A 54,256-nucleotide genomic window follows, 5' to 3' on the forward strand; every position below is an offset into this window, starting at 1 on the left:
TACATCCTTGTCCAATAGGTCTTGTATGTGTTCGCGCATGATTTCCATTTTGGCACCCAATAATTGATACGGGTGACACCTGACTGGGGATTTATCCAAAAGTTTTATATCATATTACACTAAGTGAGTGCAACCTAGTTTTTTTGTCAAGACATGTGGAAAGTTATGACACATATTTTCCACTGCTTTTCTTTGCGATGTGTCGAGGTGAGTTAAGGATAACTCACATTCATTCTCAGCTTCGGTATGGATTGCATTCACATTATTCTGATGCTGGATTTTTGGTGAAATAAATGGGATAACAACAGATTATTAAATTTGAATTTAAAATTTATTGCCTGCAAATCAGTTACTAAGCCTGTTTTAGATATGAAATCCGTTCCAAAAATTAGATCAGTAGCTAAATCCTGTGAAACTAAAAATGGAATCATCCAGGAAAATAAATCAATTTTAACTTTAATGACGACTACTTGGTTAACCTTTAATGGTTGCTCTGATGCGGTGAAACATTGTATTTTTACTGGTTTAATTTCCTGAACCAATTTCTCTTTTTGTAAAACATGAAAAATATTTGCTGAAATAAAACTTCGGACTGAGCCGGTATCAATCAGTCCTGGAATTTCGTGTTTGCCAATTAAAGTGCTCGAATAAGGTAATACTGTTGGTAAACCTGCGAATATATTATGACATGTCCTCTTGCCTGAATTTTTAGGATTTATGCAATTTGCACAATGTGCCATAGGGTGGGTATAATTTTTTACCTTATTTGAATTTGTGTACATTTTGCGTTTTTGCCTGCTACGAGACTTGTTTGACTTTTGCGACATATTTGAATTTTTTGTGTATTTTTGTTGTTGTATAGCGTGATTACCTCTCGGGTGGTAATTAAATCTGTTATTGTATTTACTCGGTGAATGTGGAGTAGTGACTGTATTGCAGAAATTATCTGAAGATGATTTTTGTTTAGGTGGCACAGAGAAATTGCTCTCTGGCCACCTCGTTACTCATTTTTTGGGTTGTTGTTGTTGTGGTTGTGGTAATAATTTTTCTGCCTGTATTTTGTGCGGCATTGTTCAATCACATGCCCGGGTCTTTTACAGAATTTACAAAATGGCATCTGTTGCTGGTTATGATTATATCCACTCTGATGGTGACTGTAATCATTTTGTTTTGTTTTGTGAATAGCTGCTTGGCGTAATGTAATAATTTTTGCTATCTGGTAATTTCATCTCGTTTGCCAATGCGATGCGATCACCGTAGCGGGCGCGTCGGGTAGCGTGTCACCCGGTTTTCATGGTAACGTGAAAGCCGGGCGGGTGTGGTGGCGTGATGATTTGGGGGGGTGGGGGGGGGGGGAAGTGTTCGCGTATCTTCGTGAGACTACTTCGGTAATGTTCGCTCAAGGCCCGCTCTACCCAGAACAGCAGGACTTAGCTGTGTGTATGCGCGTCGTGCAACAAACAAATACCGGTACAAATTTTATTTTTACAACTTATAAGGCAAGATTTCATAGCGCAACAGTGTCCGTTTTAAGAACATTTTATTCTGTTTTGGTGTTTACTGTTTTCGTTATAAGTGCTAGCCAGTGAGAATGTAAACTTCATCTGCGACTGCCGTCCATGTGCCAACAAGGTAAGCTGTGAGTTCCGCAGCGTATGCTGTCCGGGATGGAGCATGATTCTCAACCCGGCCCCAGCCGAGAACACAGCCACTGCGTTGTTTGCAATTTTTTGAGTACTGATTTTAATTATTTTTCCTTTGAAGATAAAAAAAAATGTGTTTGGCAGTGGGGAGACCGACTCCTGATTTAGACATAAAAACAACAGGAAAATCTATTGTTAGACATTTTAATTGTAATTTATATTCGAAAAATGAGAGGTTTACAGGCTGCCTATTACTTGGAAAACTTTTTTGCTGGCCAAGTGCATTTTATATTTCTACCAGGAAAACTGCTAAAATAGCCCCATTTTGCACCTAGAAATCCAAATTTTTCCGGGGGAGGGCCCCCCAACCCTCCTTAAGGTCGGGGATGGGTGAGACAGCTTACCCACACAATAACTCCACCACACGCCACTGGATATTAGAAACGATTTCACACTCTGAAGTGCCTATTCGAAGAACTCGAGCGGCCTCTTAATGTCAGCAATGTATTTGCTTAATGGTTCGTCTTTCTGTTGAAGCCTGTTATACTAATCAAGCCGCAGGTTTGTGAGCATGCACGCTGGAATAAAAAAAATCTAATATGTCAGCATGGTACTGATCAAAGGTTAGGTTATTTTCTATGGCCAACGAGGTTCGTTCGCTGAGAGGTGGGTGGGTAAGGGGAAAAACTATCTCAAACAATTCTTTAACTGGTAGGTTGCATTTTTGGTGTAGTTTGAGTAACTGTCGCAAAAACTCAATTAGTTATTTACGATCCAATCCATTGGTTTCCGGGAGATTGGTGAGTAGTCTTTCGGCTGGGTGGGCGATTTTGTTGTAGAAATGGGTTGTTTGACCATGGCCAGGTGGTGGTGTGGGGTGATTTGGTGCAGGATTAGGGTTGTGTGGAGGGATGGTTGCTGCATGTGCCAGAGGGAGGTACGAGGTTGAAGGGCTGACTTGGGGAATTTATAGGTCTGGTTGGGGAATGGCTGTCATGGCGATGGACTGTGCAAGCGAAGTCGCGGTGCTAGATGCACTTACCTGAGGTAGGGGTGAAATTTGCATGCCAACTGTCGCAGAGGGAGTGTGGAGTTCTGGGGTGGTCTGGAAGGATGAAAATGCTGACTGGAACTGGTAGTATGGGTTAAATATTCCGGCCATGGTTGGTGGAAGGTACATTGGTTGGTTGAGGTGAGAAGGGTGTGCAATGACTTCGGGAATAGGTCGAGTGTAGTTGACCTTGGTGACTGACTGAGGTACCGGCCTCGCGATAGAGGCGGAGGGAAACCACATTTGGGTGGATGGGTGGCCAATAGTAGTGATTGCAGGATGATTTGTAAACGGGATTGATGTAAAGGAAACTGGTGGCGGCGATGAAGGTGGAGGTGGGGGCGATACTGGTAATGAAGACACCAGAGTGACCTTGGGCTGTAGTCCCGGTATTTCTGTCGGCGCCGCTTCAGGCTGTGTACTGGTACCAGGCATTTGTTTCTGAGGGCTGGGAATTATGTCAGTAATACTCTCGATGAGGGGTTCCTGTAAGGTAATGAGTTTTGTTTTCAACTTATGTGTGAGGTCAAGTATTTGTTGTCAGCATTTGTCAATTTCTTTGGTGTGGATACCATTCAATTTACCTCCTGATAATACGGACAGGTTGTGGAATCTAGTGGCGACGTGATTAAGTCACGTGATGATTCGTAATATGTTTGCTTTGTTTGTCTCGTTGTGAACATCATTAGCATAAGCGGTTATGTCTTGGAATTTACTACAGACAATACTGAACTCCTCTAGTGGGTCCAAATTTACATTCCAAGTAACTGGCGGTACTTGTTTCTGGCAAACGGCTCTAAGTCGTTTTCTGAGCTCTTTTCATCTCCTGAGGTCGGTTGTCCCCAAAGTGTGAGCTCATATATTATCTCGTCCTTACTCCGGAGTGATCATGGTTAACTTATTTTAAAAACTCTAAAGAAACATATAACTCTTACTCTAGGTTGATATGCAATGCACAAAACACTCTTAACTTTAACTTAAATTCTCACTTAAACTATTTGGTTGCGCCCTGACTCTACACAATCAGTGGGTCGCGTAATTATAACTCTATGCATTCCCGCCGACGAAGAGAGCAATGTCCTCACAGGTGATGGGGCGAGGGGAAGGGGGGGGGTTGGTAGCCTTGTGCGGACACGCACGCTTGATAAGATAACACCGGTCGTCGGGCGATGTGAAAGGGGGGAGAGGTGTCTGTGACCTTGCGTGGAGCACGTCTGATAACGTCGCGGTGTGGTTGGGACAGCTGGGGACCACTGGGCGACGTCTTGCGCGCAACTAAGATTAATATTAATTATAAGGATTTAAAATTAAAGTTACTTATATAAAAAATATTAATATTAATATATATTAAAAAATCTAGTATCTAAAAATTAACTTTACTTTTACGTTATTTTTACTGGGATTGTTTAGACACGAAATCACAAACTAATAAAATAGAAAACCACCAGCTCTGCTACCAATTTTGTTCTGGGAATCTTTAAGGTTTCACAAGGATATGAGAAATGAACAGAAACAAGGTGTGATTCCGTCTGAATTTAATTACTCCATACTTAGGAAACTTATGACAAATATTTAAAAAAATATTAACATACAAATTTCATTATGTACTTAAAGAGCTCTCAGGTATATTCAGAAAAAAAATATATGGGCCGGCCCAAAATTATACTATAAAAAGGATTCATTAAAAAAAACATAAACCAATAAAAAAAATACAAATATGTTGAAACCATTCCAGTATCTATTCTTAAAGTCCATAAATGATGTTTATATGATGAACTTAGTCTGACGGTGTAATTTAAGAAAGTTAAAAAAAGTTTATAAATACAGTAGCACCGGAGGTCGATGCTTCGCTTCCTGGAGATCAGTCCTGAACATGATGCCAGGGAATCTGTTTGTTGAAAAGGACGGGTGGTGAAAATGCCAATTCGGCGTCTGGCTCTTGGACCCTGTCTGCGAACAGTCCGAATCAAAACTAATCAGAACTATTACAGTTAAAAAACTGGGCAGAGAATGCCCACAAAAGGTAAGGGGGGTTGGGGAATGTTGCGTATCGTAACTCTCCAGACAGGGAAGTTGGCTTCTATTTTCTGAACTGTAGCAAGACCGGATCTGCAGTTCATGGATACGCGGCAGTCGCGGACGTTTCCATTGTTTCAAAAAGAATTATTTAAAAAATAACTCTTATTCATTGTTCTATACAGACGGACTAAACTACTTAAAGAAATTTACAGGGATAGCATCCCTTCTCTAATCGACTACATCATCGGTTGTGGCCGGATGGGAGTCTTCTAGTGCGTCTCGTCGATCTGCTAGTAATCACAAACAGTCCGTCTGGAATCGCGACGCGAAGTGTCTGGCGAAGAGCCGCGTCTCGTAATTAAAAGCAAATGTTCAATCAAAAGTGAAGGGGGAGACTGGGGCGTCCGGACTGAAAGGTTCCGAAGTTCCCCGAGTGGGAACTCTGACTTCGATGTCTCGAAGTTGGTAGCACTGGCCGATTTTAGAGCTACCTTTTGAGGGGTGTCTGAAATAAAAAAGAATCGACTCGCCCGAGACTTTTGCTATAGCCTGGGGCTAATGGCGCCGTCTGTTGCTGCACTCTGGCGGCCTACAGGGGAAGGTAGCTGTGAGGTTAGCAAAGTTGCCACAAGATGTCGCAGGTGTGAGCTTCACGAGCTGGCGACAAGAGAAGAAGTTACTATTTCCACCGCTAGATGTCGTATGTGATCTATCTTTGAACATATTTTTTCTATGGTAAATCGGCCTTGAAAACGGCCAACGCTTGGCGGGGTTCATGGCAGGACAATGATTGTGGGCTTTATTCTTAGAACCGGAGGGAGCTGGGAGGGGTGGGAGGTGTAACGAGGCTGGGAACGAGCGTCCTAGCCGTGACTTTCGAGGAGTGAACCTAAGACGTATGCGTGATGGTAAAAACTATGGTAAGCTTGTCTCTGAGAAATGGTATCAACTCGTCCAGAGCTGCTGTATGCAGTTTTAGTCATGCAGGGATGTAATGTTACAGGCCGGGGATGTGACTGCAAGTGGGAGAAATGTCAAACGGGCTGCCAACGATGTCTTAGATTTGCAAAAGATCAGATTGGTCCCTGAGAAACGGTGCCTCGGATCACTGGAACAAAGTTTAATTACGTAGAGTACACCAGTCTAACAAAGTGTAAATAACCCAATTGTAACCAGGAACTTGGACATTATCACAAACCTTTCTTGTTGATGATATCACTGATGAGGTAATATAATTAGTGGACATCATGAATCGATACTGATTTGTTATTGGCATGTAAGTACAGGTACTGTGTATTAAAGATGAAGAGGTGGCCTTTAAACGCCCAACTAATTAGAAGTTCCTGTAATGAAAATGTTTGTTAGAGAATATGTTTCAATTCCAGCCAACCATGAACAGATAATAAGGGCTAGGATAATGGGAGACCCTAGGGTCAACATGAGATACCTGATATAGCCAGATAATACATTAGGACCGAAGACACTCTTGGATAACTGGAGCATTCCAAGGTTCGGCGAGGTTTTACCAGTCAGGGTGGCCAACCTCAATTCTCGAACAAGGATTCTTAAACATAAAGACCTAATAGCTACTTGCGAATCAGTTTCTTGGGTAGGCCAGCGTGAGTCTTCCTCATCTACTAGACATGACGTGCAACCAATGAACCCATATGTAAAACATCTACTAAGGCATAGCTAAAATATTCTAACGAATTGAGAAATAGAAGACCCAGCTTTTATTGTAAGAAATAAGGACTTTTTTCCTTAGGGGATACTGACTTCGGGAAAACAAGCCTGGTCTACTATCGCATCAACACAGGTATGCACAGCATATCTGACAAGCAACACAGTGACTGCCTCTATAAAAGCAGAGATGTTGATCATCGGTATGATGGAGGGTGGTGTAATCGAACTATCAGCAAGTCCTTGGGTTTCCCCAGTTGTTTTAGTGGCGAAGAAGGATGGCCAACTGAGGTTTTGTGTGGACTACCGGAAGCAGAATGATATCACCAAAAAGGACAAATACCCCCTCCCATGTATTGATGACACACTTGATACACTCTCTGGCACCCGATGGTTCTCTACATTGGACCTGAAGAGTGGTTACTGGCAAGTGGAGCTACATCCAGAGGATAAGGAGAAGACTGCTTTTATGACAGGTAGTGGTCTGTTACAGTTCACTGTGTTACCATTCGGGTTATGTAATGCTCCTGCAACTTTTGAGAGATTGATGGAGCTTGTCCTGCATGGCTTGACATGGAAAACATGCCTAGTATATCTGGACGACATTATTGTAGTAGGTAATACAGTGAAGGAACATTTGCAAAATCTCCAGGATGTATTCGACAGGCTTCGCCATATCCAACTTAAGTTAAGTCCTAAGAAGTGCTTCTTGTTCCAGCATGAGGTAACATTCCTTGGGAATGTAGTGTCGCAGGATGGAGTGCGAACAGATCCTGAGAAGATCCGTTCTGTTATAGTGTGGCCTCAACCTAATAAAAAGCATGAAGTAAGAAGTTTTCTGGGACTTTGTACTTACTACAGACGGTTTGTGCCCGGGTTCTCGACAATCGCAAAACCACTGCATCAGCTGACTGAGGACAAGAGACAATTTATTTGGAGCTCTGTATGCGAGACTGCATTTCAAGACCTCAAGAAATCCCTGTGTTCTAGCCCCATAATTGCCTACCCCCATCTACATGGAGAGTATATCCTCGACACAGATACAAGCGGAGGTGGTTTTGGCACTGTACTGTCCCATGTTCAGGGTGGAAATGAACGAGTAATAGCATACTACAGCAAAGTTTTGTCTAAGCCTGAACGCAACTATTGTGTCACAAGACGATAACTCTTGGCTGTAGTAAAGTCTTCGCAACATTTCCACAAATATTTATATGGGAAAAAATTTATTTTACGCACTGACCATGCCACACTTAAGTGGCTACTACAGTTCAAGAATCCCGAGGGACAACTTGCTAGGTGTATTGAACAGATTCAGCAATATGATTGTCGAATAGAACACAGGAAAGGCCGAATTCACCTCAATGCTGATGCCCTCTCCCGAAGGCCTTGCAAGGTAGACTGTAACCATTGCAACAGGGCAGAGAAAAATGAGGGGATCGAAGATATTCAGCGAACAACGATAATTAACAGGGAAGAAAAATGGGATAGTGCCAGCTTGAAGGCAGCGCAGCGGCAAGATCCTGACCTGGCACCTATAATAAGCTGGTTAGAGAGTGGTGCTGGACGTCCAAAATTGCATGAAATCTCCAGTGACCGAAGGGCGGTGAAAGCTTACTGGGTACAGTGGGATTCCTTGAGAATTGTGGATGGGCTACTAATGAGGGCATGGGAGATTCCGAATGGAAAATAGTCTAGTGGTAGAGGTGTTGAAGGAAATTCATGATGGTACCTCTGGTGGTCATCAAGAGGTGAACAAGACTCTAGCCAAGACCCGTCAACACTTCTATTGGTTGAGGTGTCGCCAGGGTGTGGAGGCTTGGTGTAGACAAATGCGAAGCAAGCTCGGCTAAAAAGGGACCACAACACTGGAGTCATGGGAAAATGAGGGCATACAATGTAGGGACCCCCTTTGAGAGGATAGCCATCAACATTGCTGGATCATTTCCCAAAACTAAAGAAGTAACCTGTACATTCTGGTAACAATGGATTACTTCAGTAAGTGGCCAGAGGCTTATTACCTTCCTAACCAAAACCCACTACCATTGCAGATGCACTTGTCAAGAACTTCATTGGCAGATTTGGGGTACCTATGGAGTTCCTCTTAGACCAAGGCCGCAATTTCGATTCGACAATATTCCAGGAGGTGTGTCGGTTGCTGGGAATAAATAAAACCAGGACTACAGACCTACATCCTCAGTCCGATGGCATGGTGGAGAGGTTCAACAGAACTCTCGAGGGACACTTTGCCAAGTTTGTGGCCGAGTATCAACAGAATTGGGATCAACGCATTGAGTTATTTCTGATGGTATATAGGTCTATCATCCATGACTCCACTGGGCAACCTCTGCAAGTATTGTGTTTGGACAGGAGTTGAGGCTGCCCTGGGATGTCAAGAGCAGTCATCCTCGCAGGGAGCCCACCAGCCCCACTTATTATGTGAATCGTCAGGTGAGTAAATAGCGCTTATGAATTAAAAAGCCAGCAAAAATCTTTGATTAGCGACTAATTGAATGAAGATGAGGTACTGTAACGTATGCTGGGCTTCAGATAAATACTCAATAAATGTATAAGAAAAAACAAATGCCTTGGAAGCATCAGCCCACAAACAAAAAAACAACAATTATTATCACAGAGGTTTTCAGACATCGTACAAAGGATTTACTTATAACCTTTTAGAAACTCTAGGAGGCTATGTGGATCGAGGATGAGTAATAATGAAATAACAAGAATGCTGGTTTGATTCATATAACTGCCCTTTTACTAAAATTATTTACTTTGCCAATTCTTTTCTTTTATCTTTATCTTTATGTACACATGTATTAAAATACATTAATTACAAACAGAATGGTGCCTCACGGCAACAAAATACATATAAAAGTAAAAACAACCATATCTCTTAAACTTGACCCTGGTTTTATGTGAGCTCGCAGACTCAAAAGAAAGACAATTACATTTCTTTTAAATTTGCTTTTAAAATCAATCTAACCAAATCCTATGTCCTGAAAATTGGCGGTCCTGGTACCAGATGTTTCCGTAGATTAAGGTCCAGAGAAAGGCGTTTTATGAAAAAACTTGTATGTCGACAGGGATGGTGAGAAATCTTGTGACTCCATTAGCCCAATCACAGACTGCTAATTTTGGCAGGGAAGTTCCATTCTAAATCTTGCACCCCGCCCAAAACAGCGGGGTGAAGTCACGTTGGCTGGCTCCAGTAGTGGAGTTGGCAACTCGCAGTGCAGAAGTCCGCGTTAGCCATGATGAGAAAAGTAAAAAAAAGATTTAGATTTAAAAAAACTAGTACGGGCAGCCAATGATAAAAATAAGAAGAATAAGGCATCTATGCCTTGACATAGTGTCGTAGTGCCGAGTCTTGGAAACAATACCGTGGCAGACTCTCGCGAATAATGACGCGTGGTCCGTACTGTCCAGATGCTGCCTGCCGAATGTCCAAAAATGGCATCGGCGCGTCTAATTAAAGAAAGTTACTGCGCCCATCCAAGGAGGGTGGTGGTGGTGATGGTGCCTCCCGCTACCTCGCCCTAGCGAGTTGCGAGTAACAACTCGTCGGGAACGACCTCTTGAGTTGGAGCCAAGTCGATCCCTTACTACTGGCTCGGAGGTGCAAGGAACGTGCTGCCCTCTGACGGAGAGAAGGGGGAAGCTGCCCGTTAGTTCTGGCCGCTCTCGCTAGATGTCACGGGCATGAAGTACAGTATACCCGGGTGCGAGTATTTTTAAAAGTCGCGCCCCATACTGGCAACCAATCGCGCTCGGATGGGCAGTCGGGGTCATCGGGGGTCGTTGGCTCTCAACACCTTTGGCAAGGGAGGAGCGGGGGGTGCTGGTGAGAAACACTTACCCTGGTGCAAAAGGACTTCCATCGGAGACACAGACCTGCTTGGGCATTGTTGAACCTGACCGGAGTTATTGGCGAAAGACGCCGATGTCAGACTGTCTCTCAGAAAGGGTGGTGGGTGGCACGTTGCCTTCCGCAAGCGTTTTGAGACACAGCGGTATTGGCTATGAACACCCGGGGCATGGCTCCAAGCGGGAAAAATATGAAGCCGGCTGCTTGGCTATGAATAGCAGGAGAAAACTGCGGTTAACGAGTCAGGAAAAAAAGGGGGGGGGATAGCACTACACCGAAGAAGCATGGGTCCAGCCGTACACTGGGCCAAAGAAGAATTGAAAACTGGGCATATAAGTTTAGATAAAAAAAATTTTTTTGGAAATATTCTAATTTTTAATATTAGAAATAATGGTGCCGAAATGGCGCATTATCGGCACAGTACGAACTGAAGGCTAACTCAATGGATTGCAGGAGGGCGACTTGGTGTGGCTGTACAACCCGCAACGAAGGAAGGGAAGGTGCCCTAAGCTTCAAGCAACGTGGGAAGGCCAATATGAAGTTGACGTCGACCCAAGTGTCTCCTCGGCTCCTTCAGGCCATTATGCCTCGTCAATGTCCTCTCTTGCAATACCAGTGCAACCTAAGTGCAGTGCTATGCGCAGGGACGCACCCGCGTGCGCCCTGGGACATCAGCAGACATCACAGTGTATAAATAGTTATGTTTTTATGCCTTTTTCTTTAAGTGACCACGAGTCTCCACGAGTGTGTAAATGTTGTGTAAATACTTCTTTTGTATTAATTCTTTAACTCATCCAAGTGCTGTATCATATCATGTAGATCGGCAAGCCTGGCCCACCAAGCGAGTCGCGTCTTCCCCACCGGCCCGTTTCCCCTTCCTCCCCTCCGCAGCCCGCGCGGGCAGGCGGCGGAGCGTCAGTTAGTTGCCAACTGGGAGTCGCACGGAGCGGACCTCCTTCGTTCTGCTCCGCGAGAGGTAGTACGGGGTCCGGGTCGCAGCGTGGATGAAACGTTCGTCTACCGACGTGGTAGTCCAGGCTGTGACAGGATTCCTCGCGATAAGCCTCGTTAACAAGATCGCATCTTTGTAACTCCGAAACTCATTCCGCTCGAGACGCACACAGTGCTCGTCTGACTTTTCTACTCTCTTAATCTGTATATATCGTCATAGAGTCGCCTACGCATACGTCACGAGTCGCGTACGTGCTACGAAGCACCAGTGAACTTTTCGTAACCGGTACGATTCGCTACGGGACCGCATTTTCTTTTACGCCGGTTCTCATTTTGTCTCCAAGTGTTGGTTTCCGGGAGTCCGGGTCGCGGCAGAGGAGGATGCTCGTTTAGCGACGTGCCGGCCAGGCTGCGACAGGCTCTCTGTACGGAAATAAAAGGAGCTTGTGAAAACGGACATCATCGCATTATCCTTACTACCATCTACCATTCCTTCCACATACGCATAGTTCCCTCCTGGTCCCTTACTTTCCGGTCCCGGCCACGTTGGCCTGAACTCACTTCCTCACCGACGAGAGCTACATGGGCAAAACAGGACATTTTCGTAGACAGGAAATTAGGGACCATAGGCCGAAGGACGTCATATGGCGCCCAAGTAGTGTGGCCGTAAACACACACGAACGCACGTAAGCTCACGCGAACGCACGTAAGCGCACGCAGACAAGACGGAGGCAGGTGCGGCCGCGCGGCGTGAGAGCGACGCGAACCCGAGATGTCGCAACTGGTGCGCCGGCGAGAGAAAGCGCGGCGTGAGAGCAACGCGAACTGGAGACGTCGGCGCGGGATAACGCGGCGCGGGAAGGCGTGAACATGAGACGTCGGTGATAGATAGCACGACGTGGGAGCAGTGTGAACCGGAGACGGCTGGCGACGCGACAAGGATCGTTGGCGAGACAAATAACACGACGTGGGAGCACCATGAACCTGAGACCGCGATGCAGCAAGGATCTTCGGTGCACGATAACGCCGCGCTAAGACGCAGACTGTATTACCGATCAGCGAGACTCTCCCGATAAGCATAGACGATTTCCAGGAAGCGAACGAGACATGGGCAAAAGCGGACTTTCCAGAGCCCGGCGAGATCTGCGAGCACTTCGCAGATTATGAGTGCGGATTTTGCTTCGAATACCGGGCGTATGGTAGGACAATGTGCGGTGTGGATTTATGCCCCGGCGGGACATCTGATGGGCGGATCTGCGAGACGTGCGGGAATCTATGGCACAAGAGAGTTCACAACTGGTCGCACGATAAGAGGAATGGATGTCCGGCTTTACGTGTGACCAGTGCCGAACGAAGCTGTGTGTGGGTGTTGCCGCAAGTGTCTTGACCACGAGGATCGAGTGGTCACACTGGGCGGATTACGACACGCTGTGTGAGTCGGTGATACTCCCGATGTCACTGCAACCGACGCCGCCTCCAACACCGCCTCCAACACCGCCCCCGCCATATGGGGTGGAAACACCGAGCGGAAGGACATCGCTGCAGACGGAGGAAGCCGCAACCGTCCAGCCCCTGTGGTACGACTGGCACGCGGCGTCCGGGTACATACGGCAGGCCGACTCAGACACGCCTCCCCTGACGCCGCCACCCCCAACCGACGTAGGGGCTCGCGAGGGGCCTACGCGGTGCAAACCGGCCGTGCTGCCACAACCGCTCGACACGCACGTCAACGAGGGCGTGCCACAACCGTCTGTCATGCACGTCAACAATAGCGTGCCACAACCGATCTGCATGCACGTCAATGAGAGCGTGCCACAACCGCTCTCCACGCACGTAAATGAGAACATGCCACAACCGCCCGTCACGCACATCTACGAGGACGTGCCACTACCGCCCATCACGCACGTCGACGAGGACATGCCACAACCGCTCGACATGCACGTCGATGAGGATGTGCCACAACCGCTCGACACGCACGTCGACGAGGACGTGCCACAATTACTCGTCACGAACGTCGACGAGAGCGTGCCTCAACTGCTCGTCACGCACGTCGACGAGGGCGTGCCACAACCGCTCGCCATGCACGTAAACGAGAGCGTGCCACAACCGCTCTGCATGCACGTCAACGAGAGCGTGCCACAAACGCTCGTCACGCACGTCAACGAGGGCGTGCCACTATCGCCTGTTACGCACGTCGACGAGGGCGTGCCAAAACCGCCTGTCACGCACATCGACGAGGGCATGCCACAACTGCCCGTCATGCACATCAGCGAGAGTGTGCCACAACCACTCGCCACACATGACAACGAGAGCATGCCACAACCGATCTGCGTGCACGTCAACGAGGGCGTGCCACAATCGCTCGCCACGCACGACAATGAGGGTGTGCCACAATCGCTCTGCACACATGTCAACGAGAGCGTGTCACAACTGCCCGTCGCGCACGTCAACAAGGGCGTGCCACAATCGCTCTGCATGCACGTCAACGAGAATGTGCCACAACCGCTCTTCACGCACGTCAACGAGGGCGTGCCACTATCGCCTGTTATGCACGTCGACGAGGGCGTGCCACAACTGCCCATCACACACGTCAGCGAGAGTGTGCCACAATCTACCCGTCACGCATATCGAGGGCGTGCCACAACTGCCCATCGCGCACGTCAACGAGGGCGTGCCACAACCGCTCGTCACGCACATCGACGAGGACGTGCCACAACCACTCGCCATGCACGTCAAGGGCGTGCAACAACCGCACAATACCAAGGGCGTGCCACGACCGCCGCCCCGCGGGCCACCTTGGACGCGATGCAGCCGCCTGATGCCGCGCACGCCGCTGAAGGTGCCACGCCCCTTCCGCCTGTCACGCGGGCCACCTTGGATTCGACGCCGCCTGCTTCCGCTCGCGCCGCTGAAAGTGCCACGCCCCTTCAACCTGTCACGCGGGCCACCTTGGACGCGACGCTGCCACCTGCTGCCGCGCGTGCCGCTGAAGGTTCCCCCCTTCCGCCTGTCACGCGTGCCACCTTGGAAGCGACGCCGCCTGCCACCCGCGCGCATCGCTGAAGGTACCAAGCCCCTTCCGCCTGTCCCGCGGGCCACCCTGGGAGCGGCACCGCCGCCTGATGTTGAAGGCGCCACGACCTTGCCGCCCCGGCCCACCTCGGCTGGCCCCATGGCGACAGGTACAGTCTGCACTGGCACCATGAGGATGCCGGACTCACCAGGTCAGTGCTCCAGTGCAACGGCCCAGTGTATCACGTCCATGCGAGTAAATGAGAGGCGTTGACGGACATAACGGCCTCGTCGGAGGGGGGACATTTGACGTCGACCCAAGTGTCTCCTCGGCTCCTTCAGGCCGTTATGCCTCGTCAACGTCCCGCGTGCGCCCTGGTATGTCAACAGACGTCACAGTGTATAAATAGTTATGTTTTTATGCCTTTTCTTTAAGTGACCACGAGTCTCCACGAGTGTGTAAATGTTGTGTAAATACTTCTTTTGTATTATTTCTTTAACTCATCCAAGTGCTGTATCATATCATGTAGATCGGCAAGCCTGGCCCGCCAAGCGAGTCGCGTCTTCCCCGCCGGTCCGTTTCCCCTTCCTCCCCTCCGCAGCCCGCGCGGGCGGGTGGCGGAGCGTCAGTTAGTTGCCAACTGGGAGTCGCACGGAGCGGACCTCCTTCGTTCCGCTCCGCGAGAGGTAGTACGGGGTCCGGGTCGAGGTAGTACGGGGTCCGGGTCGCAGCGTGGATGAAACGTTCGTCTACCGACGTGGTCGTCCAGGCTGTGACAGGATTCCTCGCGATAAGCCTCGTAGACAAGATCTCGTCTTCGTAACTCCGCAACTCATTCCGCTCGAGACGCACGCAGTCCTCGTCTGACTATTCTACTCTCTTAATCTGTATATATCGTCATAGAGTCGCCTATGCATACGTCACGAGTCGCGTACGTGCTACGAAGCACCAGTGAACTTTTCGTAACCGGTACGATTCGCTACGGGACCGCATTCGCTTTCACGCCGGGCTCTCATTTTGTCTCCAAGTGTTAGTTTCCGGGAGTCCAGGTCGCGGCAGAGGAGGACGCTAGTTTCGCGACGTGCCGGCCAGGCTGCGACAGGCTCTCTGTACGGAAACAAAAGGAGCTCGTGAAAACGGACATCATCGCATTATCCTTACTACCATCTACCATTCCTTCCACATACGCATAGTTCCCTCCTGGTCCCTTACTTTCCGGTCCCGGCCACGTTGGCCTGAACTCACTTCCTCACCGACGAGAGCTACATGGGCAAAACAGGACATTTTCGCAAACAGGAAATCAGGGACCATAGGCCTGGGGGACGTCAAAGTATTGACGCAGCCAGGTGCGTAGGAAGCAAATATTTAATGGGAGGGGGGGGGGTGTTCAAAGGAGAGTATCATTATAAGCGGTGGATATAACAATGGTGCTATTTAAGCATCTTTCGTACATAAAAATAGAATGTACTACTAGCAGAAATTTTAACTTTTTTTATAACAAATTTACTTAAGGCTCGTCATCACAAAACAGTGTTCACTTTTCAGTTTTCGCCTCGTATAATTCATTTTAAAGGCAAATTGTGGAATTTTCCTACTGCACAGAGTACATAAATCACCTTCAAATTTAGTCCCCAGATATCATCAAGTTATCTAGAGCTGTAGAAAAGGCAAATATTAAAATTAAAGATGGAAAAAAGCTTTTTGCAATAACACTCATATCTTTTTATTCAGGAAAGTCTAAATTTTATTTTGGTATTAAAAATTTAAAAAGTCAATATTTTATTTATTTTTTTACTGTCAGACTCCCCTTAAGTATAAATTTAAAATGCAAACCCCACAGAATAGGCGAGTAAAGATGCTTAAATATAACTGCAAATCTGCTTGATAAATTCTTGTTCAATGATTTGTAGATTCAAAGAAATTTTTTTTATTACTCGATGGAATAATCACGAGCGACGAGCGGAAAAAAATAATGTACCGACATACTAAACTTTAATGTTAAATAGGTATATTACATACGGTTTTCGGGATCATGAAAAATTCGTCTCGGTCTAAACTGCTCAAAAGTAATAATACCAGAGTTAAAGGAATCCAACTCTTCTTTAGGAACTTTGTCTTCACAGGCATTACAGCCTAATGTGCACTGCTTTTCAGGCGGTGGTAGTGATGAACTGCAAGGCTGTGCAGAACGGTTGTTTAAGAAAAAGTTTATGCTTTTCTGAGTCATTGTATGCCGCAAAAATTAAAATACTGTTATAAATTTTCTCCTTAAACCCTAAATGTTTTTCATCACTGCCATTCCGCACTACTCACTCACGATACTACAGATAAATAAGTTTATTTTAAACTGTTCTGTAGTACGGCCCACAAAGTTTCTTGGACTTAAAAGCAAGATGTACAGCTGTTGAATGATGACTGATGTGGAAAGCTCTCTGCACGTCAGATCGTTACCGTTAGATAGAAACGAGGCGGGGTGAATGCAAGGGTCTGAAGGTCAGGTAGACAAGGGTGGACAAAAACGGAGGGTAAGTTACTGCAACGAGCGTAAACATTGACTGGTCTTATATCCCACAATAATATTTCCGCTATCAGCACTGTGAAACGTGAATATTTAGAAGAAAACAAGAACAGTTGCTGTATTTATTGTGCCTGTACACTTCTCGAAAAGTCTTAATTTATTTTAAGAATAAAGTAGCGCACAGAAAAGAAAATCCCACAAAACCGCTTAGCATTGCAATGAAGACAATGCCTATTGTTCATCTGATGCAATGGCCGGGCAAAACCATCACTTTTCCCGGCCATGAAATGTTATGGCCGGGCAGTCGCCTGGGTCGCCCGCCCGGTTCCTACGCGCCTGGAAGCAGCTAAATGATGTGGTCTACTGCATCCAGAGATGAAAAAAGGGGACGGATGAAAGTGGTATATTTGGACCAGTTGAAGGAATATGCTGGAAGGGATGCATTACCTGTTAAGGACGAAAAGGTTTAAGGAGGGGGCAGTGTGACGAATGCATACAGGGCCGTGACATGCACTAGGTTCGGAGCTGGCTGGTGGCCCTGCCAGGCCATCGTTGTCATGCGCCGTATATTGTGTCGTCCACTGATGTAAGGCATGCCGCGTGTGTCTGGTTGATTACAAGGGTAGACTCTACCCCCTTCATTTCGCTCTACATTTTATTTATGAACCTCTTCTTTGCAATTCTTTATTTCATTCTTCATCTCTTCCTGAACTTTTATTATATTCTCCTGGGCCCTCTTTATAATCACTTATATCATTTTTCAACTCGGTTAGGAAAGTAATTACATTATTAAGCTCGTCAGCAGCCATCTTCCTCGTCCACATACACTATTAATCTGTCAGTATCACTACTATCGTATATTATGCTATAAATTCACCTACAAGCTAACCTAAATTTCTACTAAAATCAAACACTAACTTTACTGTACTCAAAACTATCTACAGTTCCTAAAACTAATTTTAAAAACGAAAATCTACTTTCAGTGCCGTTAGTTTCACTAACCGAACGATACACGCCAATGCGAAGAATAGTAAGTTGCCAGACCTATCTATACTACCGTTATATTTGCCACCCTGCAAATATTTTAAAATCGTGTCTCCTTTGGTTTGTTTGTTGTCTGCTGAAATAAGCTTATTTTGTTTTCAAGACAAAAACTGCTTTTAGCATTATTATAGTTTTAATGTGATTAAGTGCACGAAGCAAAAAAAATAAAAAGGTTTGATACGTTAATTTTTATGTTAAATTTTCTGACATGATCTTGTGGAAAAATTATTTGTCTGCAATTATTATTATTTTTTTATCTAATGTATTTTTACATATGGTTATATATACTTGTAATTATCGGACGTCGCGGCTTTTTAGAACGGAAAGAAAAATTAGGAAAACCGTTTTCACACAATACACAAGTCCGTAAATTTACCCCTAAGGAATGGTTTCTTAATAAAATTCTAACTAGTTTGTGATTAATAATAGTTTATAGTTTACATTACTATGCCAGCGTTGGACTTTGCGGCTTCGGGGAACGGAAAGTAAATAAAAACGGCAATTATGTTTCTCAAGTACTAGAGACGTCCGAAAATTTACCCAGAAAACATGGCTCGTGATTCCTACTAAATAATTCGTAGAAGTAACGGTCTAAAACTTATATTACAATGCCTGTGTTTTCACACTGCCGCCGCCAGTCATTGTTTACCCGCGATCGCGTATTTCTTTGTTTAGGACTACTGTAGCCAACTATGGAGGATAAAAAATACGCTTATTCTTCTGTTTCATATATTGAAGTTTATCCCTGGATCCTGAAGGTACATGATGCTTGTGTTTGTTTTATTTCAGTACGTCAAAAAATTCTGATAGGATGATCCTGATGGCTTGATTCTGTTGCACACAATGCTTGCTGTTTTAATTCAGTACGTCGGGAGATCCTGTAGGTACATAAGAAAAATTGTCATAAGTCGAAAAAAAATTTTTTTTCCAACCATCAATCATAATTTTTTCTTATTTCTCAATTTCTTTTATATGCAGGATCTTCCAATGTATTGAACTCATACGGCAAGGATCATGTACCTCAGGATCAAACCATCAGGATTTTTCACCGTACTGAATTAAAACAGCAAGCATCGTGTACCACAGGATCAAGCCAAAAGTAATGCCATCAGGATCAAGCCAACAGGACCCAGGGATAAACTTGGATACATGAAACACCAGCTATAACGAACACACAATATATGATGTCTGTAATCAAAGAATTCCCTGGAAAACCTGAAAAATTCTTTGTGTTAGCTAATTCAGTGCACAGCACGTATTCCGCACAGAAAATGATCAATGTTAACAATTCAATTCAAATTTTAGGCTCCCATTAACTCGTTCATTACAATGTGATTTAAAATAATATGTACATACTTTAAATGCAATGTACCTAACAAAAACATTTTGTAATAAAATTCAATTACTTATTATAATAAAACAAAAAAAACATGAAATACAAACATTAAAAATTCCTTACAACTGCAATACAGTTGTTATTTAAATGAATTTCATTATTACAACTATAACTACATTGACCAAAGTTCTCCAGAAAAAAAAATTCCACTGGTAAACATAAACAATGAATGTCTGTAATTGCGTTAATACATGGGTATCGTCATGTATGTTGTAAACTGTTATTTTTTCACAAACTAGTAGGAATTGTAAAACCATCCCTGGGGAGAAAATTAAGTAACGTGTGTAGTGTGTGAAAACCATGTTTTCTGATTTTTTCTTTTCGTTCTAAAAACCTGCGACGTTCTATATTTACCACACTTATAAATGCTACACAAAACAAAATTAAATTATTTAATTTTAGAAAACCTATGAAAGATCCATGTAGTCATTTTTGAAAATAAGAATAATACTAATTTAAGTGGAAAGTTGTGAATTGATTTGACTTTACCCTCACAATTGGGCTTTCAACTGGTTGCAAGGAGTCCTTCCCTTTCTCTCTCTCTCTCTCTCTCTCCCCCCTCCCCCACCCCCAGTCATCTCCTCAGATCCCTGGCATATCTCACACCCAGCATTCCTTCCTCCATCCCAGTCCAATCCCTACCAGTCCTTCCAAGCAAAGCATGCCTCCTCTTTCTGTTCACCTCCAATTCCTCTGGAGCTTTTCCCTGTGGGTAATTCTAGGATATCACGGCTTTTAAAACTAAAAAAAAAAAAAAAAAAAAACTTGTGAACTTGGTTTTCTGGTTTACACACACTACACACATCCATAAATTTACTCTGAATGAGTGATTTCATAATTCCTACTAGTTAGTGAAAAAATTAAATTTTTATCTCTTACATTACAATACCAGAGCTGCCAACCATTACGGATTTTCCGTAATTATTACGGATTTTAACCCCGAATTACGGAATTACGGAACATCGCTAGTTTATTACGGAAACGAGGCTTTGTGCTGCATGGTAACGGAAAAATTTACGTTTCTGCTGTGCGTGTTTCGTGAACGCTGTTTGAATACTTCGCTTGGTTGCTCAAATAACGGAACTAGTAAGTGTGCGCATGTACGATGTACTGTCGAAATAAGTAAATTAATTCTCGTGTTTTCAAATAATAATGGGATGGTATTACGTCCGTTGTACGATACAACTAGTACATATCCTCGGACTTATCGTTTGAAGGCTACTTACATCACGATAATTTTTGTACGGTACTTTGGCTAACCTGTGTTGTATTAATTTATTTCTTGAAAGCCATTTTTTTCATCATAGTGTTTTTGTCCGGTTTTTGTCGTGTCTACAGACGTGAAAATTTTTTTATTTTTTTCGATAGTGTTGTGTTCTTCAGTGCCGGTTGTAGAAATGAAGCGTGTGACAGAATAATGTGCATCTGTGGGAAAAAACACGCAAGACTTCAGAACTTTCCACTTAAATATTCAAAAGAATGGCCATGATTGTCGTTTTCAAATGTTTGAAACGCCACGGTTTTGTAATGTATGCGCGTGTGACTTTTCGATTGCACATGGTGAAAGGGATGACTGTAGACGGCATATTGAATCAAAGAAACATGCAGAACATTTTAAAGCCGTGACTAGCAATAAATCTATATCTTCGTTTTTTCGCTACATCTGAAGAAACGAAAGTAACGAACGCAGTTACTGTTTACAAGTCCTTGTGTTTGTCTTGTTTGTTTACATGACATTTCTTATCGAACCAGGATAAAAGAAGCAAATAAAAAGACAGTTGTTTTAAAGTTTAACTTTGAATACATTGAATTGAAGATTCAAAATATCCAGTAAAATTATTAATATTTCTTACATATTCAGATGATTGTATTGTTCAAATAGATTTTTTTATGTATTAATTTGCATTGTATTCATATTTTTATTTTTATTTTGCATATTATTGTCGTTGTTTTATCTTGTGAGTGTGTTATAATGCCCCAGGAAAAATTTATCGTGCATTATTTACGCGTACTTTTTTCATATACCTAATTGCCATTACTGATGGGTGTGATTTGAGGTTGGCAGCTCTGCAATACCTAGGTGCTTTTACGCTGCTGCTGCCATTCAATATTTACCTGCCAAAAATTGGAATATATGTTTTCTGTATACTTGAGAGGTTCCTGAACTAACCCCTGAAAGGAAGGCTTCTTAAGTCCTACTGGTTTATGAAAAAATAACAATTTACTTACAGCTTACATTACAATACCTGCATATTCTTGCTATCGCCGACATTCATTGTTTACCCGTATGGGTTTTAAAATTTTTTTTTTTAGAACTTTAGTCAATGTAGATGTTGTAATAATGAAATTCTTTTAAATGACTGTATTGCAATTGTAAGGAATTTTTAATGCTTAACATTCATGTTTGTTGTTTTATTAGAATTGTGTAATTGTATTACGAAATGTTCGTTTTGTTACATTGCATTTAAAGTACGTACTATTTTGAGTCTCATAACGAACGTGTCTAATAGGAGACAAAAATTTGAATAGATTTGTTAACATCGTTCATTTTCTGTGAGGAATATGTGCTGTGCACTGAAGTTACTGACACATTGAATTTTGTAGTATTTCCAAGGAATTCTTTGATTACAGCTGTCGTATATTCTGTGTTAGATATGGCTGGTGTTTCATGTATCTCAGTTTATCCATGGATCCTGATGGTATGTACATATACATGATGCTGTTTTAATTCACTACATCGAAAGATCCTGTTGGCTTGATCCTGTAGTAGCTATATGATGCTGGCTGTTTTAATTCAGTACGTCAGAAGATCCTGCACATGAAAGAAATTATGAAATAAGAAAGAATTATAATTGTAGGTTCATAAAAAAAATCCTTTTTATTCGACTTAGGATAATAATAGATTATTATAAGAAATATTTTTTTTAACTACAGGATCTTCTGACATACTGAACTAAAACAGCATGCATCATGTACCATAGGATCAAGCCATCAGGATCATGCCATTAGGCTCAAGCCTTCAGGATCCAGGGACAAACTTTCTCTATATTTCTACATATTTTTAATTCTCCATAGTTGGCCACAGTTATGCTATACAAAGAGATGCACTATCATGGGTAAACAATGAATGGCGGAGACATTGAGAAAACACAGGTATTGTAATGTAAGCTTTAAACAGTTACTTTTCACGAATCAGTAGGGATTAAAAAACCATCCCTTCAAAGTAAATTTAGGGATGTGTGTAGTGTGTGAAAACAGTTTTCCGATTTTTTTCTTTTTTATTCTAAAAAGCCCCCGATATCCAAGTATTACCCTTCTTTCCACCCCGTGTGATCTCTCCATCCTCTACAACAATGTCTGTGTACCCTAGTCACCAGCTGCCCCCAGCCACCCTCTCCCTTTATCACCTTGTGCAGTTCAACCAACCATTCCACCATTCTCCTCCCCCTGTAATGCTTCCCACCCCAACTCCTTAATCGTTTCCGTCGGACTATGCATTTCCCCCTCTTGCCCTTCCCGGTAATTTTTCCGTATCACGTATCCAAGTTAATCCTTTGATCCTGATGGCATGATCCTGATTGATCCTTTGATAATTACCTATGCTTGCTGTTTTAATTTAGTACGTTGACAGATCCTGAACATAACGAAAATTATGTCAGGTCTTGTGAAATTTTATTTTTGTATTCAACTTGCGATCATAATTAATTTTCATATCACAAGTTTTTCTTAAGTCCAGGATCTGTCTACATACTTACCTAATTAAAACAGCAAGCATCATGTACCACAGGATCAGTGTGTTATGTATCATGCATTCAGGATCAAGGGATTAACTTAGATACGTGATACGGAACTTTCACCCCCTTCCCTTTGCCTCCACATACCCATCACCCACCTCGCTGCTCTTCACTGCACCTTCTCCAGCTCCCTTACCTCAGTCACCAGGAGGGGTCCCTCATCACTGGCCTGACCAATGTAGAGTGTGCCTTCTCCCTTACCCCCTCCTTTCCCCGTCTAGGGTCCTGCCAAGCGCTCAGTGCCCTCCTCCAGTAATATTCTTTTCTGGAAATTAATACCAAATCCAAAAAATACTTTTTTCGAAAACTAGACACAATCCTGTATTTACCTTGAAACCAACGTTTTTATATTCTGACCAGTTTTTGAGAAATCACTGTTTATAGCATACATTATAATATCTATGTGTTGATGTAGCTTTCGCCATATTTTTTAACGTTCTTAAACATAGAGGATTACAGGATCAGCAAAAATTCCTAACAGCCATTTCTGTGACCGTTTTTGTGCACGTTCTGTTTAAATATTACAAATTTTTTACTTTGTGTAATGGCCGTTTAGATTAGGTTAGCTCCATTAAACTACTTAAAGTTGGTTTTGTGGACGGTTGGTTAGGTTAGTATAGCTTCATTAAAATACTGTAAACTATTTTTAATGGTTGCTTACGAATTGCAACATAACGTAGCAACCAGTTCTCTTCAGTCCATTCCGAGGCACTGATAGTTCCGAAGTTCACCACTCGCACGAGCAACTTCGGTAGCACATACTACAGAATAAAAATGTGCATGAAAGATGTCCATGTCATGTTTCATCTTTCGTTACGTTATGTAATGGAGAAATTAGAAAAAAGTCTAGCTGCATTATTACTGTTATAAAGTGTGGATGGTTGATTAGGTTAGTATAGCTACATTAAAAATACTGAGAAATTATGTGAACAGATGGTTAGGTATGGATAGTTACACCCTAAATTGGTAATTCCTAAGCAACCATTAAAAATATTTGACAGTGTTTTTAACGTAGCTATGCTAACCTAACTAACCTTCACAATGTTTTAAAGTAATTTTAATGTAGCTAACTTAACCTAATCAAACCTAATCAACCATTCTCAATATTTGACTTAAGTTCTCCAAAACATAAACACACGGACCCACATGGTAAAGCAAAAAAATGGCAGTGGGCGCGTAAATGCAATGTATTGTAATGTAACTTATAAACTGTGATTGGTTAGAAACCAGTGGAAATTTAGAAATGCTGTTTTCAGGGTAAATAGAGGAACGACTTTCAATATTTTATTTATGGGAAAGCAGTGACGTGTATTTTATTCCTCCTCCCCTTACTCACTACACTATGCAATCATCCACAAATACTCTCATCCTGGCCTCCATCCCCTCTCCAATATCCTTCATCATTATCGTGAACAGTAGCGGCCCCAACACACTCCCCTTTGGCTCGGGAGCCGCTCGTGCCCAGGGTTCAAGGGGGGGGAGGCATATCACAGGGAAAACAGACAACAGTAGGGGAAGGGAAGAACAGAGACGAAGGAACACAATGCACTCCGCCGGGTGTCTTCCGATCTTCGTCCAAGCAAGGTTCATAGTTATTGCTGACTGCAGTTGGTGTCACTACCAACAGGACTAAACTCTGTCCTCACCTGTCAGCCAAGGTATTTTGTACCCTGTGTGAAAGCATGCAGAAAGGTCTTAGAACAAGAATAGAGTTCTCTCAAGTTACAAAGGATAAGTGGTGAGGACGATGGGGTAGTTGATGATGCAGGTGTACACGCGCCGGGTGGGGGGATGGGCACGAGCCTACAGGACAGTGGCTCGGCGTGATGGACGTAGTTTGCCAAGGAGGCTGCACGCCCAGCGTCGGCCCAGGCACACCCTGTAACAATGGCACTGTGTTGTGCCCGACATATTTGTACTAATGACCATTTTAGTAAATTGTAAAATTACAACACGATGGCTCATATTGTTATTTGTATGCATTAATCAATTGTGTAACTAGGTTTACCCATACTTTATTTTGTTTCAGGGAATTTGTACCATGGTTTTTTCATTTGGCACAGCGACGACAACAGGTGGATTTTCGTTGCCAGCAGCCACAACAACAGCAGGTATGTGAAGGCATTGTAGTAAGTTTGTCTTGTTAGTGAGATGATCATCACTTTCCCCCATGCTAGAATTGATGCAGTGATAAGAGGGGGGATAAGCATTTAGGTACCAAATGTTTTAGTTAACTTACTTTAAACTGAAAATTTCTGTTGTGTGGTTCTGAAAAAGCTCCAGACTTCATGACGAAGTCTGCTGTGCTGAAAGCATAGTTTTATAGGTAGCCTGCATCAGGGGAATTGTCAGCCACTTTATTCACAAGAAAGGCCTACGATCAACTTTGATTCTGGTTTTAAGTAATGTCACTGTTAAGATTTTGTGACTGTAGCTATTGAAAAGAAAAAAAAATTGTTTTGTAGAAAGTAATCATTAAAATTATGGGTAAAATTCCCGTATCACGCACCCAACTTTATCCTTTGATCCTGTTGGCATGATCCTATATAAATTGATCCTGTGGCACATGATGCTTTCTGTTTTAATTTTGTAAGTGGAAAGATCCTGGTCATAAGTAAGTGGAAAGATCCTGGTCATAACAAAGTTATTTATTTGTTTATTTATATTTATTTGGGCATTTTTCTGTAAACTGGGCGACTTTTCTAGAATAGCTGTCTAGGCAACTTTTTTTTGCGTATATATTTCATAAATCTTAATCTGTGTGTGTGTTTTTGTGTTTGTGTATAGACACACACACACACCTACCTATTTATTAATAAACGGCAGATGAACCAAAAATATTTTCCTTACTTTAGAAAATATTGAGCATTTTCTGAAAAATTGATACAGGGGACTGTTGCTTTCATCTTATTAACACACTTCTGATATTCTCTAGACAAACATTTCTCATTATAGCGGTCACAACACAGCTCCTGAAGCAATTTCTGATGGCTGTTATAATTCAAGATTTTTTCATTAAATAAAGATGATAATTTCAAGTTTATGTTTGTGTGGTTAATGCACCAACAAGTATCACACTTATCAACTTTGGGCATGACAATCCAAAAAGGTCGGAGTCTTTGATAACTTAATTTGAAATGCTCTTTTGTTGGAATTTATTGTATAAGCCGAGTAATAAGGAGGCAGAAACAGTCCCCTGTCCTGTTGAGGGGCAGGGGACTGTTTACATTGATTTCATTGAAAGGTAACACAAAATGTCATTGAGTCATGTTATTTTACTGTACATAGGAAATATTTATCTATTTTAACGATAGGAAGTATCTAAGGTTTAATATAGTATATTAAAAATAAATAAAAATTATCCTCATCATAGGACTGTTAGCTGTGAGGTTACGACATGACTTCCACGGAGGGACAATCGTGCCGCACTAAAAAAATGGCGTCCTGGCGGTAATGGCTGCAATGGAGCAAACTTCAGATCGTCTGCTTTCTGTTACACACAGCGCCACCCTTGTTTAACCTTTAGACTACGTGGTGCGTAATTTTAAATATAGACAAACTTTAATTTACTTTTTTAGTATGATCAAATATTATTGATAAAAAATAAACATGTCCCATTAACAATGAAATAATATTGTTTGAATAATGAAACAATTTGATTGATTCCAATGGTTATTGTCTTTATTATTTTAATCTAAAGTGACTGCACTGCTTCAGTGACACTCCAGGGGACTGTTTTTTGCTGTCTATAAAAACATTTTTGATACAACAAACTTTATTTTGAAGGATGTTGTATGATCAGCAGAGCTAGACTAGGTTATTATCTTTTAAAGTTATTTATGAAACATTTATGACTTGAACTATTTTTATACATTGTAATTTTGAAATGAATCTGATTTTCAACAAGGAATTTTATTGAAATACTGCCCATCTAGTTAAAATTCACTAAACAGCTAATACTACACATTTTTCTTTGTCTGCGTGAACTGCAGTGTGCGGACGCGAATCACATTTAGTTTCCGCACCCGCCGCTAGAATTCGTCGCTGGAGCAGCTACGTGGACTATTGAATCATTCAATTTGCAGAGCGAGATTTTAAATTGTATAATGGAATGGCTTTGATAAGAGCGAAAAAGACTTGTAAGAATACTAAACCTGATTTCAACAAGGAATTTTATAAAAATACTGCCCAACTTGTTAAAATTCATTAATTAATATATTAATACTCTTTGTAAACTTTAGTTCACGCCAACCGCTACAGATGGAAGCACTGTGGTTACACATTTCCATTCCTTGTGACTACCGTCACATTCACAAAATTACTCCCCCCAAATCCTTAATACCGAGAGCTAAGTCATTACACATCAAAAAGTATTTGTTTCATTAATTAGATCTTTTTAGCCTTTATAAGTTTTGCAGGAATGTATTGGCCCAGTCATTTTACACAAAAATGCAACGATACAACAAACAAAAGTAAGTACATTAACAACAAATTAAATAAATAAATATTTCTTCTCATCTTCTGTGTTGCAAATATTCGTGTAGTCGCTGTTATGTAGGTGATAGTAATCAAAGTAATAAAACATTTATAACTAAAGATTATTGCGTTGATGTGTACGTAATAACCAATGGAAGACTTCTGCAGTGTATTGTGTGATGTACTGCTGTCGATGTAGCTCAAGTATTGGCAAACAGTTGTAGGGTGTTGGCGCTAACCACGCCCCGCTCGCTACTTTCGGTCTGCTAAGGTTTGGGCAGTGGATTGTCTCACCAACAGGACATCACTAACTGCTAAATAGTTTGAAAAACAAGATAAAACTTTCTTTAAAAATGTCCATTTTTATACTCTTCAGTTGCTGTAGATGAGAGTTGTGATTACACTGATTTTAATGCTCATTCACTTGACCCTATGTTCTGTGACAAAAAAAAAAAAGACTGAGTCAGATTGGGATTGGCTGGTGAGGGGGGAGTGTTGTTTATATTAAAACCACCTACAAGATACAATTGGCATGTTGGATTGTGACTGTGCCTCACTTATGAACGGTTTCCACCCCTGCCTGTGGTGGTGTTACTGAATGTTTCGCTGTCCTAGCCTCGACTGGGTTCACTCTCGGAAGCGGAGATGCGGGGAACATCTCCTCGTCTCTGCCCCTGGCGTCCACCACCGCCAGCGTCGCCTCCTCGACAGGTGAGACTCTCTGTGGGGCAGACACTCTTTCTCCTCTCTGCAAAGCTGCACAGATTTTGGAGTATTCCAATCACTTGCGGATCCATAAGGGGGGAGGGGGGGAACTTATCTGTTATGTTCTTACCTAGCAAATTGATCTTCACATCTACCAATATTTTTTATTTGGATATTGTAACGTAAATAAAAAATTAAAAAAAATTATTGTGAGTCCCTAATGCAACTAAGCCCAATTCCTTGACAGGTTTTTTTTAGCAGTACGGAGGTGCAAAGCGCTGACTGGATAGCATGTAACTAACATATACAGTGGCGTATACAGGATTTGTGTATAGGTGGGGGTTAAGAAGCATTGTTCCCCCCCCCCCCTCCCTATTAAAACGGGGGAGTCCGGGGGTCCGTCACCAGAAAAAAATTTGGATTTTAAGGTGTAAAATAGTGCTATTTTAGCAGTTTTCGGTACTTAACTTTAAATATTGTAATGGTAAAAATATTATTAATTTTTCAATAAAATTTTTTTTTGAGTGATGAAGTAAGAAATTAATTAAAGATATTTTTATCGATCCAAGTGCCTTGTTTACGTCCACTCAAAATCATAAATCATGCTCAAAGCTCGAAAATACAAAAAAAGAGGAATAAAAAGGGTTGGGTTTCGGCAGAACTGATCTATTCCTGGAAACAATTAGCTTTAGCTTGAAGAGTTACATGACACCATGTTGTCGTCTCAATTCTATATACACACAGCGATCCTTACACTTTTGGAAGCCCAGTCAACACCTGCTTATAATTTATTACCGCACTGGTTAAATACAGTAGGTGTAAGATATATGAAAGCTTGGGACCCGTCATGGCGTCACAACCTTATAGCTTCTGCTCGCGACAGGGGTAGGGGAAGGGAAGGAGAATCGGTAGGGCTCACTTACTCTTCCCCTCCAGTGCAGTGGCCGGTGATAGCAGTAAGACACCCAGGCTTTTAGCTAACCTGCTTTCAGATAAGAAAATATAATTGGGGCTAAGGGGGGGTGGGTTAGAACCCCTAAAACCGCCCCTTCCTGGCTACGCCCCTGAACATATAAAAGGAATGGTCATTGCATGTATCAAATGTAATAATTCCTTTTATACATCAATTTATGTGCTGTCGCACGTAAAAAGTCAGCGTTTCGCACCTCCATACTGCTAAAAAATTCCTGTTAAGTGTTGATGCTTGGGTTTGGATGCACAGTAGGGACTCACATAAATTTTTTTTAAATGTTATTATTTACGTTATATTGCATTACAATATCCTAAACAAAAATATATATGTTTTTCATGTAAATAGTGATATTCAAATGTGTGGGGATATCAATATGCCCAAGTATAAATATATATTTTTAGGTGGGAACATAACAGATAAGTACCCGGGGGGGGGGGGGGGCATAGTGGCATCCCCTCCCCCCCAAAACCTGAATAATTTTCAGATTTTCTACAAATTCCTTCAACTTTACTGAAGTATTATTTTACTGCAGTGTTATAGGTAACAGAACATTTTTGAACTACAAATAAAATGTACTACAATTGTCTTAAAAATTTAATTTGGCCCTCCCCTGACCATCAATCTGGTTCCGCCTTCAATTGCACTATACAAAAAACAATGGATGTCACAGTTCTTTGTACCAGCTTTTATTGAGTAAAAATTTCATTTTAGTGAACTCGAGACTGATTTAGATTGAAAATATATTTTTTTATTGAGGTGTAACATCACATAAACTGAAAAATTGGTGTGTTTGGTGTTACTCACTGGGTTTTTCAGGGAATTTTGTGTGTATGTGGAAGGTATAAACTAATTAAGACATTTCAAAACAATTCTATTGTGTTAAATGATTGTCTGAAAAGTTTCCGACCTCAACATGAAGATGGTAGCACTCAGCACCAAAAATTAGGGAATGTGTTTGCTTGTGCTTTGGAACATACCCTCTGAAATGTCAGCCATTTTGGATGTGCAGTGTTTTTTAACAATCTTTTGCATGAATGTTTGCTAAATGGTGTTAACAAAGGTGATGGATGGCCTCCTCATTCGACAAAAATCTCTGTCCTCCAAGCTCAACTTCTAGCCTAGGGAAAAAGTCATTGGGCTTAGATCTGGTGAGTAAGGAGGGTAGTCAAAAATTTCAAATCGTAATTTGTAAATTTTCACCAAGGCAACCGCTGAGTGTGAGCTGGTGCATTGACTTCGTGAAACAAATTTTTTGTTTCTGCAAATGTGACCTTTTTCTGCATTTTCGGTATTGATGCTTAGTATTCTCCTGCCATATTTTTCCTTTTTTAAGATTATTAATTAAGACTGTCCTAGAAAACAGTCACCACCAATTTCCTGACCAAATGAAGAGTCTTTGCCTTTTTTGGAGCTGATTCCCCTTTTGCAGTTTTTTGTGTCGCAAAAGTTCGTCACCCAAGCTGGTACGCCCATGTTTGAATTCAGCTGCCCAAAATATTACTGCAAATTCCTAGTACATTAATTTAGCGTACTCAAAAACATGTGCACAGACTCACGTAATTGATTTTTAAAAAACAATTGCATGTCCAAAATGGCTGAAATTTCAGAGAGTACAATCCAAAGCAAAAGCAAACACATTCCCCATTTTTGTTGACGATTGCTACCATCTTCATGTTGAAGATGGAAACTTTTGAAACAATCCTCATATATATGTCTATATATCTTTGACTGAGGCATTTTTTTACAGTGGTTATACTAAGTTGCTTTGACTCTCACAATTGCAGTGATCAGCAAGAGCCATGTTTAACATTTTTTTTGCTGGCTGGAATTTATTGAAACTAATTTTGGATTATAAACTTACTGTATACTTAATTAGACCTTTTCTAGCTTACCAAATTGTGAACACAGAAACAAAAAAATTAACCCAAAAAAATCTTTCGACATTACCCTCAGAGTTTCTGTTACCATTTAGTTTTGGATTTCACCAAACTCACATCCATTCACTTAAAAATGTACAATAGTTGGTGTTTACACATACATTAAGTTTTTGATTTTTGATTAGAACTGTTGAGTTATAGCAGCAAACACAAAACCTATTTTCGAACACCGTTATAAATAACTCTTACTTTATTTGATGGATGACCCAGAAGTCATGTATCCCAGGAGCAGGATTATTTTGCTGGTGGTTTTATATTCCAGGTAGTCTTATATTCAAGTTGGTCTTATATTTCAAGCAGTTTTATATTCTATGTAGTGTTATGTTATAGTGTGAAGTACATTCCAAAGCCAAGTCTACAAGTATTGATTTTTTCATTGTGTTTTCTTTCTCATAAGTGAAAAAATATCCCAAAACAAAGCAGCGCGATCATGAACATGTAATTACAGTGAAACTCTGTTAAGAATTTTTTAAGGGACTGTAAAAAAAAACTTCTTGCTGGGAAATTTTCTTAGAAGGGAAAAGGAAAAATTACTCTCTTTCATAGTTTACTAATAGTATAATTGAACAAATTGACAAATATTAACAATTTCTTAAGAAAAATAGGGCCTAAGACTACTATACAGTAAGTCCTCTATTTACGTCGTACCGATTTACGTCGTTTCGGATTAACGTCGCTAATGTTTGAGTACTCATGTTTCAATTTAAGTTGTCGCCGATTCACAATAACATCGTTTACAATGACCGTAAATCTTTATTTTAACCAAAACACCGTATATAATTTGTTTATAATTCTTTGTTTCCTTCGGTAGTTAATTTATGCTATGTAGCGTAAGCTACACGTTCACCGCCTTATCTTATCATACATCATGAGGGACGCTTCCTGCTCTTACGTACAGTATGTACTATATATCTGTTTTTATATTTCAATCAATAAATGTAATAAAGCAGCTGGTTAAATAACCATTCTATAAAGCTGAGAAGTACTAGTTGGACTTGTTTCCCACGCTGTCGGTTGTCATTTGCTGATAAAATTGCCCGTTGTCACGTCTGTATGCCAGCGCTTCCGGCCGACCTTGGGCCGTGGCATGAAACATGGCTCATTTTGCGTCGTTTCTATTTACGTCGCAGTTTTCAGGAACGTAACCCTGACGTAAACTGAGGACTTACTGTATAACAAAACAAACATTAAAATTTATTATTAAAAGAAACTAATTCTAACTAGCGTATATATGTAAGTTGAATAATAAATGTCTACAAAAAAAAGTGATATAGTGTTGTCTGCTGAGATTTCTTCTTGATTTGCTGCATTATATAATTTTCAATGTGCCAGACACTTTGCCAAATATTATCTGGCGCATTTACAGTTCCTGGAATGAAGTCTCGCAGTCCTTCCAGATGCACTAATGCATCAGAACAGGTTGGTTTTAGTGGTGCTCTTGCTTCACTTTCCACATTCTTTTCATCTTCGTCATCATCTACTGCAACCACGTCATTGTTGCTGTTGCTTGCTATAGCTTCAGCACTCTGTGACTCACAGGGCAGAACATCACTGTCAGCTTCAACATAGTCGTTAAAACTACAAGTGATTTTTAGTTTGCCTTGCAAATTTTTCCATGAATTATCAAAAACTGTAACACCAATGCAAGACGGCAGTAACATAATGAGCGGTAAAATAATACTACTCGGCAAAAGACAGAGTGCACGTGGTGCAGCAATTGGCGAGTTACCCACATTGATAGTCGACTACGTGCGCGCACTCTATATGGTCATCAACCTAACCAAACATGATGCCATCCACCGATGTACACCGGCGAGCTATTGATACCAATAATCGATTCTGTGTGCACTCTGTACAGGCATCAACCTAACTAGCACAATCTCAACCAGCGCTGGCTACATTTTATATACGAGCTGCACAGCAGGGGTGGACATGGAACAAATCGAGGTCGTAAGGTTTGAAAACGTGTCCTAATTAGAATTTTCATGACAATTACGTATTTATTGTTAATTAAAGAAGAAAACTCTGATTTCCTAAAGAATAATGCAAATCAACGTTATAAAACCCATAGTTTTATATGGGAAAATAATTTTACGAGGAACTTTTTACATAACCCACATCACATGGAGGAAATGGCGGAACGAAAACACTTGATCACTTGAGACGGGAAATGTATTGTATGGGAACGTTTTAAACAAGTTTCACTGTATCTGTGAAGAGTATTTGTAATATCATAGCTCATGAATGATGCATCTACACAGAGGGTTGTGTGTTGATGTGTGCCGCAGCTCTTGCTCAGAAGACTCCGACAACAGCTGTCGGATCCATGCCAAGCTCGACTGGCTTCGTGAACTTCTCCCTGCCGTCTGCTTCGACGGCCGGGTCTACGGCGAGCGGCGCGACCACACAGACCTCTGCAGCCACGACCACCACGTTAGTGTCACAGCTGGCCGTGATGTTGTGGTTCTGCATCCAGTGTTTATGAGATCACATGCACAGTGCGATTTACTCTTACATCTTTTCTATCAGCCCCAGAGCTGAATGTCTGAGACTATGTCAAATGGGGACAATATGGGAAACTGGGGAGACGAGTGATGGCGGTGCTAAGCAGGTGTCATGGTGTTGCGTTGCGCAGAGCGGCGAGCGGTGGGGGGGCCCACACCTTCGTGCAGCTGGAGGAGAGCATCAACAAGTGGGCCATGGAGCTGGAGGAGCAGGAGAGAGTGTTTGTGAACCAGGCCAGCCAGGTCAATGCCTGGGACCGCCTGCTCATCGCCAACGGAGACAAGGTGCGTCCCCCGCCCGCTCCACTTGCAGTCCCCTTGCATCTTAATATTCAGTGGCTGCCCTACATACCACCCAACAGTATCCGAGCTACTTTATAATCATTTCTCTGCATTTCCATCAGATAAATAGCTTTTCAATGTATGGCGTGCATTTGTATTTTGGGATATTTGGTTTTTTATAGTTAATTTTAAATATAATTTTGTTTAGTGTCTATTTATTACTTGTAATTATATATGTATACTTTCTCAAATGCCTGGAAACTCGACCTAATTGTAATGGTCCTACTCTTTTTTGCTGTGCAAATTCACCACTTTGTCTGCATGGTACCAAGTGATGATATTATTATTTTATAGCAGTTTTATATATTAAATAAGCATGAAATGTCAGACACCATTTTCTTTTAAACATGCACAATATTATTAGTTACAGCAAACTCCTTTATATTTTTCAAAAGAAAATTGTAAATTGATGGAAAACTCTAAAACACATTTTATACATATGTACCATGCCTCCTTTCCTGTTGTTATTCCTTCAACAAACTTTTCCTTTACATTATAGAAAAATTTATTGTATGCAGTGTTTTATCGCATAATTGTCGCACTCACATCATCACACCATTAGTTTAGGGCGTCAACATTTTGGGGAAAATTTGCATGATGTTTTTGGTCCCGCTGTTAGATTCCGATCTCTTTGTGTAGGAAGTAAACATAACAGGATCAAGCCCCATGCAACCATGCAGCAGCAATTGGTTTTCATGTTGCTGTCAGGCAGTGTAGTAGTTATATGCAGTGTAGTAATTAAAATTACAGTAACATTTCCCGTCCAATATGACAAAAATTTTTGTTCTCGCCATTTTTTCATTAAGATGTACGTAATTTTTTTTCAATGCAAAATGTTGTCCGTGAACAATGTTTTGTCGAGTTGGAATCTATTACTGGCTGTATATCACAGATTAATTATTTAATTAACAAAAATATGAAGTCAGATGGTAATTTTTCTTTTAAAGATGTTTTCAAATGCTTTAACCTTTATCTGTTTGTCTTTGTAACCGTTTTGTTGCGTGTAAAACAATGTAGCCAGTGCTAGTTCATTTATGTTTGGTTACATTGATGCCCATATAGAGTGCGCGCACGTAGTCGATTATCAATATCGTTAGCCTACCATATGCATGCAAAGCACTGGCTCTGTCTATGCCGAGTAAACTACATTTGATAGCCCTCACTCTTCCATGGTTAGTGTGTAGTACTACAATAGTTTTGCTTTAATTCTGGCTCACATTTGGGTCATTGTTTTCATTTTTCTATTTTAAAGTTGAACGAAATATGTTTTTGTTGTATGTCTTATTATTTTAAATTGTACATAGTTATCATTATTTATTTCTTGTGTAGAAAAGTAGCATTGTTTATGTGCCAATTCTTTTACCACTGTTAGTTGATAAATTATAACTGAAAAACTTGTTTACTGCTAGATAAATCAGCAATAAAAGCCCTAGAAAACCTGAATGCCTATTGCCTACTACAATGTAGTTGTTAAAAAATCTTTTAATTTGTTTTGAAACATACATTTTGTTTAATTTGAAATTGGTTTAATAATGGCTTTCTATAACAACTCCCATCCCACATATTTGAATGTTATTTTAACTGGCATATCTTGGCGATATTGCCTTCTTCAGATCTGTAGATCTAACTTCTGTTGCATCAAAGATGTTGCCTTCTGGAATTTTGTCTACTGGCAAGGGGAGAGTCTGAGTCATGGCTCAGCGATTTGGCTTAAACTGTGTGAGTAGAGGCAGATAGGTGTCCCTTTCAACGTCCTAAAAAATCTCACCTGAGTAGGCCCTAGTAAGCGAGAAAAAGCTCTTTAAAGATTTTAAAGTAGAGTTTGAGGGATTTTTTTTCATGAATTGTCAAGTGTGCATAGTGGTGCTGTGTTCAAGTGCAGTGTCTGGTACCATTTTTATTTTCATTCTTTTTTATTCTCGCAATATTGAATTACAGAACGATCTGCAAATATTCAAATGACATAATGGGACTTATGGTTTTACAGGCGTGGGAGAAAAGATACACTCTGAAATAGTTATGTCATCCTTTGATACCCATTAGCCATTATGCTTGAATGCAAGAAATAGACAGTGCACCACTTGGATACGAGTGTATATGCAGGCTATTCAAGAAGTGCCACACCACCATTCGTGAGTTGCATTACGGAAATGTCCGTACTAACGAGTTTGGCAAGTTGAAGACAATAAAATATGTTGTCCATTAAAACAAGTATCTGTTAATCGAGGCCTTATTCTATTACAAAATAACAATTTTTTAAGAATGGGTGGAGACTTGAACTTGAGCCAAGCTCGACTCAGCTCAAAAGTGTAGAGAAGGACAGAAGGAGACTGGATGGTGATGCAGATAGTGAATCTGAACGGTGCTGTGGAGCGAGTGAAGCTGGAGCAGCAGCAGCTGGACCACGAGCTGGACTTCATCCGGGCGCAGCAGCGGGACCTCGAGGACTGCCTCGGCCCCCTGGAGAGGCAGCTGCTGCCTGCGCCCACCTCCGCCGATCCCGAGCGTGAGCGCACGTGAGTGCACCCTCTGCCTCTCGCCCCCACCCCACCTGTCTTTATACAAGTTGTTTGACACAGTGCGTATGTTTAATACAGTAGAACCTTGTTTTTTACACATTTAAATTTAAAGGGACTAGGAAATAAAATATGTAAAAACCAGGAAAATGTAAAAAAAGGAAAGTGTTTAAAAAACAATTTTTATTCTTACTACGATGGAAACAATAGGCAAATATACACCACAGTAAATAAAATATCAGCACTGCTAACATTTTTATGTATTATCTAGAACTTCATTATGTCAAATGGTGAAAACAATAAATCCAACCACTCTTGTGGAAATTCACAATTGTTTATAGTTGGACATGAAATTTTTGGTTTATGAGTATGTGATGAGAATGTTGAAGCATCTCAAAATGGTGCGATTATATTACACAATTCATATTTGTATAGTTGTGTGTTAACATTTAATTAAGTTCAGATTTTTATCGGAAATAATTTTATTGAACGAACTACTTTCAAAACACTTGTTTACGTTTAGGAACACAAAAAGTTAAAAACATTTCTGCTGCAATATTTTGAAATTTAGTGCTGCCAACGGATTTCCAAAATATTTCTAATGTAGTAAAATGAACAACACAGAATATGCACTTGGATGCCATATTGTGAGGAGTTTGGTACGTTCCTATAAAACATATTTTAATAATGGTACAGTAATCCATTGTTTGTTTATGTAAAACCCACATTTACAACTTTATTTTCATGTATAAAACATTAAAAGGGAGGAATATAAAAATAAATTTAATTTTTGCATTCACGTACAACGTTTTGTTTCATGGCTGTATGGTTTACCATTGCACAGTGCACAAAATAAAAATGAAAGTTGTTTACAATGGCAAACGAAGCTGCAGGACCACACGCTCATGCAGAAATGTTTAATAATTAAACTTCAAACTATTCACTTTTAACTTTTATTGTTCCGTCTTAATTTTTCTGATGGTTTGCTATTAAATGCAAAGTAAACTGCAGGAAATGCTTTCACGTATGGGAAAGCAATGCATTAGTACTATAGAGAAAATGACGGTGCAAGCAAAAACTACTTTAATCTTAGGTATTTGTATATCCCGGGTACTTAAAAATGAGGTTTTACTGTTTTTTGAACACTTAATGTTTTTATTGCTGAGATGTACACATGATATAATACTTTATCACCTCAACAGCACACATTTTTGGCAGTTCTATTGGCTAATAACTAATAAGCCATTCAGTTTCTGTGATCACAAAATTTACTGTGTAGCTTGTGCGCACTGTCTATCTAATTGTTGGTCAGTGGTCCTGTTTTGACATGCACAGAGCTATTTCTTGCATGTCATGCAAGTAAAGCGAGACAGTTACAGGACTGAATACCACGTAAGTAGTGATGTGTCGGTCCCAGTTCCCATCTACAGTTGTTCTAATTTTTTACTTTTCGTAATTCAACTGATAACCGCCTGGCGCCACAGAAACTTTACAGCCACACCATTCCCAGTGAAAATTTCTGGTAAAACAGAGTTGTCATGGGTAGAGCCAAGATTTTATGGTGTTATGAAAAAGGACTTTTCGTCATTAAGAATTGTGGATTTCGTCTTTATCGTCATAAAAAATTAAAACACATGTAATAACATGTACACACCTAGCAGAGCTGCCTTGATCAAATGCTTCAATAATTCGTGGTTAGAGACTTAAAATATGCACATTAAACAATACTATGTTGAGAGTACATAAAAAATTAACAACTAAAATATTCAGTATTCTTATGCAGGTAAGTACTGTTCCTGAGTTCAGGAGAGAGTCTAAATTAACTTAAATAGAAACTACAGTTAAACTTTTGTTCTATAAATGCAATATAATTAAGCTCACGAAAAAGCTACCATTGTCAGCAGTTCAGCATTCTCTGGTTTTAGAGATCTTCTTCTGTCACTTACAACTACAGAATACTTAGAAAAAGATCTTTCTGAGTCCACATTCGTTGCAGGTATCCATATTAACTTTAAAGCAGCAGCTGCAAATTCAGGATAATCCGCTTTCATTTAACATAGTATGTCCACCATGTCTATGTAGTTCACATGCGGTTTCTTCTGCTCTTGGGAAACCAGGTTTTGGAGTGTTATGTAGCCTGTCGCTACAGAGGTCTTCTGCACCTTGCAAAGGAAAGGTAGGTTCCCAATATGTTTCTGGAATTCTTTTTCCTCCACTCGAATGTTTCCTACATTTTGAGGATTCATTAGAGCGCTGATTCCCAGAAATAGTTGACGAGATGGATCAGTGTTCACCAGATCAATCAGTTTTATAAGACTGAGTTTAGCTGTGTTCTTGAACTGCTCTTTAAGGGCTGCAGAGTTGACAGTTTTCATTTCAGCCAAAATGTCTTCAACATTTTCAGGAAATATTCCCTTAGCCGAGACATCAAGAGTAGTTTGCAGTTTACTCAATTTTGTGCACAACTGATGAGCAGTAGGATACTTTGTTCCTTCAAGAAAATTAATTAGCTCTACAAAGGTGTTACAGTTTTGAGCCACAAATGTAAGAGTGGCCTCAAGACATTGTAACTCTTCCTTCTGGAGTCCCTTGATATATTTAACACCAGAGTTATCTTCGCTAAGCTGCTCAAAGAATTCCACAATGTCGTGCAGATGGAGTGCGAGGTATGATACAGATTCAAACCATGTGTTCCAACGTGTAACAACTGGCATGGGGAATAACTTGACCAGAGCCTTGTTTTCTCCATGTTTCTGGAGAAGAAATTGAAGGTATGCATGCCTCCTCTTTCTGGTGTTAAGAAAGGCCATCTTTACCTTACAAACGAAGAGGTTCAGTTCTTCCAAGTTGTTTTTCCAGATCTGCCCAACAATGTTTACTTTATGGGCCCAACATTGTATGTGGTACATGTGGTCACCAAATACACCTTCAAGGGTGCCAGCAGATTTTGTCATGTACCTGGCACCATCTGTAACATACGCAATTATGTTTTCTTCCTTGACTTCATATTTGGAGCATACATCAATCACTGCCCGAGAACAACAAACGGCATTTGCTGCATCAAGGACACAAGAAGCCCCTAAGATAACATCTTGTTCAGCACCTGGTTTCAGAATTTTAAACAAGATGTTGAAAACACAATTATTACTCTTGTCAGTGGTTTCATCTGCGAGTATGACCACATCTTGCCCCAAGAGCTGCTGCTTGATTTCCACTTCTTTTTTCTCTCTAAGTAGGGGAATGTACTTTTTCCTCATCCAATCCGCTGTTGGAAGATCACCAGCACCACTTACATGCTTCTGCATCCATGCAGTCAGCTTGCTGTTGTCAAGTTTCTCAAGAGGAATACCTGCAGCTACAAAGGCTTCAACAGTTTCGAGAACAAAATCTTCCTTTTGTTTTTTTGCGCATATTTGCGCCACTCCTGCTTCTGGGATAGAAAGCTGTCGTTTCAAAGTGCATGGGGATCGTTTAGCTTTTACATGTTTGTCGCTAATTATGTGCTTGTTTACCGTGTCCTTACGTTCATGCTCCAAACGGCAATTACAATATTTACAGAAAAGTATTTTTCCGTCACTGACATATAATCCCTCATTCTTAAACTCGTCAGCACGTGATGCCGCAGTAGCTTTATTTTTCGGCATGATTAAGAAATTTAGCTTTCATTTATGCACGTTTTTTTGTAAACAAAGCCTGGAGGTACCAAAAAAAAATATTTACTGAAGTTGTAGCGAAAAAATAAACCGCTGGAAGTCTACTTTTTACAGGCGAGAGAGCCTCAACCCGAAGTAAAAGGTTAGGTTATGTCAGGTCAGTGAAATAAATGTTTTTATTTTTTTCCGGGAGGGTTGGGTAGGTAAGCGTTATTTAAAATATTTAATGACCGTAAAATAAATAAATCCTTGCAATATGGTGCTTTTTCATTAGCAATTGGAAAACTTCGATTATGTTACGATTTTGGCTCTCTCGCCTGTGAAGTGTGAAATGAAAATGAAGGCTTCACGGTAAACTGCTTATTCAACATGCACACAAAATTGCGTTACAATGAAATTTCATTAAATATCAAGTGATCATTAAATATCAATGTTCGCTTTTATTTTATTTTCATACGTATTTATTTAATGAATGCAGTTTTTGTTCACGTGTATTTTTCAAAGGATACAGCAAACAAGGCGCTGAGATTTTTCACGTTGTTGTGTTTGTTAACTTGTTAATTTTAGTTTACGATCGTCAGTTGTTAATATTGCGTGATCTCTAGTGGCTAGATGCGTTTAAAAACCCTAACCTAACTCCGATAACGATCTTTTTTTTGTTCGTGAAATCGTCAATTTTTGTGATATCTTGTAATTTTTTAAGATGAATAATTAACGCATTAAATAACCACCACACTGCAGTTGGATGATGACCATTTATTCTACAAACAGATACAGAATTTTTGTCAATCAACCAATAGTCGCTAGTTAACGATTTAAATCAATATTGAGGTGTTTATTTGTGGTTAGAAAACATTTCGCATTTTTCGCGGTTTGGGATGAATTTCGCGTGAAAATTCGCGATTTCGCATAAAACCATATAATCTTGGCTCTAGTCATGGGACATAACTTAATGTTGGCTTATCCTTGTATTAGCAGGGAGAAATTTCATCCAGACACAAAAATAAATTATTTAAGTTTTAATACGGCCACCTGGCTTAGCTACCAAATGGCATGCAGAGCTCCGATCCATTTGGAGACTGGTCAGTATTTCTTAAAGATTTTGATTACTAATAGCTAGGGACAAGAATATATTGTGAATTGTGATAAACAGAAATAACACCAAAAAGCATGGCAAAACACCATATCCATATGACACCAAAAGGTAAGTTAATAAATACACCATAAAGCACCAAAATGCAGCTACTATCATGAAGTTAATCAGAATTTGTAATTATAACTTAACTCAAATCACAAAAACTTAAAATTTATGCATTAAATTCAATGAATGTAATGTGTATTCAGCATGAAGTTTTTACAAAAATGTATGTAGTAAGAAAATTGGAAAAATTCTACTTTTTTTCAATCTTACAACTGTTATTAGTAACTCATCTGTACATTACAGCTTTGATACATTTTTCAAACAAACATTTGCAGATTTATTTTTATTGTTCCGAGTGCATCATCTGTCAGTCAAGATGACACTGTTATGGTAAAATAAGTGTCATGAAACATTTGTCACATGTGTTCAATATTATGCTAACTTTAGGAATAAACAGATATCATAATAATAAAAACAATAACACTAAAATCTTCTGTTTTAAAAATTAAATTAGTCTAAAAATTAAACCTTAAATCTTGTCCCTACTAGTAGTATTTTTCCTAAACAAGTTTTGTACCTGGCGTCACTTTTTTTTTTTTGTAAAAAATAATCAAAGGGGCTAAAACAGGTGTTCATGGACTTTTAAGATTTGAAATATACTGAACACAGCATTGTAAATGTCACAGGAATTTTCATGTTACCAGCGCGATGGCTGCACGCCAGTGCAGTGCCTAGCGCATAGAGGCTATGAGGCGTGTGGTGCGCCAATCAGTGCACCCAGCCAGGCGGCCCCTGATGGAAGTGATAAAGTTTGGAATGTATCCAGCAGGATGGGCGTGAAGAAACACCGACACAAGCGCACATATCTTATAAACGTCCTTTCAAGCCACCAGTGAAAAAATACTATCTTCACCCTCCCTGACGTGTGAAAGTAATGGTTACTACATCTTTGAAAATTACAGGCAGCGATTGGACTCTTCCCTTTCCCCTACTCCCCCCTCATCAACTAGGCGCCCAGAAGGAAATTAACTGCCGTGAATTACAGTTTTCTACTTGTCATGAAATGTAGTTATTAGCTACTGTTATTGCAACTTTATTGTTTATAACTGCAACCTTATCTTGCAGGTATCAGCTGGCAGAGAATGTTGACACACAGCTGAAGCAGATGACTGAGGACTTGAAGGAAGTCATTGAGCATCTCAATGAAGCAAACCGTGTCAAGGATGCAACTGATCCAGTGAGTATTAGTGGCCTTACAATCAACTTAATCGAAACAATTGATGAGGTGACTTTCAGTTTTTGTTCAAATCCATGACTGCCGGAAAACCAAACTGGTTTCTTTGAAAGGATGGGTATAATTTTGGTTACTACAAATTATATCACTCAGTCAGGAAAGGTACAGTTTATCTTACATTTGAACTAATGTAAACAGTCCCAAAAAATTACATTGTGTAAATGTAAAGTTGGTTATTCACTTCTGAAAACCTTGAAATAAGATGCAGTGTTGCTGTGGATGTTGCGTGCTTTGTGATAGATGTGTAACACAGCAAACAAATATTTATCTGAAATATAAAATGTTCTAATAACTCAAATATTTATTTTTTTCTTATAAAGTCCCCAATCGATAGTACTGATGTATGTCACTGCTTAGCAACATGAAAGCGATAGTCCGTACTTCTTGTGTCTTTATATCGTTGATTATTTATCAAAGTGTGTGGCAGCTTTGTTTTTGTTTATGAAAGATGCTACGGTGAAAGGTCTTGACTGGCATGTAGGGGCACGGCCATGCTGGCTCACTCAAGATTAGTGAATGTCAGTATAGTTTAACAGGCATACCAAACGTAGAACTATATAAATATAATGTAACTGCTAAAGACAGGAACGGGTTGTCCACATTCTGAAAAGTCAGGGAAGTTGGAATTATTCAGGAAAAAGCAGGGAATTTACTTAAATCTTTTAAAAAAAGTCGTTATTAGTAAATTTAGGGCATTATGTTGTACTCCATTATGCCGTATCCCAGACTGTGAAAGCATTTGTTGGTCAGATGGTGTTTTACCGCATAGTCATGCCTTACATATACTACAAAATGGTGATTGGGTTTTGTGAAATATAAAAAGATACATATACAGTGGAGAGATAACTTATCAGTTATGGTGGTGGTGGAGGCTGGATATGCTTTATTTTTTCAGAAAGTTGCAAAATACATAGATGAATGATTTTAAAAAAAAAATTGTTGGTGAATTTTAAAATTTTAGTTAGGAAAAGTACACTAGAACCACCTTTTTTTAGACTATTCAAAGGGGTGTTAAAAATGTAAAATGTGGGAAAATGTAAAATAAAGGAAATTTATGAAAAATTATTTTTTTCTCTGAAAACAGTGATATAGGATCTTAACAAAGGCCTACCATTCTCTGATATACACATAATTATAAGAGTGCCTGAGTCATATCAAAATATTAATATTAAATTCCTTCATTTACATTCTGTATAGAGTATAGGTAAGCATACATTTATTATATTGTTATAAGTGGGGTGAATTGGGTTCGTAAAGGATAGCCCAATTAATTAATACAGTTTTAAGGTGTAATCTATCAATCAAGTTACTGCACTCAAAACCTCTGTTCATAATTAATCTCTTTCGGTCCAGTCCACAGTTCACACTCCCACTGCACACCTTGTACCTCGCTCTCTGTTCGACACATGTTGTCGCGCTTCTCTATCATCTGTTGTGCATGCACTGTCCCTCACTTCCACTCCCTCTACTCTTCACTCTTCGCTGCTCCGGAGGCTGGTGCCGCTGCTTATATAGTCCTCGGCCATGTTTCTAGAAGGGCCTCGCATGCAGATGATGTGTCGCATCATTTGGGTCGACCCAATGCCCGAAGCACCCAGAACACTGGCCTGCTATTCACGTCAATCCACGCGTGGCCTCTTTAATTCCCAGACCACTGAGGGATAGATGACAGAGCGGGGGTAGGGGGTAGCGAAGCTGGGCTGCCCTAATCCCCAAAGGTATGCGCGTGACGCCAGTGGTCATGAATCACCACGGGGGCAGCCAGACCAGACTACCGCTGGCAGGCCTGCTCAGGAACCTGGCTAGCATCATGGCCTTGCCTCGCAGTATGCTCGTAACACTTTTTACACATGTACTTTCATACTTAAATTAGCAATTCATAATGTCAAACATTTACAGATGATTTACATTTAATAAAAATACAGTACTTTATCACCACACTGGGCTGTATTTTTTTCAATGATTTAAATTTTTTCACAATTGTGTTCATAGTTGAAATAGGCACGCTAACCCCTCAGTGAGTGAAACACAATTACCTTTTTTTGCTCGTCCCCACACTTTTAAATGTTTAGTACTTCATCAGTTGAAAATGTTTTCCATCCATTAAAAGTTGCCATCTGGATAAGATACGTACAGATAAAAATTCAGTTAATTACTCACAGTAAAGGACAAAATTTTACGTTATCGTCATTTCAATTTGTTACCAACCACGTTATTTTTAATGGACGTTGACAGAGATGACTACCATAAATATAAACTATGTAATATGGAATGTATAAGTTACTGATGAACAGTCAAAATTTCTGTAGCGCTAGAGTATCATGTTAACATTTTATCAGAGTTTGCCATCATTACACCAGTGTTGGCAGCCTGTAAATGTTTTAATGGAAGAGCACTACAGCGCTAGACACTGCACTGAAATGAAAACACGCAGTAGAAGTAAACTCTGAGCAAACCAAAACGCAGGCAGTGCAATAATGCAAGCTGACAGCCTAAGTCTACAACCAGAATTCACTGAAACAATCTGAATGCAATCAGCACGATTGCTGCTGGATTACAGTGTGTGCTGAACCATAGAATGTAGATTACTTCATTGTGTATTATAAAATTGGTTTTATGTCAATTATGTGGTGTGGCATTTAAAAAAGCTCAGGTTTATTAATTTTTAAACTGGAGGAAATCTGCTAACCAGAAGAAAGAATGATAAGAAAAAAAAAGAATTATTAATTGTAGTTAAACCTTCTTCCTGTTTGTTTGTACTTTGTGATTATGTAATTACATAATTTAGGTCTAGAAATAATTCTTCAAGGTGCTAAGATAATTTCTCCATCATTAAATTTAATAAAAAAACATGGAAGGTTTCATTTCATTGGATTGGTAGTTTTGAATTGCGCGTACTATGTACCACTGGGATAACAGTTGTTTTCCCTATTCTTTCATAGGTACTATCCTGGAAAGCTAGAGTAAGGTTTTGGAATGGGAACCAAATTCCAATAGTTTGTTGACTGGGATTGTCAGTATGTTATGGAATTGAAATTTGAGGAATTGCACACCCCTAAGAAGAATGTAAAGCCTATTTGCATACATAGTTGTAACTTGAGGCAAAATAAAGTATCTGCAAAGTTTTGCTTGGATTTTACTAATCTGACACTGTAAGGAGCCTACAATGACAGTGACAAGCACAATGTTGTGTGTAATAATACATACTGTTTGTGGGTGAAACAGATAGTATTTCATTCTGAAGCAAATTCAAAACGAAAATTGCCAAAAATAGTTTAAACATGTTTCTAATAAATTTTTATACTAGCACTCTATAAAAACATATGCATTAGCAAAAAACATTTCTATAAGTTAATGTACAGTTAAAATATTGAAAATGACTAAATGTCACTAAAAAATTATCTTTTATGTTTTATTACATACTTCAGCATTAACCATATATATATAATATTAGCTCTAGGGATGGGTTAATCAAATCCTCAAATACCATCAAATCAAAATTCGAAGGATTTGATATTAAAGGAAAATGATTTGAAGAAAAATATTTTGTGTACATATAATAAATTAAAAAAATTAAACACTGATTACCTATGAGCTATGAAGTTTACTAGGTCACTTTATTTCTTCATATGTAGTCTGTTACCGGTCCGTAAGATATTGTAATTTTAACATGTAATTATATAAATAAAATTACATAATATATTGAGTCTGGAAACTTAATTGTGAAATGACAATTTAAAGGTTATTTATTATGTTTCAACACCATAGTTAATATTTTTGATTTCTTGTATATTTTTATATTTGACCCTTGCAACGTTCTTTCGGATTCAAATTCGAGAAAATTGGGATTCGACCCATCACTAATAAACTCTTTATTCAACTATTTTCTTCTCTTAAGTGCACATCATTACACACATAACAGAAATTATTTAATAAAATAAAATTCTGGTTTAGCCCACAGAATTTGTCTTTGAGCAGAAGGTAAACATTGAAAATATTTTGTAGAGTCAGATTTTCAAAGGTTTATCGATGTGTTTTAAGGTGTTCTCTATTACTTTGTTGCCAATCACTGGCTTGTCTTGGTACTCGAGTGGTTTGTCATCCACTAAAGTCTTGCCTCGTCAAGTTGCTTAGCATGAAGGAGCGAGGGCATAGCCAGGGGGCGGCGGAGGGGGTACACGGTGTGTAGACCCTTCCTTTCCAGGATTTAAAAGAAAGAAAATGAAGACTAAATTAAAAAAAAAAAACTACAGCAACTTAGCTGCATAAGGTTACAGATATGTGGATTATTGTAATCATTAGTGAGCTATATTACTGTATTTCCTCCCATCATAGCCCGACATGCCTCATACACAGAAACCGCAGGAATTGTGTTTCCAAGTACATACTAAGTACAATCTAGTTTGTATTTAATGCAGATTTGCACGTGTGTTTACTGTAAGCATGTCTTTCATACAAATATGGCATTTATGCTTAATGTATTTAATAAGATTTATATATATGTGTATTTATGGCTTGTTTTATTTGATTTATTTAAGAATAAAGTGTTTAAAACATTGAAAACCAAAATATAAGATGTTGAGTTTTCTTTTCTCTTGTAAATTAAATGTTTGTGTGAGAACTTTGGAGTTGTTACTTGTAAAACAATGCCAGCGGCCCTGTGCAGATGGTGCAGGTGGGGCGGATACTCAACGCCCACATGAACTCCCTGCAGTGGCTGGACCAGAAGACGGCCGCCATCGCCACGCTGGTGGACGAGGTCTCCAAGCTGCACGACGCACACAAGCGAGAGAACGAGCGCTCATTCCACCTCACGTACGACCGATAACCGTCTACAACTTTCTTGTTTAAGACCAGTATGTCTGTAATCGGAATTTTTTTTGTTTTTAATTAAATTCAGCATGCGGGGCTTTTCGTGCCGTTTGCAAAAAAAAATGAACACGGACGATGAGTGATATGTACCACATTCTCTCCATCAGCAGTTGTATTCTGGTAGGTGAAGGAGGGTAAACAGATATTTACTTTCTTTTGTTTATTGGTGCTGAAATAATCAGATGTCAACAGTATATTCCTTTCCTTTTTTTTATTTGTAAGGCCTCTTTGATGAGATGTAATGTGATGGCATATGAAAAAAAAAAAAAAAAAACCTTCTGTACAGGAGAGAAACTGAAGAGGTGTGCAAAATGAAAAATTGAAGTTGGGTCGAAATTGGAATAAAAAATAAATAATCATCATTTATAATTTATTAACAGCTGAATAATATCAATTTTAATTAACTTTCTTGCACTTAAAGAATATTTTATCATATATACCACAATAAACTGTTTTCATTTAAATTCACATACAATTATTTTCATTATTTTTCATAATCCACATACATAAATAGTTTACCATGATAGTTTTGCATAGTACATCTTTGTCAGTTACTATATACTGAATGTTACAATATATTTTCTGTAATATGTGTAACAATTACAACATATAAACTTTAATTATTTTTTTTTTATTTATTTGTTTGTTTCTCAGTACATAGTACAAACCATACACCAATTTGGGATGCGTAAAGATGTGAAATTTTTGTGGAGACTGGGAAAAACACTGAATGATGCACAGATTGGTAAGATGGTAAGTGTGAAGACTGGACAACGCAGTAAGTTATTTAAACTTAAGGGTGCCGCTTACCTGGCCACACACGCACACTCACGGTGTGGAGAGATTCAGGGAAAGCGACGCAATTTCAAGATATCCGAGTGGAGTCTGCTTACAAAAAGCATTTAAGAATTTGCTGAGGGCCAGAAATTACTTTTGATTTTGGACTAAGTTTTTTAACTGTATTTTTAGAAGAGTTAAAATCGCTAAAATGCATGTTTTCAGAGTAATGTTTAGGCGTACAACAACCGGTAAAGATTGTTGAAAGTTCTAAGGGACTTGCATTATATTGTTACGATTTTCCACGGGGGTTCGTAAAGGATAGCCCAATTAAAGATTTTTATCACACACACAGTTTTATTTATTACCACTCCTTGTCACTTACAAATAATCTTCTAAATTGGCAAATAATGAATTACACTTCAAGAAATGTCAATTCCCCAGTCACTCGTTCCACACACCTCGCTGGGCCGCACCTCTGGCGCAACTTTCGCCGCAGTACCCCTCGTGGGTCTCCGCCGCGGGACTCCGCCGCCGCACTCCGCCGCCGCCGACGCACTTGCCCTTCGCCGAGGATCCACTCGACTCCTCGCTCGCAACTTCACTCGGGACTCCGCTGCGCCCGCGACTCTATCGCCCGGAAACTCCACCGCGGGAAAACTCCCGACTCCACTGAACTTTCTCACTCCCTGCCCTGGAACCTTCGTCCAAGGACTTCGCCACTCTGCCGCACCCGCGGCACTATCGCCCGGAAACTCCGCCGCGGGAGAACTCCCCACTCAGACTCTGACTCGAAGGCCGGCCCTACCTCCTTATATAGTCCTTGGGTTCCCGTCCAGAACAATCGGGAATGTCTCCGAGATATCGCGCGACCTTTGCCGTCGAAATGTCCAGAAACGCGTCGTGAGTCCTGTCGAAGGACGCGGCGGCTGCTCAAAGAACGCCGATAAACGCAACAAGCATTGGGTTCCCACAAAACGCGCCGATAAACATGTCTTAGTCGTTTTATTAAGCAGTGCGGCCTCTTTTAAGTAGCTCAATCTGAGGCAGGTGCGCGCTGCGACGGTCAGGATGTCGCGAGATAGTATGACATGAGATACCAGGGAGAGGATGCGGGTGGAAGGGGGCGCAGACAGGCCGAACGAGCGTGGCGACGCCAAGCACTGCAGCCAAGCGCGATCGTAACAATATCTTTATCCTTGTCTCTTAGCCATATAATGTTACGTCACCACTCAAATTGTACAGAACAAATCCTACTTGTTTCAAATGATAAATGAAGAATAAAAATCAGTAGTTCAATGTTTTGTTTTTGATAGCAAGAAAGTTTAAGATGACTGATTGCAATACTTCGTGACCACAGTTCATTGCATGAAAGTACACTATGTGTGGCCAGGGTTTTCCAAAAATTCAGTGCAAAATACTATTAGTGTTAGTGCTAGAGGTGGGACGATACCACATTTTCGATACTCGATTCTTTATTGTTTTTTCAGTTCGATACTTTCGATACTCCAGGGAAAAATATTTTCCCATTAAGTAACAATTATTACAAATAACATAAATTAGTTTTAAACTATATAAATTCCCTCTTTATTACAAAAATACAAACTGCAAACAACTTTAAAGACTTGAGTATTAAAATCAATTTAAAAAATAGAAGTGAAATACAAAATGAGAAACAGTGGCCTTACAAAATGTTATGAAGTTCTTTCTTGGAGGGGGGGAGTCTCCAAGCCTAAATTAGAAATAAAAAAATTACGCTATTGTAAAAAGAAAATCAGAAATTTTTGCTTGTTTGTTTCATTTTACAATCAACTTTATGCAACAGACCAATTTTCAATAACATTTTAACTTGAGAAACGTAATTACAAAACAATCCGATCGTAAGAAAACAATAAAAAACGGGTATATTCAGTTCAAAGATTAATGAATGCACAAAATATGAGATCCGTGCCTTGGTAAAGCGCGTGCACCATTTTCATAATCATTGCTAGTTTGCGCCACTAGTCTCGCTTGGTGCTGGCCATAGATGCTACTAGCGAAGTGCACAGTCTTCCTGATACTATCCATATCTATGGTGTGATAAAGTTATTTTCTTACGTTTGCAAAGGTAAACAATAAACATTTTTCAAAATAAAAGCATTAAAACGTAGTTTATCAGGAGGAATATAACAAAAATTTTTGTGCATTTTAGGATTTCCGCTTCGTAAAAACGTATGAAACGAGAAATTAATGATTTTACAAGTATGTTTCGGGAAAGTAAACCATTGTAAATATTGTACTTTCGGCGGGACCAAAATTAATCAGTGTATGACACTGGAAAATGTATAAAACGGGAATGTTTCATCGAGGTTCTACTGTAGTTGTATTTTGTACGATGGCGACTCAAAACTTAATTCAATACAAATGAACAAGCATTTCGGTATTGAAAAAATGTATCGAACTTACAGTTTCGATACTCGATACTTTGCGATACCGTCAAGTATCGAAGGTATCGAGGTATCGAAGTATCGAAAATCCCATCACTAGTTAGCACTATTTACTTTTTAGCCCAATTAACCTAGAACGGTTGTTTAATCCATTCAAAAATATCTCAGATACAGAGTGTTTAGCCAATGTTTATATTATGTCATCCTGCAAGTCAGCAGCAGCTGGTGAGAAATGCCAAAAGTTTAAAAGCTGGTGTCAATGCCATGATGGACACAACACCACAAATCCAATAATACGTTGTACATAATTCCAGGTCACAATACCATGACAACATTAACACAACAAACTCTAATATGGCTGTCGACAAATCTTCCCATGCCAAATAGTACCTTAAAATGTAGTATAGAATGTGCAGAAACTCTGTAGGTCCTATAAAAATCTTATCTTTCCTGTTGATAGTTAAAGTGCATATCAACATAGCATTTAGTTATCTCTGGGTCTAAGTGAGATTAAGTTTATTTTAGATACAAGTTATAGCTATGTAAATAAGGGACAGTAAAATTATTCCGTGTTAGCTATGCAAAAAATTAAAAAGAAACGTAATAAATCATTTGAAGTCACTAAAACGTAAAACTAAATTTCATTTTTCCACATAAACATATACTAAAAATTTTAGAAGTTAAGTTTTGTAAGGTTTCCATTTTGCTTTCCGTCGTGCGGCACGGGACGCAGAAATCAAAAATGGAATATAGTACTTCTTGCAGGCAGTCTGGGTGCATATTTTGTCGTGATGATGTCACTGTGACCTTGTATTTAATTGGCTACTGAGTATGTCGTGCCTGTCGTGGCATTGGGACTCCAGCTTAAGGGGTAGTTTACCTCATCATAACCTAGATTTGCCAGTGGTTAGTGATTCATGGCAGGCATGCATGTAGTAAATAACCGTGTCTGGTGTGACGCCAATCAGTGCTTTCTTTGCATTTTTAAAGTTTTTTTTTTTTAATTTTGACCGTATTTAGAGGGCCGGATTTAATATTGTTCCTCCTACTGTACCCTCTTGACTTAAACTTTATCCTGTCGTGTTAGATCGTGTCCCAGTGCTTTGGCCTGATGCGCTACGGTCCCATGCAGAGCTAGCTGTCTGATTTCCCTTTCTTCTCCCGACCACCGTGTCTTCAGCTACAGCAGAGTTCAGTGTGCCTTGTCAAGGGTGGCAGGAGAATATCAGCTGGGCTCTGCGTGTTTTGTCAGGCGCCCAGCTCCTGTTTTAGTGCTTCTGGAACACGCCTGGTGTGGTGTGTGTGTGTCTGCGTGGCACAGTGCAAGCACACCCCAGCACCCTGCACCCGCTCAGTTTTGTTGTCTCTCTGAGAACTTGTGGCGAGAGCGAATACCTCCCCCCCCCCCCCCTCCCCGTCCACTGTTTAACTCCTCTTCCCGCTAGGGAGCAGCTTCTCCCAGAGCCCCTCCCTCTGCCTCCACTTCACATTCGCAGGCAGTTAAGTATCAAACCCAAAATTTAAGATTTTTGTATTACATTGTAAGTTCTACGTACAGTATGTGCGGACTTTTTACCTTAGTGACAAGAATAAAATTTATATGGTAGAGACTAAACTAAAAGAAAACATAACATGTAATTTTATTTTAGTTTGAGATACTATCCATTATTGTTACAATTATTAAAATGTTATCATTAAAATAAAATTGAATTATTGGTTATTCAAAGATAAATATACAAAGTAAAGCTACTAGATAAGAGAGATTTGGTCGGCTAACGTATAGCTACTTATAGTTCCATGTTTGTCTAACTATTGTTCTGAAAAGATAATGTAAATTTCAAGTTGCCATTACCATATTATAAAATTATATCATCTTGTACTAATGATATAACCATAATAAAATCACTACTGCCTTCTAAAAAATAGAAAAACTCAATGACCGATCCATCACCAATTACCAGTGTTGTTAATTTTTTTTAATTTTCTCTTAATCAATGCACCATTACATCCAACTTGTTTTTGAGTGTAAATACTAAATTTTAATTCTTGCCTCTGAGGTTCCACCTCTGGTTTAATTTTGTTTTCTTACCTCACTATTAGCCACTATGTTACAAGGCCCTTGTTGTATCGTATCATGTAAACTTGCAGATGGTTGCTACAGAATGGTTCCTTTCACTTATGAATGCTGACCATTATCTCAGACAGAATAAAAAAAAAGGTGTCTTTTGGACATCAGGGTACTTTTAGAGTAAGTCAAAAATCACTAGGTAATAAACTATAAGTACCATCTTTTATCGCATAATCGTCGCACTCACGTAACCTTTGCACCTATATTTTTGGCCGTCAAAATTGGGATAAAAAAAACTTCTCGCTTAAATGTCCAATGATGTTTTTGGTCCCGCTATTAGATGCTGAGCGCTTTGTGTAGGTGGCTTCCCTGCAACACGGGTGTTTGACCTCCCTCCCCCCCCCCCCTCCCATATCCCTGTCTTCGCACTCTTGCACTGCAGTCAGGCGGGCTGCGACAAGGCCAAGTGTGTCGCTACGTGATGTCAGCGTGTTGACAAACAAGGGCACTATCTAATCAGATGATTTATGGCTCACTCCATTTAGGCCTAGCAAAAAAATTTGTTTGTGCAGTAAGTAAAATATAATACATATATACATAAAAAAATTACAAATTAAAAGATTTTTTTGTTTTCTAAATAATATAAATATCCCAAGATTTTAGGCAGAATTTGTGCTTTTACTCTCAGCCTAATCATGACATTCTGCACGCCATAATACTTCTAGTTTTGTCTAAAATTCTTGAACGGGATGCATTATGCTTCACTTGAAAGTCCGTGATTCCACTATGATTCCCACTGCAGGTGCTTGCGCCCATAGTTACCGGCAGACGAATGGGCAGACATTGCTTTGTGTTTGTGCGTGTGAGTTTACTGCCACTGGCTAGACTGAAGTTCATCACGGGCCCGTCTGTGGCCGGGTGACAACAGTACGGCCTGTTGGCTTACGAGCAGACGTAAAAATATTTTGTCCTTTACTGAACTTGCCATAGCTGATGTTTGTACAACAGCCGATAGCAGGGTCAGACCTTCGCGCGCATTTCTTCCCCCCTTGTATGGCTAACTGTATGCCACAGCACATCTGTTGTTTACCGAGTTGAAGCAGACTTTGTGGTGTCAGACCAGACTTTTTTTTTTTTTGCCTGTGGCAATTTCGTGCTAACTGAAATTTACAGATGTGCTACTCAAGACTGGGGCAGTAAAATTATCATTGTGCTAAATGAATTCATGCCATTTGAAGATATGCATTTTTATTAGATTTTAAAGGATTGTTATTTAAATATAAATTTTTATATTATGGCTACGTAAAATTAGGTGAAAAATGAACTTGCTTTAAATTTATATTTACGCAGCTGAGTATTTCCGCTGGGTGCTGCTAGAGGTCGGGTAGTGAGGGAGAATGACGTCAGAACGTGGACTGTGTGCCGCGAGGAGTTATCTTGGGCCTGCAGAATGGTACGGTCACAAGAATTAAGTCAGAGAGAATAACGAAAATGCAGGAGTGCATGGCTAGTGCATGGCTAGTGCATTTTAAAAAGTCTAAACCGACATGAAGATTTGGTTGGCTTTCGGTGTTGTCGCAAGGGCAGGCCTTTTG

The 54,256-nt window shown here is 40.2% G+C and overlaps 1 protein-coding gene across 4 annotated transcripts; it reads left to right on the plus strand.

Moving 5' to 3' along the window:
* The first annotated feature begins 1,404 nt into the window (after positions 1 to 1,404).
* On the plus strand, positions 1,405 to 48,010 carry LOC134541696 (nuclear pore glycoprotein p62). 4 transcript variants are annotated; one of them, XM_063385328.1, is made up of 8 exons: positions 1,405 to 1,632; positions 25,007 to 25,088; positions 28,069 to 28,164; positions 33,357 to 33,501; positions 33,704 to 33,857; positions 36,261 to 36,430; positions 42,350 to 42,461; positions 47,185 to 48,010. In XM_063385328.1, exons 2-8 carry the CDS (start codon positions 25,019 to 25,021, stop codon positions 47,344 to 47,346), a joined length of 909 nt encoding a protein of 302 aa, XP_063241398.1. In that variant the 5' UTR covers positions 1,405 to 1,632; positions 25,007 to 25,018; the 3' UTR covers positions 47,347 to 48,010. The 4 variants fall into 4 exon arrangements, with proteins under 4 accessions (XP_063241398.1, XP_063241396.1, XP_063241397.1 ...); XM_063385326.1 differs by having other exon boundaries at positions 1,414 to 1,470; XM_063385327.1 differs by lacking the exon at positions 1,405 to 1,632 and adding an exon at positions 17,814 to 17,959.
* Positions 48,011 to 54,256: the final 6,246 nt, after the last annotated feature.

Source organism: Bacillus rossius (assembly GCF_032445375.1).
Source record: "Bacillus rossius redtenbacheri isolate Brsri chromosome 4 unlocalized genomic scaffold, Brsri_v3 Brsri_v3_scf4_1, whole genome shotgun sequence".
Classification (NCBI taxonomy): Eukaryota; Metazoa; Arthropoda; class Insecta; order Phasmatodea; family Bacillidae; genus Bacillus; species Bacillus rossius.

Bases quoted from the DNA above. Each gene is read 5' to 3' on its own strand.
- LOC134541696 (XM_063385328.1), top strand. From the start codon at position 25,019: ATGGTTTTTTCATTTGGCACAGCGACGACAACAGGTGGATTTTCGTTG. The intron at 25,089-28,068 runs GTATGTGAAGGC...TCGCTGTCCTAG, and splicing joins AGCAGCCACAACAACAGCAG to CCTCGACTGGGTTCACTCTC. The intron at 33,502-33,703 runs GTTAGTGTCACA...TGCGTTGCGCAG, and splicing joins TCTGCAGCCACGACCACCAC to AGCGGCGAGCGGTGGGGGGG.